The sequence below is a fragment of the Aegilops tauschii genome, chromosome 7, assembly GCF_002575655.3.
Source record: "Aegilops tauschii subsp. strangulata cultivar AL8/78 chromosome 7, Aet v6.0, whole genome shotgun sequence".
Classification (NCBI taxonomy): Eukaryota; Viridiplantae; Streptophyta; class Magnoliopsida; order Poales; family Poaceae; genus Aegilops; species Aegilops tauschii.
Window position 1 is genome coordinate 152,355,335 of NC_053041.3, and position 72,089 is coordinate 152,427,423.

Consider the following 72,089-nt stretch of genomic DNA (forward strand, 5'->3'; position numbering starts at 1 on the left):
GGGCCTTCCCACTTCGGCGTGAACTTGTTGGAATTCTTGGCCGACTGAACGCGCCGAAGAAGAAGGTTGCCTTCCTCAAAGCTTCGGGCATGAACCTTGCGGCTATGGTAGCGGCGCAGGACTTGCTGGTATGTAGCGTGCTGCTCTCACAGCCGCCCGAAGACGATCTTCCTCAAGGAGCATTGCGTCATCTTGCCGCAACTGCTCTTGCTCAAGCTCATCATAAGCGAGCACTCGAGGTGACCCGTATATGAGTTTCGTGGGGAGAACTGCCTCCGCCCCATATACTAGGGCAAAGGGTGTCTGTCCGGTGGCTCGATTTGGCATCGTCCTGATCGACCAAAGAACCGCCGGCAATTCATCAATCCAGCGCCTTCCACTCTTGTGCTGCTTGTCAAAGGTCTTCGTTCTCAGGCCTTGCAACACTTCAGCATTTGCCCTCTCCGCTTGGCCGTTGCTCCGTGGGTGTGCCACGGAAGCAAAACTCACCTTGCTACCGAGGTCTTGAGTGTATTGCATGAAGGTGTGGCTTGTGAACTGCGTGCCGTTGTCGGTGATGACTCTGTTTGGCACACCAAAACGGCAGACCAGTCCCTTGAAGAACTTGACGGTTGATTGACCAGTCACCTTTCTCACTGCTTCCACTTCCGGCCACTTTGTGAACTTGTCGATTGCAACGTACAAGTACTCAAAGCCCCCGACAGCGCAGGGGAAAGGGCCCAGTATATCGAGCCCCCAGACCAAGAATGGCCAGGAGAGAGGGATTGTTTGAAGGGCTTGAGCTGGTTGATGAAGCTTCTTTGAATGGAACTGACACGCTTCACACTTGGTTACTAGTGCCATCACATCCTGGAGGGCGGTGGGCCAGAAGAAACCTTGCCGGAACGCCTTGCCAGCAAGGGCCCTCGACCCTATGTGGGAGCCACATATGCCTCCATGTATCTCCGCCAACAGCTCCAGTCCTTCCTCCTGGGGGATGCACTTCAATTTCACACTGTTCGGCCTTCTCCTCTACAGGACGTCATCGACGAACTGGTACAGGGCAGACCGAAGAGCTACTTTCTCCGCTTCTTCCTACTCCTCAGGAAGCTCCCCTTTTTGGAGGAATTGGACGGTATGCTGCGCCCATACCGGAGCCTGGGGCTCGACGGCAAGGACCAAAGGCATCTCTTCCGCCATGGGAGCGGCTATCTCTACAGCCAGGGCTTGACGCCCTACCGGAGCCAGTTGCTCTTGGGCAGGCTTAGTGTGCACGGCAACATCTTTGCCGGCCGTCCCAGGGGGTTCGGCGGGAAGGTACTTGCCGGGACCTGATTTCCTCCACTTGTTCGGCTCTGTTGATGGTTCAACGGATGGCTGAGTTAAACGGAGCAAAAAGGTACCCGGATCCACAGGTAGCTTGAATGCAGCACGCTTTGACAGGTAATCGGTGATGTCGTTCTCCGCTCGGGGGACGTGCTCCGCTTGGATGCCGTCAAAGCGCTCCTCCAGCTTTCTCACCCGATCTACGTAGGCCTCCATCAATGGGCTCTGGTAATCCTTGTTGACCTGCCTACAACAAGCTGCGAGTCACCCCTGACGATGAGCTTCTTAACCCCGAGGTCTGCCGCGATCCTGAGACCGGCGAGCAATCCCTCGTACTCAGCAGTCTTGTTGGTGGACATCTCCCTGGGGAAGTGCATCTGGATCACGTACTTGAGGTGCTCTCCGGTGGGTGCGACGAGCAGCACACCGGCACCGGCGCCTTGCAGCGAGAAAGCCCCATCAAAGTACATGATCCAGTCGCGGTCTGCTTCCTTGCCGGGGACAGTGGTCTCCTGGATTTCTTCGTCAGGCGTTGAGGTCCATTCTGCAATGAACTCTGCCAAGACTCTGCTCTAGATTGTCGAGGTACTTTCAAACTTCAAACCGAAACTTGATAACTCCAAGGCCCATTCCACAATCCTTCCGGTTGCATCTAGGTTATGCAGTATCCGTTGCAACGGGAGTCGGGTGACGACAGTGATCTCGTGGGCTTGGAAGTAATGACGCAGCTTCCTCGAGGCAATAAGGAGGCCGAAGAGCAATTTCTGCACACTAGAGTTCCTCGATCTAGCTCCCTAGAAGAGGGAGCTGACAAAGTAAACTGGGTGTTGCATCATCTTCTTCTTCTGCACCACCTCACTCGACTGCGCGGGCACTGCCTTGGTGGCATCAGACTCTGCCGGGGGCCTCGCCTTGCCGGCACCAGGCCCTGCCGGGGGAATCTTTGGCTTGCCATCCGCTGGTTGTGCCGCCATCACTTCCTCCTCGTCGACCTCCCTCTGTGCCACCAATGCGGTGCTGACCACTTGATTCGTCGCCGCTAGATATAGCAGCAATGGCTCTTGTGGTTTGGGTGCAACCAGTATTGGCGTGGAGGAAAGGTATTTCTTCAGATCCTGCAATGCTGCCTCGGCTTCTGGGGTCCACTCCATTGGGCCTGCCTTCTTTAAAATTTTGAAGAAAGGAAGGGCGTGCTCTGTGGACTTGGAGATGAATCGGCTCATGGCGGCGACGCAGCCGGTGAGCCGACGCACATCCTTGATCCGCTTGGGCGCCTCAATCTGCTCAATAGCCTTGATTTTGTCTGGGTTTGCCTCGATCCCGCGCTGCGACACATAGAACCCGAGAAGCTTGCCGGACGAAACACCGAAGACACACTTCTCAGGGTTGAGCTTGAGGTTGGTCTTGCGCAGGTTGGCAAATGACTCTTCCAGATCTTGCACAAGAGTTGCCCCGTCTTTGGTCTTGACCACTATGTCAACCATGTATGCTTCCATATTTCTATGGAGCTGGAGTTCAAAACCAATTTGGACTGCTCTTGCAAACATCGAGCCAGCACTCTTCAACCCGAAAGGCATCCGCAGAAAGCAATATATACCACATGGGGTGATGAATGATGTCTTCTCTTCATCTTCTCTTGTCATGAAGATTTGGTGGTAACCCGAGTACGCATCGAGGAATGACAATAGATCACACCCGGCCGTGGAGTCGACAATCTGGTCGATGCGCGGCAATGGGAAGGGGTCCTTAGGACAAGCCTTATTGATATCTGTGTAGTCAATACACAGCCTCCACTTCCCATTTGCCTTGCGCACCACTACCGGATTGTCCAACCACGTCGGGTCGAGCACTCCTCTCACCAAACCTGCTACTTCCAACTTCCTGATCTCCTCTGTGATGAACTCCTGCCTCTCCAGAGCCTGTTTTCTGACCTTTTGCTTGATGCGCCGTGCATGAGGACAGACAGCTAGGTGGTGCGCAATCACCTCCCTGGGAACACCGGGGATGTCGGATGCTTGCCACCCAAACACGTCGACATTCACTCGCAGGAAGGTGACGAGCGCGCCTTCCTATTTGCTGTCGAGGGTGGAGCCTATGGTGAAGGTCCCTCCCGTGCCATCCTCCCTGACGGACACCTTCTTGGTCTGCGGCGGCTCAGCTCTGGATTTCTTGCTCTTGCCCGCAGAGCTCTCTGGCATGTCCTCGACGGTAGCACAACAATCCGAGGAGGTGCGCTTGCCGGAGTGGGTGCGAGAGGTCCTGCCGGGCTTCTTCTTCCCTCCCGGGCCTTCAGTGGCAGGAGCAGGTGCCTTGACGGCAGCTGTTGCAATAGCTTCCCGGTAGAGTTGGTCGGCGCAAATCAGCGCATCCTTCTTGTCGGAGGGGACGGAGATGATGGTCAATGGCCCGGGCATCTTTTTAGCATGTTGTAGGCCTAGTGTGATGCCACCATGAACTTGGCTAGTGCCGGGCGGCCGAGGATGCCATTGTAGGGCAAGGGGATCTCGGCCACGTCGAAGATGATCCTCTCTGTCCTGTAGTTCAACTCTCCTCCAAACGTCACGGGCAGTGTGACCTTCCCCTTCGGCTGGATCCTCCCCGGATTGACCCCTTGAAACGTGCCTGTTTCCTCAAGGTCTTCATCAGGAATTTGCAGCCTTTTGATCAAGACGAGCGAGATCGAGTTCAGGCCGGCCCCGCCATCAACCAACATCTTGTTCACCTTGAGGTTGCGTATCGTTGGTGAGACCAACAATGGAAAACACCTGACCACGGTCGTGCGGTCAGGATGGTCCTCAGCATCAAAGATGAGGGGCGTGCTGGACCACTTCAGCGGCTTCTGAGCGTCGAACAACGGCTCCGCTGCTGTAATCTCACGCGCCCACTGCTTGAGCTGGCGATGAGAAGTATGCAGCGAGGTGTCACCATCGACGCACATGGCCTCCGTAGCCTTCTGGAACACTTGCTCACCGGACTCGTCGTCCTCGTCGTGATCATCATCTTCTTGTTTCTTGTCATGGACCCGGGCGGGCCTCTCTTGCTGGTTGTCCATGCCGGGGCGGCTTCCTTGGCCGCCATGCTTCTTGTCGGATCCCTCAGCACCGTCCTGACCTTTCTCATTGTCCCGCCTTTCATACTCAGCCTTTTGCTTTTCAGCAAGCAGCTCGACTTGTTGGCAGTTCTGGAGGTCGCGGCCCTTGGTGCGGTGAATCTTGCAGTACTGCTTGCTGGAGCCCCCTGGCTTGTCGGTGGCCGGGGCCGTCTGCCTTGACCTTCTTGGTAGCGCCGGTGTCGTCAGACCCCTCAACGGCAAGTACGGCCTTGCCCTTTTGTTTCCTATTCCGACGCTGGCCCTTCTTCGTCGGGGTGGCAGCGTCTTCGTCGGTAGAGTCGGTTTCTGCACCGGCGTCTTTGCCGGGGTACTTCCTTCCCTCTTCAACCGGGCGCATCGGCCAGAACGTAGAGCTCGGCCACATCCTTAACCTTGGTCATTGCCAGCTCTTCGCGCATCTTGCGATTGCGCACATTCTGGTGGAACGCGCTGGTCACAGCGGCGGGATGAACGTCAGGGATGTTGTACTGCACCCGGCTGAACCTCTGGATGTACTTGCGTAGGGTTTCCCCTTGCTTCTGGGGGATGATATGCAGATCGCTGGCCTGGCCATGAGCTTGGTGGCCTCCTGTGAAGGCGCCAACGAACTCATGGCACATATCCGACAAAGAAGAAATGGAATCCGCCGACAAGTGCATCAACCAAGACATAACATTGGGCTTCAGCGCCAGCGGGAAATAATTGGCAAGCACCTTGTCGTCGCGAGCTCCGGCCGCCTGCATCGCGATGGTGTAGATGCTGAGGAACTTGGACGGATGGGTCTTTCCAGTGTACTTCTCGCCGACGTCGGGCTTGAACGTGCGGTGGGACGGCCACTGGAACTGCCGCAGCTCACGGGTAAAGGCCGGGCAGCCCACCTCATAAGGTTGGCTGCCGGAGCCCCCTGGTGCTGGGTGGTCCATAGCGGACCCCGCCCGCTTGTCCGACTGGTGGCGTGTATCACGCCGGCGCTCAATAGTGGTCCGAGCATCTTCGTGAGCTCGTTCTCGAAGAACTTGGTGCTGGTCGCGGTGGGTCCGCGGGTCAGACGATGCTACAGAGATGTTATCACAAGCATCGTCACGATGGGCAGACGCCCGCGGCGCCTGGCGAGGAGGAGGAGAGTGCACTGTGGCCGCAGGTCCCCCGGTCCTCCCAGCGTCAGCATGTGGTGGCTCGGTGGAGCGCCGCCCCGAGGGCCCCGCCGGTCGCAGATCATCTTTGTTGGCGACGGCGACGAGGCTCCGGATGGTGGTCGTCCACTCGTCGAGCTTCTGTGCAGCAGGAGGGAAGTCGAGGAGAAGCTGCGCGCGCGCCAAAGCTTCCGCTGGCGTGGGTGGCGGCGCTAGCTGCATGGACCGTGGCGTGCTTCTACTTCTAATCATGTTAGAAGGAGCTCCACCACGACCCAGCGGCTGCACACCATTTTCGCCAGCACTTCGGTGGGCATGCTGAACTCCTTCATCCTGCGAACGATGCACTGGGCTCTTCCCATGGCGGTGCCCAGGGTCGTCGGCGTGGTGACGTTGTTCGTCGCGCACACCATCGGAAGAGCGCACAGTGGTCGCCAGCGTGGGTGTCTTGGAGGTCGCTGCGTCACCCGGAAGTGGCACAACGACACCCCTGGAGGGCCCCGCGCCGCCTGCGGGGGGCCCAGCTCCGTCTTTGGATCTGGCGACGTGCGGCTGGTCTCGGGCGTGCTAACGACGCCGCTCGCCAGGCTCTGTTTGCCAGGGTGATGCTGGTGCTCGCGAACCACGGCCCGGGTCCTATCCGCGACCGGGCCGCTGCTCGCCCGTAATGGTACGGGCCGTTCGGCCCCCGACGAGCCGATCGCCGTGGCCGTCTTCTTCTTGCGAGCCATGGCGATGAAGAAACGCTAGGCTAGCTACTAGACCAGATTCTCACAATTGCGCCCCCTACCTGGCGCGCCAAAGATGTCGGTGTGGAATGACACCAATGGGATCACAAGAATCCCTACTACGGTTGCCGGGGCGCGGGGTTGCGAGAAGAGCAGGATTAGTAGCCAGCACGAGGATCGTTTACCCAGGTTCGGGCCACGAGGATGCGTAAAACCCTAGTCCTGCTTTGGTGGGTGTATTTCAGAGAGTTCTTGAGCTCTCGAACTAGCTGTGGTGAGTGTGTAGTTCCAAAGAGCCGAATCCTTCTCCAGTATGCCATGGGCCTCCTTTTATAGTCGAAAGGGCTGCCACAGTGGCACACAGGAGGTGGAAAGGCGCACAGTGCTATGAGCTTATCGCTCGTATTACATGACAAGACTCATTTAATGTGTAGCTTAGGTGTCCCCTTGCTTTATCGGGGACGGGGGCGAGGCCCGTCCCGTCCGTCGCCGCTCCTCCTTGCTTCGACACGCGCCCTGGCTAGCGATGCATGCGGCGCCACGTAGGCAGGCAGGCAGCTGAGGTGGCGCGGTGGTGGAGCGTCCACGAAGATCTGCATGCCGCCACGCAGGCGTTTGATGGGTTGGCCTGGGAGCTGCATGTTGCCACGTAGGTGCCCGCCCAGCTGGTTGGGCTGGCAGCCGCATGTGAATGGTGGTGGAGACTTGGTTGGTGCGGGCCTAGTAGTGGCCCTGCTGGCGTCCTCGGTGAGGTCCTTGCCGGGTGGCCCGGCAAGGGTCTTGCCGTGGCGCGCTGTCGTCCCCGGCAAGGACCTTGTCGGGGGTCTAGTGGCCTTCCTTGGCAAGGACCCTGCCGAGGATCGTCGTCTTCTAATCCTCATATGATCTTGAGTGTTCCTTGTCTTCACAAAGATCTGCATGCCACCATGGAGGTGCCTCCCGAGCCCTGGCCCAACATGATGTTTGAGACCGTGGCCTCAAGGGTGGCTCGCTCTGTTGGTGTGGGGCGAGCTGCCCCGGCAAGGGTCTTGCCGGGGCTGCTGAGGCTGCCCCGGCAAGGGTCTTGGACTACTAGGAAAAGGCCTACTAGTGGCGCACCAGTTTTGCCTACTAATGGCGCACTACTGGTGCGCCACTAGTACCACGCCACTAGTATTTTTTACTAATGGCGCACCAGGCAGTGCGCCATTAGTATAGGCCACGGTGCGCCATTAGTATGCCTCCCAGGGGGCCATATTTACCCATGTGCTTTGCCATACTAATGGCGCACTGCGGGGTGATGCGCCATTAGTATCCTTTGGCATACTAATGGCACACGTTGGGGTGATGCGCCATTAGTATGTATATTAGGGATTTTTTTTCTTTTCTGACATTTGCACAGATTACAAAATATATTATTGGACAGAATATAAACAGCACCACACAGCAATGGCAGATTCATCGAATACAATAGAAGATTAGTCTCCGAATACAATTCATCATATTAGTCTCTGAATTCAAACCGAACAAAGATAGAACATTACAAGTCTCGAGACCGCGAGTAGCGAGTTTGTCGAAAGTAATACTAATCCTAACAAGTCCTACTAATCATCATCATACAACTTCTACTCGTTATTAATAACAAGTCATACGATCACCATCCTGATAGTCATCGAACCAACCCTACTTAATTGTTCTTAGCACATGATCATCAGTATTAGGCAGGACCTAAATACCCTATTTAAGGTAAAATAGCATAAAACAATATAGACCCTGACTCTCCATTATGGAGAATGGAGATCATCCTGTCTCCAATTCTTGCGCGGCGCTTCCTTTTGCTTCCAAGAACCTCCTTACGACTGTCCATACATTTTTTCCATTCTCTGATTAGCATGTCTCCACTTCTTCTAGAAATCCGGTATGGACAGTTGAGATTCGTAGGATGACCTGGATATAAGTTGAAAACACGAAGGCTGCCATTCTGATACATCAAATGAGGCACACAATCCTCAGGGATTCTCTGTTGAAAAACATAGTAATAACTTCATAGTTAGCAATGATGTACTAGTTTTAGAAGTATGCAAAAGATGCACGGATGTCGTAATAGTAAAAAATCTTACCAGGGTATCTCCATGGTAGTTACCGTAGTTCAACACGTGCACTAGTGGCACGTATTGACCATTAGTAGTTAAAACTAGTAATGGCGCACTATGCCCTGGTGCGCCATTAATAGTTTTGGAAAAATAAAAAAATAAAATTTGCTAGTAATGGCACACCGTGTGTCTGGTGCGCCATTAGTAATGAGGACACTAATGGCGCACGTGTATCTGGTGTGCCACTGCTATATAGCAGTGGCGCACCACATACATGGTGCGCCATTAATGTCCATATCAGCTATAGCCCTTTTCCTAGTAGTCCTAGCTACTAGCTATGGACCCATATAGGTCTGAGGAAAACTACTCACGCTTCATCGGAAAGGCAATAGGGTTGATGTAGATGCCCTCCGTGATCGAACACCCCTCTGGCAGGATGCCGGAAAATGTCCCAAGATGGGATCTCACGGAAACAGAGGCTTGCGGCGTTGGAAAAGTATTTTCGTGGCCTCCTCGGAGGGTTTTGGAATATATGTGAATATATAAGACGAAGAAGTAGGCCAGGGGACTCCCGAGGGGGCCACAAGGCAGGGGGACGCCCCCCTCCCTAGGGCGCGCCCACACCCTTGCCGCCACCTCGTGGGTCTTCTGGCTTGGATTCCAAGTCCTCTGGGTGTCTTCTTGTCCAAGAAAAATCATTGTAACGTTTTATTACATTTGGACTCCGTTTGATATTCCTTTTCTTCGAAACTCAAAAAAAGGAAAAAAACGGAAACTGGCACTGGGCTCTAGGCTAATAAGTTAGTCCCAAAAATAATATAAAATAGCATAATAATGCATATAAAACATCCAAAATAGATAATATAATAGCATGGAACAATAAAAAAATTATATATTATGTTGGGGACGTATCATCGCATATGGGAGTAAAGAGGACTTGTTACTTAATGCTATGGTTGGTTTTACCTTAGTGATCTTTAGTAGTTGGGGATGCTTGCTAGAGTTCCAATCATAAGTGCATATGATCCAAGTGCAGAAAGTATGTTAGCGTATGCCTCTCCCTCATTGAATATGATAAGTATATATCGTGTTATATTCAATTGCCGATGGACAATCTTTCTCATTGTTCTACTAAAGCTTTCTACGAAACAACTAACTTTTATTATCTCGCAAAGTACTCCTAGTTTTATTCTTGCAGAGTAGTTCTAGCATTACACCAACAAAGTACTTCTAGTTTCATTCTTGTTCTAGGTAAAACAAATGTTAAGTGTGCGTAGAGTTGTATCAGTGGTCGATAGAACTTGAAGAGAATATAAATTCTACCTTTAGCTCCTCGTTGGGTTCGACACTCTTATTTATAGAAAAAGCTACAATTGATCTCCTACACTTGTGGGTTATCAAGACCTTTTTCTGGCACCGTTGTCGAGGAGCAATAGCGTGGCATGAATATTCTCGTGTGCGCTTGTTGGCTTTATCACTAAGTAGATTTTATTTTCTGTTCTTGCTTTCTATGTTTAGTTATGGGTAGGAAACTCAAAATACCAAAAAATTAGTTGTACTTGCTAACCCAGTGGTTGAGGAACCACCCAAAATCTACCATACTGCTGAAGCTTTTTTACTTGGATCATCTTTGATCCACTTGTGCTCGTGCTGAAAACCCAACTAGCTTAGTTGAGGGGAAATCATTAGATGAGCATGCTCATTTTTGTGCGTTACGGCTTGTCTCAAAAAGGGAAACTTTTACGGTGTCAAATTAATTTCTTGCATTGCTATGCTTGGAATTTATGTGAAATACATGATTTTACTTACTGTTTTGAAGATCCTAAAAAACACCTTCCCTTCCAATGTGAGTTTAAGGATAATGAAATCTTATATTATTATGCCATAGGTGTTTATAATTACTATGATATTGAGCAAATTGAAGAATTTGTTTCTTTTAAGGGTGCCTATGAAATTTCTTCTTTGATTGAAAAGTATGATGCTAGACCTCCCTTTATATAGACAAGAGAGGCCTAGGGTTTAGATTGTTGGAAATATGCCCTAGAGGCAATAATAAAATGGTTATTATTATATTTCCTTGTTCGTGATAATTGTCTATTGTTCATGTTATAATTGTATTAACCGGAAACCATAATACATGTGTGAATGCATAGACTACAACATGTCCCTAGTGAGCCCGTAATACGTCTCCAACGTATCTATAATTTTTGATTCCTCCATGCTATTATATATTCTGTTTTGGATTTTTAATGGGCTTTATTATACACTTTTATATTATTTTTGGGACTAACCTATTAACCCAAGGCCCAGTGCAAATTGTTGTTTCTTTTTTCCTATTTCAGTGTTTCGCAGAAAAGGAATATCAAACGGAGTCCAAAGAGGATGAAACCTTCGGGAGCGTGATTTTTGGAACAAACTTGATCCAGAGGACTTGGAGTGGGCATCAAGAAACAACCGAGGAGGCCACGAGGTAGGGAGGCGCGCCTTCCCCCTGGGCGCGCCCCCACCCTCGTGGGCCCCTCATGGCTCCACCGACCTACTTCTTCCTCCTATATATACCTACGTACCCCGAAACCATCCAGGAGCACCACGAAACCATATTTCCACCGCCGCAACCTTCTGTACCCGTGAGATCCCATCTTGGGGCCTTTTCCGGTGCTCAGCCGGAGGCGGCATCGATCACGGAGGGCTTCTACGTCAACACCATAGCCTCTCCGATGATGTGTGAGTAGTTTACCCGAGACCTTCGGGTCCATAGTTATTAGCTAGATGGCTTCTTCTCTCTCTTTGTATCTCAATACAAAGTTATCCTCGATCTTCTTGGAGATCTATTTGATGTAACTCTTTTTGCGGTGTCTTTGTCGAGAACCGATGAATTGTGGGTTTATGATCAAGATTATCTATGAACAATATTTGAGTCTCCTCTGAATTCTTTTACGTATGATTGGTTATCTTTGCAAATCTCTTCGAATTATCAGTTTGGTTTGGCCTACTAGATTGATCTTTCTTGCAATGGGAGAAGTGCTTAGCTTTGGGTTCAATCTTGCGGTGCTCGATGCCAGTGACAGTAGGGGAAACGACACGTATTGTATTGTTGCCAACGAGGATAAAAAGATGGGGTTTATATCATATTGCATGAGTTTATCCCTCTACATCATGTCATCTTGCTTAAAGCGTTACTCTGTTCTAATGAACTTAATACTCTAGATGCATGCTGGATAGCGGTCGATGTGTGGAGTAATAGTAGTAGATGCAGGTAGGAGTCGGTCTACTTGTTGCGGACGTGATGCCTATATACATGATCATGCATAGATATTCTCATAACTATGCTCAATTCTATCAATTGCTCGACAGTAATTTGTTCACCCACCGTAATACTTATGCTATCTTGAGAGAAGCCACTAGTGAAACCTATGGCCCCCGGGTCTATTCTCTATCATATAAGTTTCCGATCTACTTTTATTTTGCAGTCTTTACTTTCACTCTTTATCATAAAAATACCAAAAACATTATCTTATCATCTCTATCAGATCTCACTTTTGCAAGTGGCCGTGAAGGGACTGATAACCCATTTATCGCGTTGGTTGCAAGGTTCTTATTTGTTTCTGTAGGTACGAGGGACTCGCGTGTGGTCTCCTACTGGATTGATACCTTGGTTCTCAAAAACCGAGGGAAATACTTACGCTACTTTGCTGCATGACCTTTCCTCTTCAAGGGAAGACCAACGCAGTGCTCAAGAGGTAGCAAGAAGGATTTCTCGCGCCGTTGCCGGGGAGTCTACGCACAAGTCAAGACATACCAAGTACCCATCACAAACTCTTATCCCTCGCATTATATTATTTGCCATGTGCCTCTCGTTTTCCTCTCCCCCACTTCACCCTTGCCGTTTTATTCGCCCTCTCTTTCCGTCCGCCTCTTTTTCGCTTGCTTCTTGTTTGCTCATCTGTTGGATTGCTTGCTTGTCACGATGGCTCAAGATAATACTAAATTGTGTGACTTTGCCAATACCAACAACAATGATTTTCTTAGCACTCCAATTTCTCCCCTTAACGATGCTGAATCTTGTGAAATTAATGCTGCTTTGCTGAATCTTTTCATGAAAGATCAATTCGCCGGCCTTCCTAGTGAAGATGCTGCTACTCATCTAAATAGCTTTGTTGATTTTTGCGATATGCAAAAGAAGAAAGATGTGGATAATGATATTGTTAAATTGAAGCTATTTCCTTTCTCGCTTAGAGATCATGCTAAAACTTGGTTTTCATCTTTGCCTAAAAATAGTATTGATTCATGGAATAAGTGCAAAGATGCTTTTATCTCTAAGTATTTTCCTCCCGCTAAGATCATCTCTCTTAGAAACGATATTATGAATTTTAAGCAACTTGATCATGAACATGTTGCACAAGCTTGGGAGATAATGAAATTAATGAGCCGTAATTGCCCTACACATGGTTTGAATTTATGGATGATTATACAAAAATTTTATGCCGGATTGAAATTTGCTTCTAGAAATCTTTTAGATTCGGCCGCAGGAGGCACTTTTATGGAAATCACTTTAGGTGAAGCTACTAAACTCCTAGATAATATTATGGTTAATTATTCTCAATGGCACACTGAAAGATCTACTAGTAAAAAGGTTCATGCAATTGAAGAAATTAATGTTTTGAGTGGAAAGATGGTTGAACTTATGAAATTGTTTGCTAATAAGAGTGTTTCTTCTGATCCCAATGATATGCCTTTGTCTACTTTGATTGAGAATAATAATGAATCTATGGATGTGAATTTTGTTGGTAGGAACAATTTTGGTAACAATGCTTATAGAGGAAATTTTAATCCTAGGCCATATCCTAGTAATTCCTCTAATAATTATGGTAATTCCTACAACAACTCTTACTGAAATTTTAATACGATGCCCTCTGATTTTGAAACTAGCGTTAAAGAATTTATGATTTCTCAAAAGAATTTCAATGCTTTGCTTGAAGAAAAATTGCCTAAGATTGATGAATTGGCTAGGAATGTGGATAGAATTTCTTTTGATATTAATTCTTTGAAACTTAGATCTATTCCACCTAAGCATGATATCAATGAGTCTCTCAAAGCCATGAGAATTTCCATTGATGAGTGCAAAGCAAGAACCGCTAGGATGCGTGCTAAGAAAGATTGCTTTATGAAAGTGTGTTCTTCTAGTTTTCATGATAATAAGGATGAAGATCTAAAAGTGATTGATGTGCCTGCAGATTTCATTGTCCTTGATATAGATTGCAATCCTTCATGTCCTATTATTCTTGATAGACCTTTCCTTAGAACGATTGGTGCAATTATTGATATGAAAGAAGGGAATATTAGATTCCAATTTCCATTAAGGAAAGGCATGGAACACTTCCCTTGAAAGAAAATTAAATTACCTTATGAATCTATTATGAGAGCCACTTATGGATTGCATACCAAATATGATGGCGCTTGTTGGGAGGCAACCCAATTTTATTTTTGTTTCTTTCTTTTTGGTTCTGCTTAGTAATAAATCTTTGATCTAGCCTCTGGTTAGATTTGTTTTTATGTTTTAATTAGTGTTTGTGCCAACTAAAACCTATAGGATCTTCTTGGATGATAGTTATTTGATCTTGCTGAAAAAATCAGAAACTTTCTGCTCACGAAAACAATTGTTAAAAATCACCAGAACGTGATAAAATACTGATTCCAATTGCAGTAGATCAATAAAAAAATTATCTAGGTCATCCTATTTTGGTAGATTTTTCTGAGTTACAGAATTTGGCGTTAGGTACAGATTACTACAGACTGTTCTGTTTTTGACAGATTCTGTTTTTCGTGTGTTGTTTGCTTATTTTGATGAATCTATGGCTAGTAAAAGATTTTATAAACCATAGAGAAGTTGGAATACAGTAGGTTTAACACCAATATAAATAAAGAATGAGTTCATTACAGTACCTTGAAGTGGTGTTTTGTTTTCTTTCGCTAATGGAGCTCATGAGATTTTCTGTTAAGTTTTGTGTTGTGAAATTTTCAAGTTTTGGGTAAAGATTTGATGGATTATGGAACAAGGATTGGCAAGAGCCTAAGCTTGGGGATGCCCAAGGCACCTCAAGTTAAAATCCAAGGACAACCAAAAGCCTAAGCTTGGGGATGCCCCGGAAGGCATCCCCTCTTTCGTCTTCGGCTATCGGTAACTTTACTTGGAGCTATATTTTTATTCACCACATGATATGTGTTTTCCTTGGAGCATCTTGTATGATTTGAGTCTTGGCTTTTTAGTTTACCACAATCATCCTTGCTGTACACACATTTTGAGAGACACACACATGATTCGGAATTTATTAGAATACTCTATGTGCTTCACTTATATCTTTTGAGATATATAGTTTTTGCTCTAGTGCTTCACTTATATCTTTGAGAGCACGGTGGTGGTTTTGTTTTATAGAAATTATTGATCTCTCATGCTTCATTTATATTATTTTGAGAGTCTTAAACAGCATGGTAATTTGCTTTAATTGTGAAATTAATCCAGTTGTGATAGGCATCCAAGATGAGCACAATAAAAACTATCATAGGAAGTACATTGAATACTATGAGAACTTTGATACTTGATAATTGTTTTGAGATATGAAGATGGTAATATTAGAGTCATGCTAGTTGAGTGGTTATGAATTTGAGAAATACCTGTGTTAAAGTTTGCGATTCCCGTAGCATGCACGTATGGTGAACCGTTAGTGATGAAGTCGGAGCAGGATTTATTTATTGATTGTCTTCCTTATGAGTGGCGGTCGGGAACGAGCGATGGTCTTTTCCTACCAATCTATCCCCCAAGGAGCATGCGTGTAATACTTTGTTTTGATAACTAATAGGTTTTTGCAACAAGTATATGAGTTCTTTATGACTAATGTTCAGTCCATGGATTAAACGCACTCACACCCTTCCACCATTGCTAGCCTCTCTAATACCGCGCACCTTTCACTGGTATCATACACCCACCATATACCTTCCTCAAAACAGCCACCATACCTACCTATCATGGCATTTCCATAGCCATTCCGAGATATATTGCCATGCAACTTTCCACCGTTCCGTTTATTATGACATGCTCCATCATTGTCATATTGCTTTGCATGATCATGTAGTTGACATAGTATTTGTGGCAAAGCCACTGTTCATTTTTCATACATGTCGCTCTTGATTCATTGCATATATATCCCGGTACACCGCCGGAGGCATTCACATAGAGTCATATTTTGTTCTAAGTATTAAGTTGTAATTCTTGAGTTGTAAGTAATAAAAGTGTGATGATCATCATTATTAGAGCATTGTCCCATGTGAGGAAAGGATGATGGAGACTATGATTCCCCCACAAGCCGGGATGAGATTCCGGACTAAAGAAAAAAAAGAGGCCAAAGAAAAAAAAAGAGAAGGCCCAACGAAAAAAAAGAAAAGGAAAAAAAATGAGAGAAAAAGAGAGAAGGGACAATGTTACTATCCTTTTACCACACTTGTGCTTCAAAGTAGCACCATGATCTTCATGATAGAGAGTCTCTTATGTTGTCACTTTCGTATACTAGTGGGAATTTTTCATTATAGAACTTGGCTTGTATACCAATGATGGGCTTCCTCAAAATGCCCTAGGTCTTCATGAGCAGACAAGTTGGATGCACGCCCACTTAGTTTCTTTTGTTGAGCTTTCATATATTTATAGCTCTAGTGCATCCGTTGCACGGCAATCCCTACTCACTCACATTGATATCTATGGGCATCTCGATATCCCGTTGATACGCCTAGTTGATGTGAAACTATCTTCTCCTTTTTGTCTTCTCCACAACCACCACTCTATTCCACCTATAGTGCTATATCCATGGCTCACGCTCATGTATTGCGTGAAGATTGAAAAAGTTTGAGAACATCAAAAGTATGAAACAATTGCTTGGCTTTTCATCGGGGTTGTGCATGATTTAATTATTTTGTGTGGTGAAGATAGAGCATAGCCAGACTATATGATTTTGTAGGGATAACTTTCTTTGGCCATGTTATTTTGAGAAGACATGATTGCTTTGTTAGTATGCTTGAAGTATTATTATTTTTATGTCAATATTATACTTTTATCTTGAATCTTTCGGATCTGAACATTCATGCCACAATAAAGAAAATTACATTGAAGAATATGCTATGTAGCATTCCACATCAAAAATTCTGTTTTTATCATTTACCTACTCGAGGACGAGGAGGAATTAAGCTTGGGGATGCTTGATACGTCTCCAACGTATCTATAATTTTTGATTGCTCCATGCTATTATATATTCCGTTTTGGATGTTTAAAGGGCTTTATTATACACTTTTATATTATTTTTGGGACTAACCTATTAACCCAAGGCCCAGTGCAAATTGCTGTTTTTTGCCTATTTCAGTGTTTCGCGGAAAAGGAATATCAAATGGAGTCCAAACGGAATGAAACCTTCGGGAGCATGATTTTTGGAACAAACGTGATCCAGAGGACTTGGAGTGGACGTCAAGAAACAACCGAGGAGGCCACGAGGCAGGGAGGCGCGCCTGCCCCCCTGGGCGCGCCCCCCACCCTTGTGGGCCCCTCGTGGCTCCACCGACCTACTTCTTCCTCCTATACATACTTACGTACCCCGAAACCATCCAGGAGCACCATGACACCCTATTTCCACCACCGCAACCTTCTGTACCCATGAGATCCCATCTTGGGGCCTTTTCCGGTGCTCCGCCGAAGGGGGCATCGATCAAGGAGGGCTTCTACATCAACACCATAGCCTCTCCGATGATGTGTGAGTAGTTTACCTCAGACCTTCGGGTCCATAGTTATAGCTAGATGGATTCTTCTCTCTCTTTGGATCTCAATACAAAGTTCTCCTCGATCTTCTTGGAGATCTATTCGATGTAACTCTTTTTGTGGTGTGTTTGTCGAGATCCGATGAATTGTGGGTTTATGATCAAGATTATCAATGAACAATATTTGAATCTCCTCTGAATTCTTTTATGTATGATTGGTTATCTCTGCAAGTCTCTTTGAATTATCAGTTTGGTTTGGCCTACTAGATTGATCTTTCTTGCAATGGGAGAAGTGCTTAGCTTTGGGTGCAATCTTGCGGTGCTCGATCCCAGTGACAGTAGGGGAAACGACACGTATTGTATTGTTGCCATCGAGGATAAAAAGATGGGTTTTAAATCATATTGCACGAGTTTATCCCTCTACATCATGTCATCTTGCTTAAAGCGTTACTCTGTTCTTATGAACTTAATACTCTAGATGCATGCTGGATAGCGGTCGATGTGTGGAGTAATAGTAGTAGATGCAGGCAAGAGTCGGTCTACTTGTTGCGGACGTGATGCCTATATACATGATCATGCCTAGATATTCTCATAACTATGCTCAATTCTATCAATTGCTCGACAGTAATTTGTTCACCCACCGTAATACTTATGCTATCTTGAGAGAAGCCACTAGTGAAACCTATGGCCCCCGGGTCTATTCTCTGTCATATAAGTTTCTGATCTACTTTTATTTTGCAATCTTTACTTTCACTCTTTATCGTAAAAATACCAAAAATATTATCTTATCATCTCTATCAAATCTCACTTTTGCAAGTGGCCGTGAAGGGATTGACAACCCCTTTATCGCGTTGGTTGCAAGGTCCTTATTTGTTTGTGTAGGTACAAGGGACTCGCGCATGGTCTCCTACTGGATTGATACCTTAGTTCTCAAAAACTGAGGGAAATACTTATGCTACTTTGCTGCATCACCCTTTCCTCTTCAAGGGAAAACCAATGCAATGCTCAAGAGGTAGCAGCCCCTAGTTGACTAGCTCGTTGATCAATAGATGGTTGTGGTTTCCTAGCCATGGACATTGGATGTCGTTGATAACGGGATCACATCATTAGGAGAATGATGTGATGGACAAGACCCAATCCTAAGCATAGCACAAGATCGTGTAGTTCGTTTGCTAGAGCTTTTCTAATGTCAAGTATCATTTCCTTAGACCATGAGATTGTGCAACTCCCGGATACCGTAGGAATGCTTTGGGTGTATCAAACGTCACAACGTAACTGGGCGACTATAAAGGTGCGCTACAGGTATCTCCGAAAGTGTCTGTTCGGTTGGCACGAATGGAGACTGGGATTTGTCACTTCGTATGACGGAGAGGTATCTCTAGGCCCACTCGGTAATGCATCATCATAATGAGCTCAATGTGAATAAGGAGTTAGCCACGAGATCATGTGTTATGGAACGAGTAAAGAGACTTGCTGAACGAGGTGTGGGGATACCGACGATCGAATCTCGGGCAAGTAACATACCGATGGACAAAGGGAATTGTATACGGGATTGATTGAATCCCCGACATCGTGGTTCATCCGATGAGACCAACGTGGAGCATGTGGGAGCCAATATGGGTATCCAGATCCCGCTATTGGTTATTGGCCGGACAGATGTCTCGGTCATGTCTGCATGGTTCCCGAACCCGTAGGGTGTACACACTAAAGGTTCGGTGACGCTAGAGTTGTAATGGGAATTGTATGTGGTTACCGAAAGTTGTTTGGTGTCTCGGATGAGATCCCAGACGTCACGAGGAGTTTCGGAATGGTCCGGGGGTAAATATTCATATATGGGAAGTCCTATTTTGGCCACCGGAAAATGTTTGGGATTTTTTGGTATTGTACCAAGAAGGTTCTAGAAGGTTCCGGAGTGGGGCCAATCTACATGGGGGGACCCACATCAACGTGGGTAGTGGGGGCAAGGCCTCACACCCCTGTTCAAGGTGCACCAAGATCTCCCCTTAGAAGGAATAAGAAAATATCTCGAAGGGATAAGATCAAGATCCCTAAAAAGGGGGAATAACATTCGGTGGGGAAGGGAATGGATGGGATTTCTTTCCTCCCACCTTTGCCAACGCCCCAATGGACTTGGAGGGAAAGAAACCAGCCCCCTCCACCCCTATATATAGTGGGGAGGTGCATGGGAGCTTCACCCCTTTCCCTGGCGCAGCCCTGCTCCCTCCTACACCACCTCCTCCTCCATAGTGCTTAGCGAAGCTCTGCCGGAGAACCACGAGCTCCATCGCCACCACGCCATCGTGCTGCCGGAGTTCTCTCTCAACTTCTCCTCTCCCCTTGCTGGATCAAGAAGGAGGAGACGTCCCCAGGCTGTACGTGTGTTGAACGTGGAGGCACCGTCCGTTCGGCGCTTGGATCGGATAATCCGTGATTTGAATCGTCGCGAGTAGGACTCCATCAACCGCGTTCTTGTAGCGCTTCCGCTTAGCGGTCTTCAAGGGTATGAAGATGCAATCCCTCTCTCTCATTGCTAGCATCTCCTAGATTGATCTTGGTGACATGTAGGAAAATTTTGAATTCTTACTACGATCCCCAACAGTGGCATGAGAGCTAGCTCTATGCGTAGATTCTATGCACGAGTAGAACACAAGTAGTTGTGGGCGATGATTTGTTTAGTTTGCTTACCGTTACTAGTCCTATCTTGATTCGGCGGCATTGTGGGATGAAGCGGCCCGGACCGACCTTACACGTACGCTTACGTGAGACAGGTTCCACCGACTGACATGCACTTGTTGCATAAGGTGGCTAGCGGGTGTCTGTCTATCTCACTTTAGTCGGATCGCATTCGATGAAGAGGGTCCTTATGAAGGGTAAATAGCAATTGGCATATCACCGTTGCGGCTTTTGCGTAGGTAAGAAACGTTCTTTCTATAAACCCATAGCAGCCACGTAAAACATGCAACAACAATTAGAGGACGTCTAACTTGTTTTTGCAGGGTATGATATGTGATGTGATATGGCCAAAAGGATGTGATGAATTATATATGTGATGTATGAGATTGATCATGTTCTTGTAATAGGAATCATGACATGCATTTCGATGAGTATGACAACCGGCAGGAGCCATAGGAGTTGTCTTAATTTATTGTATGACCTGCGTGTCAATGAAAACGCCATGTAATTGCTTTATTTTATTGCTAACCGTTAGCGATAGTAGTAGAAGTAATAGTTGGAGAGACAACTTCATGAAGACACGATGATGGAGATCATGGTGTCATGCCGGTGACGAAGGTGATCATGTCGCGCCTCGAAGATGGAGATCAAAAGCGCAAGATGATATTGGCCATATCATGTCACTTTATGATTTGCATGTGATGTTTGTCATGTTTACAACTTATTTGCTTAGAACGACGGTAGCATAAATAAGATGATCCCTCACAAAAATTTCAAGAAATATGTTCCCCCTAACTATGCACCGTTGCGAAGGTTCGTTGTTTCGAAGCACCACGTGATGATCGGGTGTGATAGATTCTAACGTTCGCATACAACGGGTGTAAGCCAGATTTACACATGCGAAACACTTAGGTTGACTTGACGAGCCTAGCATGTACAGACATGGCCTCGGAACACGAGACACCGAAAGGTCGAACATGAATCGTATAGTAGATGCGATCAACATGTAGATGTTCACTGTTGATGACTAGTCTGTCTCACGTGATGATCGGACACGGTCTAGTCGATTCGGATCATGTATCACTTAGATGACTAGAGGAATGTCTATCTGAGTGGGAGGTCATTAAATAATTTGATTAGATGAACTTAATTATCATGAACTTAGTCTAAAAAATTGTCTTTACAATCTATCTTGTAGATCGAATGGCCCATGCTAATGTTTCCCTCAACTTCAATGCGTTCCTTGAGAAAACCAAGCTGAAAGACGATGGTAGAAACTATACGGACTGGGTCGGTAACTTGAGGATCATCCTCATAGCTACCAAGAAAGCATATATCCTTGAAGCACCGCTAGGTGACACACCCATTTTCCCAGCAACTCAAGACGTTATGAACGCCTGGCAGTCGCGTAGTGATTGCTCCCTGGTTCAGTGCAGCATGCTTTACAGCTTAGAATCGGGGCTCCAAAAGTGTTTTGAGCAACACAGAACATACGAGATGTTCCAAGAGCTGAAAATGGTTTTCGAAGCTCATGCCCGGGTCGAGAGATATGAAGTCTCCGACAAGTTCTACAGTTGTAAGATGGAGGAAAACAGTTCTGTCAGCAAGCATATACTCAAAATGTCGGGGTTGCACAACCGCTTGTCTCAGCTGGGAGTTAATCTTCTAGATGAATTGGTCATTGACAGGATCCTCCAGTCGCTTCCACCTAGCTACAAGAGCTTTGTGATGAACTACAATATGCAAGGGATGGAGAAGTCCATTCCTGAGTTATATTCAATGCTGAAATCGGCGGAGGTGGAGATCAAAAAGGAACATCAAGTGTTGATGGTGAATAAAACCACTAGTTTGAAGAAAGGCAAGGGTAAGAAGAACTTCAAGAAGGACGGCAAGGGAGTTGCCGCGCCTGGTAAGTCAGTTGCCGGGAAGAAGCCAAAGAATGGACCCAAGCATGAGACTGAGTGCTTTTATTGCAAGGGAAATGGTCACTGGAAGCGGAACTGCCCCAAGTCCTTTGCAGATAAGAAGGCCGGCAACACTAAAGGTATATATGACCCTTTCCACTTCAAGGGAAAAACCAACGCAAGCCCAAGAAGTAGTAGGAAGAATTTCTAGCGCCGTTGGCGGGGAGGTTCTATGTCAAGCCTACCAAGTACCCATCATAAAATCTCATCTCTTGCATTACATTATTTACCATTTGCCTCCCATTTTCGTCTCCCCCACTTCTAAAATGTTTTCAAAAAATCACAAAAATATTTGTCTTTTTATTTGCCCTCTTTTCGTTTGCCCTTATGTCTTACTTGGTTTGTTTACTATTTTGCTTGCCATAATTGTGTATTCATTCCAGATCAGAAAGCCTATTTTCTCGGAGTGGCCGAAGGGTCGCTCCGTGCGCTCCACAAAGCTGGATGTCTGCCGAACAGGGAAAATCCTATTTGACGCCCGCAGGCGTCAAAAGGAGGTGGCTTCCCTAAAGCCTGGCACCCTCGCTCCAGTTATGGGCCGGCCCACGATTGCTTTGACTTTTCTTTTTTTCCTATTTCTTTCATTTCTTTTTTTGTTTCTATTTCTTTTCTCTTCATTTTTATTATTTATTATTTTTGTGTGTTTTATACACAGTTCATTACGTGTGCAAAAAGATGTTCTTCGTAAATTTAAGAAAATGTTCGCACTATATTAAGAAAAGGATCAGCTTATTTTTCTTTTGTATTTTAAAATTGTTCAACTTGCATTTACAAAAAAAATTCAATCTGTACTTAAATATTTTTCAGCATATATTACTAAAATGTTTAATGCGTATTTAAATATTTGCTCAGCGTATATCACAAAATGTTCAGTGTGTATTTAAAATTTGTTCAGTGTATATCACAAAATGTTCAATGTGTATTTAAAATTTGTTCAGTGTATATCACAAAATGTTCAATGTGTATTTAATTTTTTTTTCATCATTTGAAATTTCAAAAAAATTCTTCATGTTATCAATAATATTCACGTCTTTAAAGTTAGATCGAACTTTTTTCTATTGCACAATTATGCAAACATGTTTTTAGCACAGGAGAACTCTTTGTTTGCGTGATTGAAGCTTATATTTTACTACCTCCATTTCAAAATAAGTATCGTGGTTTCAAATTTGAACTAAAACCACGACAGTATTAAACAATTGATGGAAACTTATTACTACCTCTGTCATGGACTGCCATGTGTATTAGTATCATGTAGAAGATGCTTAACAAATGCTTCTGCTGCTACCTGCTCTTTATGAACTAATTTTGTACTCCTTTTCGTTATGTAGGAATGGCCTGAAGAGAGTTATCCCTCATGGGTAGATGGACCATGGTACGTTGTATCTCGGGATATAGCAAAAGAAGTTTACACGAAACACAAAAGAGGGGAGCTAAAGGTATGTGGCCTTCTAAGATTTGTAAAAGGGTACCCCTTTTCTCGTCAGTGATATTGAATTCTCCTCAGTTGCTTAAATCTCAAATGATATTGAAGTCAGCCTAGAAAAACATCCCCAACAGTGATATTGAATTCTCCTTAGTTCTCCAGTTATTTTTCCTGCTGACTGTTGTGGTGCGGAATATTAACTGAGGATTTTGACTTGCAGATGTTCAAGCTGGAGGATGTGGCAATGGGAATATGGATCAATGAGAAGAAGAAGGAAAGCTTTGATGTCACGTACGAGAACGATGGAAGGATTTTGGTGGAAGGCTATGAGGATGGGTATGTGGTTGCCTACTACCAAGAACCAAGGCAGCATGATGTGCCTCTAGGACAAACTCCAGAAAACAAAGCGAGGAAACTGTTGCAACGAGTAAGAGTGAATGACTACTTGCTGGAATCTAACGGCAAGGTTGAGAACATCCATGAAGGAGGAGCCAGAGAGCTTCTCACTGATGCTTTCTAATCACAATTGACAGGTCACAATTGTTTCTGCCATCGGCCATTCTTTTGTGTCCACACTCTGGAGTACATCCCAGGAGCACAACAAGATATTTTGTAGTAGATGTAGTAGGTCCCTTCGGTTTTGGCCATAGGTAGGCAAGTGTGGCTGCTTGTAACTTATCATACGAGAACGTAGGGCTACATTTTTCAGGATAGTTGGAGGACCAGCTTTTGTTGGGGAACGTAGTAATTTCAAAAAAATTCCTACGCACACACATGATCATGGTGATGCATAGCAACGAGAGGGGAGAGTGTTTCCACGTACCCTCGTAGACCGATAGCGGAAGCATTAACACAACGCGGTTGATGTAGTCATACGTCTTCACGATCCGACCGATCCAAGTACCGAACGCACGGCACCTCCGATTTTAGCACACGTTCAGCTCGATGACGTCCCACGAACTCCGATCCAGCAGAGCTTCGCGGGAGAGTTCCGTCAGCACGACAGCGTGATGACGGTGATGATGTTGCTACCGACGCAGGGCTTCGCCTAAGCACCGCTACGATATGACCGAGGTGAAATATGGTGGAGGGGGCACCGCACACGGCTGGAATAGATCAATAGACCAACTTGTGTGTCTTGGGGTGCCCCCCCGCCCCCGTATATAAAGGAGCAAGGGAGGAGGAGGCCGGCCCTAGGAGGGGCGCGCCAAGGGAGTAGGATTCCTACTCCTAGTAGGAGTAGGTTTCCTCCTTTCCTAGTCCAACTAGGAGAAGGGGGGAAAGGAGGGGCGAGGAGAAGGAAGCGAGAGGGGGGCCGCGCCCCAAACCCCTTGTCCAATTCGGACTGGGCCTGGGAGGGGCGCCCCCCCCTCCTGGCTGCTGCCTATCCTTCCCACTAAGGCCCATTAAGGCCCAATACTTCTTCCCCGTATTCCCGTAACTCCCTGGTACTCCAAAAAATACCCGAATCACTCGGAACCTTTCCGATGTCCCAATATAGTCATCCAATATATCGATCTTTATGTATCGACCATTTCGAGACTCCTCACCATGTCCCCGATCTCATCCGGTACTCCGAACTACCTTCGGTACATCAAATCACATAAACTCATAATACAAATCGTCACCGAACTTTAAGCGTGCGGACCCTACGGGTTTGAGAACTATGTAGACATGACCGAGACATGTCTCCCGTCAATAACCAATAGCGGAACCTGGATGCTCATATTGGCTCCTACATATTCTACGAAGATCTTTATCGGTCAAACCGCATAACAACATACGTTGTTCCCTTTGTCATCGGTATGTTACTTTCCGAGATTCGATCGTCGGTATCTCAATACCTAGTTCAATCTCGTTGCCGGCAAGTCTCCTTACTCGTTCCGTAATACATCATCCCGCAACTAACTCATTAGTTACAATGCTTGCAAGGCTTATAGTGATGTGCATTACCGAGTGGGCCCAGAGATACCTCTCCGACAATCGGAGTGACAAATCCTAATCTCGAAATACGCCAACTCAACAAGTACCTTTGGAGACACCTGTAGAGCACCTTTATAATCACCCAGTTACGTTGTGACGTTAGGTAGCACACAAAGTGTTCCTCCGGTAAACGGGAGTTGCATAATCTCATAGTCATAGGAACATGTATAAGTCATGAAGAAAGAAATAGCAACATACTAAACGAACAAGTGCTAAGCTAACGGAATGGGTCAAGTCAATCACATCATTCTCCTAATGATGTGATCCCGTTAATCAAATGACAACTCATGTCTATGGCTAGGAAACATAACCATCTTTGATCAACGAGCTAGTCAAGTAGAGGCATACTAGTGACACTCTGTTTGTCTATGTATTCACACATGTATCATGTTTCCGGTTAATACAATTCTAGCATGAATAATAAACATTTATCATGATATAATTAAATAAATAACAACTTTATTATTGCCTCTAGGGCATATTTTCTTCAGTCTCCCACTTGCACTAGAGTCAATAATCTAGTTCACATCGCCATGTGATTTAACATCAATAGTTCACATCTTTTATGTGGTTAACACCCATAGTTCACATCGATATGTGACCAACACCCAAAGGGTTTACTAGAGTCAGTAATCTAGTTCACATCGCTATGTGATTAACACCCGAAGAGTACTAAGGTGTGATCATGTTTTGCTTGTGAGATAATTTTAGTCAACGGGTCTGTCACATTCAGATTTGTAAGTATTTAGCAAATTCTATGTCTACAATGCTCTGCACGGAGCTACTCTAGCTAATAGCTCCCACTTTCAATATGTATCCAGATTGAGATTTAGAGTCATCTGGATCAGTGTCAAAAACTTGCATCGACGTAACCCTTTACGACGAACCTTTTGTCACCTCCATAATCGAGAAACATATCCTTATTCCACTAAGGATAATTTTGGCCGCTGTCAAGTGATCCACTAGTAGAAAAAGGGCCTTTAGTCCCGGTTCTGGAACCGGGACTAAAGGGTCGTTACTAAAGCCTCCCCCTTTAGTCCCGGTTCTTACACGAACCGGGACTAAAGGCCCTCCACGTGGCCGCTGCCTGGAGGTCCACCTTTAGTCCCGGTGGGTAACACGAACCGGTACTAAAGGAAATTTTATGATTTTTTTGAAAAAAATTTGTGAAATTTTTTTTGTGAATTTTTTTTATTTTCAAATTTCTGAATTTTTTTAACCTCTAATCTTTAATCACCCCTCATCACTGCTCAATTTAACCTCTAATCTTTAATCTCCCCTCATCATTCCAAATCATCTAACTTCCCGGACGGTCACCCATCCTCTCACTACTCTAGACTGAGCACGCTTAACTTTCGGGTTCTATTCTCCCTCGTTTCCAAGTCTGCACTTGTTGTTTTCCTGACAATAGTAAGATGTCAATCCTATTTTTTTACCAAAGAACAGTAGGGTAAATCCCCTACTGTGAGTCCTTTTTTCATTAATAAATAAGGGTATCAAAATACATAAAAAAATGGTTGTTGGGGGGACAACCAAGGAGGTACTATCTATAGGGAAAGTAGCAAGGAAATTATTGGAAAATTAAATATTGTCTATCCAAGAGGACATGCCCTCTTTTAGAGTGGGTTTAGGCCTTAGCATGGTCATTTTGAAATATCTGACAAATTCGTTCTTGCATTCATTTATTGAGCAGGGGATCCCTTCAAAAATCATCCCATTCCTTTGGTTCCATATGCTCCAGCAGCCAAGAATCATGGCTTCCATGAAGTGGTCAATTTTATATCTGTGTTTAGCATCAATAATCATATTGTTGATTTCCAGATCCGAATTCCATTCAAAACCAATGTTCCACCAAAATCCTTGACTAAATGGACAATAGTAAGATGTCAATCCTATTAACCCTCAGGAATTTAGCTTGAGCATGAAGTCACACATTTCACTGTTTGAGTTTGAAACTATTGTTCTAAAAAACAATAATTATTTAGTAACACTAATATTTCTTGAATAAGTAGTTTGACCATAGTTTGACCACAGTTTGACCAGATTTGACCAAAATTCAAAAAACTGAAATAATTATTTCGTAACACTAATATTCCTTGAATAATTAGTTTGACCATTGTTTGACCACAGTTTGACCACAATTTGACCAGATTTGACCAAAATTCAAAAAACCTGAAATAATTATTTAGTAACACTAATATTCTTGAATAATTATTTAGTAACACTAATACTTCTTGAATAAGTTTTAACAAAAATTCAAAAAACACTGAAATTTGAGCATAACTTTTTTTCCTTTTAGAATTGGAGGATTCTAAAAATTTGCAAACAGGCTGTCAAAATCGGATGTGGATTTTTGTGCTGAACATTTTGATATATTATACGTTTTTTCTGACATCGTATGCAAAAGTTATAGCCGTTTTACATTTTCCCTACACTTTTTGCAAAACATGTCCAAATTTAAGTTTTAAATTTTCCTAACTAGTACATGTAGTAACATAACTACATCTGGAAGGAATTTAATTTTTAAAGTTTTTATCATTTTCTTTTGCTTTTTAAAATACTGAAAAGGCGATCCACGAGGGGGGGTGGGGGTGGGGGGTAGAGTTTGAAAATGGGACCTTTAGTACCGGTTCGTGCCATGAACCGATACTAATGCCTCAAACCCCATTAGTACCGGTTGGTGGCTCGAACCGGGACTAAAGGTCTAACCTTTAGTACCGGTTGGTGCCACGAACCGGTACTAATGGGCATCGCACCCTTTAGTCCCGGTTCGTGGCACCAACCGGGACTAAAGGTCCCATTTGAACCGGGACTAATGCCTGTACGGTGCCCTAGCCGCTCGAACCAGGACTAATGTGAGCATTAGTCCCGGTTCGTAATGCAACCAGATTAATGCTCTTTTCTGGCCGAACCAAAGCCCTGTTTTCTACTAGTGATCTACTCCTAGATCACTATTGTACTCCCTTGCCAAACTCAGTGGTAGGGTATACAATAGATCTGGTACACAGCATGGCATACTTGTAGAACCTATGGCTGAGGCATAGGGAATGGCTTTCATTCTCTTTCTATCTTCTGCCGTGGTCGGGCTTTGAGTCTTACTCAATTTCACACCTTGTAACACAGGCAAGAACTATTTCTTTGACTGTTCCATTTTGAACTACTTCAAAATCTTGTCAAGGTATGTACTCATTGAAAAAACTTATCAAGCGTCTTGATCTATCTCTATAGATCTTGACGCTCAATATGTAAGCAGCTTCACCGAGGTCTTTCTTTGAAAAAACTCCTTTCAAATACTCCTTTATGCTTTCCAGAAAATTCTACATTATTTTCGATCAACAATATGTCATTCACATATTCTTATGAGAAATGCTGTTGTGCTCCCACTCACTTTCTCGTAAATATAGGCTTCGCCGCAAGTCTGTATAAAACTATATGCTTTGATCAACTCATCAAAGCGTATATTCCCACTCCGAGATGCTTGCACCAGTCCATAGATGGATCGCTGGAGCTTGCACATTTTGTTAGCACTTTTAGGATCGACAAAACTTTCTGGTTGCATCATATACAAATCTTCTTTAAGAAATCCATTAAGGAATGTAGTTTTGATATCCATTTGCCAGATTTCATAAAATGTGGCAATTTGCTAACATGATTCGGACAGACTTAAGCATCGCTACGAGTGAGAAAATCTCATCGTAGTCAACACCTTGAACTTTGTCAAAAACCTTTTCCGACAAGTCTAGCTTTGTAGATAGTAACACTACTATCAGCGTCCGTCTTCCTCTTGAAGATCCATTTATTTTCTATGGCTTGCCGATCATCGGGCAAGTCAACTAAAGTCCACACTTTGTTCTTATACATGGATCCCATCTCAGATTTCATGGCCTCAAGCCATTTCGCGGAATCCGGGCTCATCATCGCTTCCTCATAGTTCGTAGGTTCGTCATGGTCAAGTAACATGACCTCCAGAACAGGATTACCGTACCACTCGGGTTCGGACCTCACTCTGGTTGACCTACAAGGTTCGGTAGTAACTTGATTTGAAGTTACATGTTCATCATCATTGGCTTCCTCACTAATTGGTGTAGGAGTCACAGGAACAGATTTCTGTGATGAACTACTTTCCAATAAGGGAGCAGGTACAGCTACCTCATCAAGTTCTACTTTCCTCCCACTCACTTCTTTCGAGAGAAACTCCTTCTCTAGAAAGGATCCATTCTTAGCAACGAATGTCTTGCCTTCGGATCTGTGATAGAAGGTGTGCCCAACAGTCTCCTTTGGGTATCCTACGAAGACACATTTTTCCGATTTGGGTTTGAGCTTATCAGGATGAAACTTTTTCACATAAGTATCGCAACCCCAAACTTTAAGAAACGACAACTTTGGTTTTTCCCAAACCACAGTTCATATAGTGTCATCTCAACGGATTTAGATGGTGCCCTATTTAACGTGAATGCAGCTGTCTCTAATGCATCACCCCAAAATGATAGTGGTAAGAAACATCATAGATTGCACTATATCCAAGAAAGTACGATTATGATGTTCGGACACATCATTATGCTGTGGTGTTCCAGGTGGCGTGAGTTGCGAAAACTATTCTGCATTGTTTCAAATGAAGACCAAACTCGTAACTCAAATATTCTCCTCCACGATTAGATCGTAGAAACTTTATTTTCTTGTTATGATGATTTTCCACTTCACTCTGAAATTATATGAACTTTTCAAATGTTCCAGACTTATATTTCATCAAGTAGATATACCCATATCTGCTCAAATTATCTGTGAAGGTCACAAAATAACGATACCCGCCGCGAGCCTCAACGCTTATCGGATCGCATACATCAGTATGTATTATTTCCAATAAGTCAGTTGCTTGCTCCGTTGTTCCGGAGAACGGAGTCTTAGTCATCTTGCCCATAAGGCATGGTTTGCAAGCATCAAGTGATTCATAATCAAGTGATTCCAAAAGCCCATCAGCATGGAGTTTCTTCACGCGCTTTACACCAATATGACCTAAACGGTAGTGCCACAAATAAGTTGCACTATCATTATTAACTTTGCATCTTTTGGCTTCAATATTATGAATATGTGTATCACTACGATCGAGATCCAACAAACCATTTTCATTGGGTGTATGACCATAGAAGGTTTTATTCATGTAAACAGAACAACAATTATTCTCTTAAATGAATAACCGTATTGCAATAAACATGATCAAATCATATTCATGCTCAACGCAAACACCAAATAACACTTATTTAGGTTCAACACTAATCCCGAAAGTATAGGGAGTGTGTGATGATGATCATATCAATCTTGGAACCACTTCCAACACACATCGTCACTACACCCTTAACTAGTCTCTGTTCATTCTGCAACTCCCATTTCGAGTTACTAATCTTAGCAACTGAACTAGTATCAAATACTAAGGGGTTGCTATAAACACTAGTAAAGTACACATCAATAACATGTATATCAAATATACCTTTGTTCACTATGCCATCCTTCTTATCCGCCAAGTATCTAGGGCAGTTCCACTTCCAGTGACCAGTCCCTTTGTAGTAGAAGCACTTAGTCTCAGGCTTAGGTCCAGACTTGGGCTTCTTCACTTGAGCAGCAACTCGCTTGCCGTTCTTCTTGAAGTTCCCCTTCTTCCCTTTGCGCTTTTCTTGAAACTAGTGGTCTTGTCAACCATCAACACTTGATGTTTTTCTTGATTTCTACCTTCGTCGATTTCAGCATCACGAAGAGCTTGGGAATCGTTTACGTTATCCCTTGCATATTATAGTTCATCACGAAGTTCTAGTAACTTGGTGATAGTGACAAGAGAACTCTGTCAATCACTATCTTATCTGGAAGATTAACTCCCACTTGATTCAAGTGATTGTAGTACTTAGACATTCTGAACACATGCTCACTAGCTGAGCAATTCTCCTCCATCTTGTAGGCAAAGTACTATCAGAGGTCTCATACCTCGACACGGGCATGAGTATGAAATACCAATTTCAACTCTTGGAACATCTTATATGCTCCGTGGCGTTCAAAACATTTTTGAAGTCCCGGTTCTAAGCCGTAAAGCATGGTGCACTAAACTATCAAGTAGTTACCATACCGAGCTTTGTCAAACGTTCATAACGTCTGCATCTGCTCCTGCAATAGGTCTGTCACCTAGCGGTGCATCAAGGACATAATTCTTCTGTGCAGCAATGAGGATAATCCTCAGATCACGGATCCAATCATTGCCACTAATCATCTTTCAACTTAGTTTTCTCTAGGAACATATCAAAAATAAAACAGGGGAGCTACACGTGAGCTATTGATCTACAACATAGATATTCTAATACTACCAGGACTAAGTTCATGATAAATTAAAGTTCAATTAATCATATTACTTAAGAACTCCCACTTAGATAGACATCTCTCTAATCATCTAAGTGACCACGTGATCCAAATCAATTAAACCATAACCGATCATCACGTGAAATGGAGTAGTTTTCAATGGTGAACATCACTATGTTTATCATATCTACTATATGATTCACGCTCGACCTTTCGGTCTCAGTGTTCTGAGGCCATATCTGCATATGCTAGGCTCGTCAAGTTTAACCCGAGTATTCTGCGTGTGCAAAACTGGCTTGCACCCATTGTAGATGGACGTAGAGCTTATCACACCCGATCATCACATGGTGTCTGGGCACGACGAACTTTGGCAACGGTGCATACTCAGGGAGAACACTTTTATCTTGAAATTTAGTGAGAGATCATCTTATAATGCTACCATCAATCAAAGCAAAATAAGATGCATAAAAGATAAACATCACATGCAATCAATATAAGTGATATGATATGGCCATCATCATCTTGTGCTTGTGATCTCCATCTCCGAAGCACCGTCATGATCACCATCGTCACCGGCGCGACACCTTGATCTCCATCGTAGCAGCGTTGTCGTCTCGCCAACTATTGTTTCTATGACTATCGCTACCGCTTAGTGATAAAGTAAAGCAATTACAGGGCGATTGCATTGCATACAATAAAGCGACAACCAGATGGCTCCTGCCAGTTGCCGATAACTCGGTTACAAAACATGATCATCTCATACAACAAAATATAGCATCATGCCTTGACCATATCACATCAAAACATGCCCTACAAAAACAAGTTAGACGTCCTCTACTTTGTTGTTGCAAGTTTTACGTGGCTGCTACGGGCTGAGCAAGAACCGTTCTTACCTACGCATCAAAACCACAACGATAGTTCGTCAAGTTAGTGCTGTTTTAACCTTCTCAAGGACCGGGCGTAGCCACACTCGGTTCAACTAAAGTTGGAGATACTGACACCCGCCAGCCACCTGTGTGCAAAGAAAGTCAGTAGAACCAGTCTCGCGTAAGCGTACGCGTAATGTCGGTCCGGGCCGCTTCATCCAACAATACCGCCGAACCAAAGTGTGACATGCTGGTAAGCAGTATGACTTGTATCGCCCACAATCAGTTGTGTTCGACTCGTGCATATAACAACAACGCATAAAACCAGGCTCAGATGCCACTGTTGGGGAACGTAGTAATTTCAAAAAAATTCCTACGCACACACAGGATCATGGTGATGCATAGCAACGAGAGGGGAGAGTGTGTCCACGTACCCTCGTAGATCGAAAGCAGAAGCGTTAACACAACGCGGTTGATATAGTCATACGTCTACACGAACCGACCGATCCAAGTACCGAACGCATGGCACCTCCGAGTTCAGCACACGTTCAGCTCAATGACGTCCCACGAACTCCGATCCAGCAGAGCTTCACGGGAGAGTTCCGTCAGCACGACGGCGTGATGACGGTGATGATGTTGCTACCGACGCAGGGTTCGCCTATGCACCGCTACGATATGACCGAGGTGGAATATGGTGGAGGGGGGCACTGCACACGGCTGGAATATTTCAATAGATCAACTTGTGTGTCTTGGGGTGCCCCCTGCCCCCGTATATAAAGGAGCAAGGGAGGAGGAGGCTGGCCCTAGGAGGGGCGCGCCAAGGGAGTAGGATTCCTACTCCTAGTAGGAGTAGGTTTCCTCCTTTCCTAGTCCAACTAGGAGAAGGGGGAAAGGAGGGCAGAGGAGAAGGAAGGGAGAGGGGGGCCGCGCCCCAAACCCCTTGTCCAATTCGGACTGGGCTTGGGAGGGGCGCGCGCCACCTCCTGGCTGCTTCTCCTTCCCACTAAGGCCCATTAAGGCCCAATACTTCTTCCCCGTATTCCCGTAACTCCCCGATACTCCGAAAAATACCCGAATCACTCAGAACCTTTTTGATGTCCGAATATAGTCGTCCAATATATCGATCTTTACTTCTCGGCCATTTCGAGACTCCTCGTCATGTCCCCGATTTCATTCGGGACTCCGAACTACCTTCGGTACATCAAATCACGTAAACTCATAATACAAATCGTCACTGAACTTTAAGCGTGCGGACCCTACGGGTTCGAGAACTATGTAGACATGACCGAGACACGTCTCCGGTCAATAACCAATAGCGGAACGTGGATGCTCATATTGGCTCCTACATATTCTACGAAGATCTTTATCGGTCAAACCGCATAACAACATACGTTGTTCCCTTTGTCATCGGTATGTTACTTGCCCGAGATTCGATCGTCGGTATCTCAATACCTAGTTCAATCTCGTTACCGGCAAGTCTCTTTACTCGTTCCGTAATACATTATCCCACAACTAACTCATTAGTTACAATGCTTGCAAGGCTTATAGTGATGTGCATTACCGAGTGGGCCCAGAGATACCTCTCCGACAATCGGAGTGACCAATCCTAATCTCGAAATACGCCAACCCAACAAGTACCTTTGGAGACACCTGTAGAGCACCTTTATAATCACCCAGTTACGTTGTGACATTTGGTAGCACACAAAGTGTTCCTCCGGTAAACATGAGTTGCATAATCTCATAGTCATAGGAACATGTATAAGTCATGAAGAAAGTAATAGCAACATACTAAACGATCAAGTGCTAAGCTAACGGAATGGGTCAAGTCAATCACATCATTCTCCTAATGATGTGATCCCGTTAATCAAATGACAAATCATGTCTATGGCTAGGAAACATAACCATCTTTGATCAACGAGCTAGTCAAATAGAGCCATACTAGTGACACTCTGTTTGTCTATGTATTCACACATGTATCATGTTTCCGGTTAATACAATTCTAGCATGAATAATAAACATTTATCATGATATAAGGAAATAAATAATAACTTTATTATTGCCTCTAGGGCATATTTCCTTCAGCTTTAGCGAAGAAAAACAAGTGAATGCATTTTGCATTCGTTGTAAAGCTATTCGAGAACCACTTGTATAATAGTTTTGTATTATTGTTTCTAGTTATAACGGAGGCGAGCAACTCTCAAAATCAGGCATTACATAGCCTGTTGCTAAACTGACGGCTATATCGGGACATGTATAATGTACGATAGGCCTTGTCGATGACTTCAGTGATGTAAAGGGAAAGAAAGATGAAAGACACAATTTGCCTAGGTCCTAGTCATCAAGATGGGAGTCCCGATTTATGTCTCGTGTATTGAGGTTCTAGGAAATGTTTGGGCAACATCATGACCTTGTTGCATTCCTTGATAGGGAAAATTTTGGTACTTTCCCTAGAGAAATTGAAAAGCCACAATTGAAGCTTGAAGAGCTTTTGAACATGGAAGCAAATGATGTAGCAGCGCAAGGATGAAGATGATACAATGAGTTGTATAGGGAAGAAGTGGTGTGGATCCAGCGCATGAGGATCGCATGGCTGAAAGTGTTGGGGATCGTAGCAGAAATTTAAAATTTTCTACGCATCACCAAGATCAATCTATGGAGTCATCTAGCAACGAGAGAGAGGAGTGCATCTACATACCCTTGTAGATCGCGAGCGGAAGCGTTCAAGAGAACGGGGTTGATGGAGTCGTACTCGTCGTGATCGAAATCACCGATGATCCTAGCGCCGAACGGACGGCACCTCCGCGTTCAACACACGTACGGTTGGGAGAGACGTCTCCTCCTTCTTGATCCAGCAAGGGGGGAGGAGAGGTTGATGGAGATCCAGCAGCACGACGGTGTGGTGTTGGAAGCAGCGGGGATCTCGGCAGGGCTTCGCCAAGCTCAGCGAGAGGGAGAGGTGTTACGGGGGGAGAGGGAGGTGCCAGGGGCTTGGGTGCGCAGCCCTCCCTCCCCCCTTTATATAGGGGCCCTGGGGGGGCGCCGGCCCCAGGAGATCCCATCTCAAGGGGGGGCGGCGGCCAAGGGGGGACTTGCCCCCCAAGTCAGGTGGGGCGCCCCCCCCACCCCCAGGGTTTCCAACCCTAGGCGCAGGGGGAGGCCCATGGGGGGCGCACCAGCCCACCAGGGGCTGGTTCCCATCCCACTTCAGCCCATGGGGCTGTCCGAGATAGGTGGCCCCACCCGGTGGACCCCCGGGACCCTTCCGGTGGTCCCGGTACAATACCGGTGACCCCCGAAACTTTCCCGGTGGCCGAAACTGGACTTCCTCCGCTTCTTCCTACTCCTCAGGAAGCTCCCCTTTTTGGAGGAATTGGACGGTATGCTGCGCCCATACCGGAGCCTGGGGCTCGACGGCAAGGACCAAAGGCATCTCTTCCGCCATGGGAGCGGCTGTCTCTACAGCCAGGGCTTGACGCCCTACCGGAGCCAGTTGCTCTTGGGCAGGCTCAGTGTGCACGGCAACATCCTTGCCGGCCATCCCAGGGGGTTCAAAAGGAAGGTACTTGCCGGGACCTGATTTCCTCCACTTGCTCGGCTCTGTTGATGGTTCGACGGATGGCTGAGTTAAACGGAGCAAAAAGGTACCCGGCTCCACAGGTAGCTTGAAGGCAACACGCTTTGACAGGTAATCGGCGATGTCGTTCTCCGCTCAGGGGACGTGCTCCGCTTGGATGCCGTCAAAGCGCTCCTCCAGCTTTCTCACCTCATCTACGTAGGCCTCCATCAATGGGCTCTGGTAATCCTTGTTGACCTGCCTAACAACAAGCTGTGAGTCACCCCTGACGATGAGCTTCTTAACCCCGAGGTCTGCCGCGATCCTGAGACCGGCGAGCAATCCCTCGTACTCAGCAGTGTTGTTGGTGGACATCTCCCTGGGGAAGTGCATCTGGATCACATACTTGAGGTGCTCTCCGGTGGGTGCGACGAGCAGCACACCAGCACCGGCGCCTTGCAGCGAGAAAGCCCCATCAAAGTACATGATCCAGTCGCGGTCTGCTTCCTTGCCGGGGACAGTGGTCTCCTGGATTTCTTCGTCAGGCGTTGAGGTCCAGTCTGCAATGAACTCTGCCAAGACTCTGCGCTAGATTGTCGAGGTACTTTCAAACTTCAAACCGAAACTTGATAACTCCAAGGCCCATTCCACAATCCTTCCAGTTGCATCTAGGTTATGCAGTATCCGTTGCAACGGGAGTCGGGTGACGACAGTGATCTCGTGGGCTTGGAAGTAATGACGCAGCTTCCTCGAGGCCATAAGGAGGCCGAAGAGCAATTTCTGCACACTGGAGTACCTCGATCTAGCTCCCTGCAAGAGGGAGCTGACAAAGTAAACTGGGTGTTGCATCATCTTCTTCTTCTGCACCACCTCACTCGACTGCGCGGGCACTGCCTTGGTGGCATCAGACTCTGCCGGGGGCCTCGCCTTGCCGGCACCAGGCCCTGCCGGGGGAATCTTTGGCTTGCCATCCACTGGTTGTGCCGCCATCACTGCCTCCTCGTCGACTTCCCTCTGTGCCACCAGTGCGGTGCTGACCACTTGATTCGTCGCCGCCAGATATAGCAGCAATGGCTCTTGTGGTTTGGGTGCAACCAGTATTGGCGTGGAGGAAAGGTATTTCTTCAGATCCTGCAATGCTGCCTCGGCTTCTGGGGTCCACTCCATTGGGCCTGCCTTCTTCAAGATTTTTAAGAAAGGAAGGGCGCGCTCGGCGGACTTGGAGATGAATCGGCTCATGGCGGCGACGCAGCTGGTGAGCCAACGCACATCCTTGATCCGCTTGGGCGCCTCAATCTGCTCAATAGCCTTGATTTTGTCTGGGTTTGCCTCGATCCCGCGCTGCGACACATAGAACCCGAGAAGCTTGCCGGACGAAACACCGAAGACACACTTCTCAGGGTTGAGCTTGAGGTTGATCTTGCGCAGGTTGGCAAATGTCTCTTCCAGATCTTGCACAAGAGTTGCCCCGTCTTTTGTCTTGACCACTATGTCATCCATGTATGCTTCCATATTTCTATGGAGCTGGAGTTCAAAACCAATTTGGACTGCTCTTGCAAACATCGAGCCAGCACTCTTCAACCCGAAAGGCATCTGAAGAAAGCAATACGTACCACATGGGGTGATGAATGCTGTCTTCTCTTCATCTTCTCTTGTCATGAAGATTTGGTGGTAACCCGAGTAGGCGTCGAGGAATGACAATAGATCACACCCGGCTGTGGAGTCGACAATCTGGTCGATGCACGACAATGGAAGGGGTCCTTAGGACAAGCCTTATTGATATCTGTGTAGTCAATACACAGCCCCCACTTCCCATTTGCCTTGCGCACCACTACCGGATTGGCCAACCACGTCGGGTCGAGCACTCCTCTCACCAAACCTGCTGCTTCCAACTTCCTGATCTCCTCTGTGATGAACTCCTGCCTCTCCAGAGCCTATTTTCTGACCTTCTGCTTGATGGGCCGTGCATGAGGACAGACAGCTAGGTGGTGCGCAATCACCTCCCTGGGAACACCGGGGATGTCGGATGCTTGCCACGCAAACACGTTGACATTCACCCGCAGGAAGGTGACGAGCGCGCCTTCCTATTTGCTGTCAAGGGTGGATCCTATGGTGAAGGGCCCTCCCGTGCCATCCTCCCTGATGGACACCTTCTTGGTCTGCGGCGGCGCAGCTCTGGATTTCTTACTCTTGCCGGTAGAGCTCTCTGGCATGTCCTCGACGGTAGCACAACAATCCGAGGAGGTGCGCTTGCCGGAGTGGGTGCGAGAGGTCCTGCCGGGCTTCTTCTTCCCTCCCGGGCCTTCAGTGGCAGGAGCAGGTGCCTTGACGGCAGCTGTTGCAATAGCTTCCCGGTAGAGTTGGTCGGTGCAAATCAGCGCATCCTTCTTGTCAGAGGGGACGGAGATGATGGTCAACGGCCCGGGCATCTTTAGCATGTTGTAGGCCTAGTGTGATGCCACCATGAACTTGGCTAGTGTCGGGCGGCCGAGGATCCCGTTGTAGGGCAAGGGGATCTCCGCCACGTCGAAGATGATCCTCTCTGTCCTGTAGTTCAACTCTCCTCCAAACATCACGGGCAGTGTGACCTTCCCCTTCGGCTGGCTCCTCCCCGGATTAACCCCTTGAAACGTGCCTGTTTCCTCAAGGTCTTCATCAGGAATTTGCAGCCTTTTGATCACGACGAGCGAGATCGAGTTCAGGCCAGCCCCGCCATCAACCAACATCTTGTTCACCTTGAGGTTGCGTATCGTTGGTGAGACCAACAATGGCAAACACCCGACCACGATTGTGCGGTCAGGGTGGTCCTCGGCATCAAAGATGAGGGGCGTGCTGGACCACTTCAGCGGCTTCTGAGCATCGAACAACGGTTCCGCTGCTGTAATCTCACGCGCCCACTGCTTGAGCTGGCGGTGAGAAGTATGCAGCGAGGTGTCATCATTGACGCACATGGCCTCCGTAGCCTTCTGGAACTCTTGCTCACCGGACTCGTCGTCCTCGTCGTGATCATCGTCTTCTTGTTTCTTGTCACGGCCCCGGGCGGGCCTCTCTTGCTGGTTGTCCTTGCGGGGCGGCTTCCTTGGCCGCCATGCTTCTTGTCGGATCCCTCAGCACCGTCCTGACCTTTCACCTTGTCCCGCCTTTCATACTCAGCCTTTTGCTTTTCAGCAAGCAGCTCGACTTGTTGGCAGTTCTGGAGGTCGCGGCCCTTGGTGCGGTGGATCTTGCAGTACTGCTTGCCGGAGCCCCCTGGCTTGTCGGTGGCTGCTAAGGCCCGGCAGGTGGCGCACCCGGCAATCTCCTTGCCGGGGCCGTCTGCCTTGACCTTCTTGGTAGCGCCGGTGTCGTGAGACCCCTCGACGGCAAGTACAGCCTTGCCCTTGCGTTTCCTGTTGTGACGTCGGCCCTTCTTCGTCGGGGTGGTGGCGTCTTCGTCGGTAGAGTCGGTTTCTGCACCGGCGTCTTTGCCGGGGTACTTCCTTCTCTCTTCAGCCCGGGCGCATTTATCGGCCAGAACGTAGAGCTCGGCCACATCCTTAACCTTGGTCATCGCCAGCTCTTCGCGCATCTTGCGATTGCGCACATTCTGGTGGAACGCGCTGATCACAGCGGCGGGATGAACGTCAGGGATGTTGTACTGCACCCGGCGGAACCTCTGGATGTACTTGCGTAGGGTTTCCCCTTCCTTCTGGGGGATGATATGCAGATCGCTGGCCTGGCCATGAGCTTGGTGGCCTCCTGTGAAGGCGCCAACGAACTCATGGCACAGATCCGACAAAGAAGAAATGGAATCCGCCGACAAGTGCATCAACCAAGACATAACATTGGGCTTCAGCGCCAGCGGGAAATAATTGGCAAGCACCTTGTCGTCGCGAGCTTCGGCCGCCTACATCGCGATGGTGTAGATGCTAAGGAACTTGGACGGATGGGTCTTTCCAGTGTACTTCTCGCCGACGTCGGGCTTGAACGTGCGGTGGGACGGCCACTGGAACTGCCGCAACTCACGGGTAAATGCCGGGCAGCCCACCTCATAAGGTTGGCCGCCAGAGCCCCCTGGTGCTGGGTGGTCCATAGCGGACCCCGCCCGCTTGTCCGACTGGTGGCGTGTATCACGCTGGCGCTCAATAGTGGTCCGAGCATCTTCGTGAGCTCGTTCTCGAAGAACTTGGCGCTGGTCGCGGTGGGTCCGCGGGTCGGACGACGCTACAGAGATGTTATCACAAGCGTCGTCACGATGGGCAGACGCCCGCGGCGCCTGGCGAGGAGGAGGAAAGTGCACCATGGCCGCAGCTCCCCTGGTCCTCCCAGCGCCAGCATGTGGTGGCTCGGTGGAGCGCCGCCCCGAGGGCCCCGCCGGTCGTAGATCATCTTTATTGGCGACGGCGACGAGGCTCCGGATGGTGGCCGTCCACTCGTTGAGCTTCTCTGCAGTAGGAGGGAAGTCGAGGAGCAGCTGCGCGCGCTCCAAAGCTTCCGCTGGCATGGGTGGCGGCGCTAGCTGCATGGACCGTGGCGTGCTTCTACTTCTAATCATGTTTGAAGGAGCTCCACCACGACCCAGCGGCTGCGCACCATTTTCGCCAGCACTTCGGCGGGCATGCTGAACTCCTTCATCCTGCGAACGACGCACTGGGCTCTTCCCACGGCGGTGCCCAGGGTCGCCGGCGTGGTGACGTTGTTCGTCGCGCACACCATCGGAAGAGCGCGCAGTGGTCGCCGGCGTGGGTGTCTTGGAGGTCGCTGCGTCACCCGGAAGTGGCACAACGACACCCCTGGAGGGCCCCGCGCCGCCTGCGGGGGGCCCAGCTCCGTATTTGGATCTGGCGACGTGCGGCCGGTCTTGGGTGTGCTAACGACGCCGCTCGCCAGGCTCTGTTTGCCAGGGTGATGCTGGTGCTCGCGGACCGCGGCCCGGGTCCTGTCCGCGACCGGGCCGCTGCTCGCCCGTAGTGGTACGGGCCGTTCGGCCCCCGACGAGCCGATCGCCGTGGCCGTCTTCTTCTTGCAAGCCATGGCGATGAAGAAACGCTAGGCTAGCTACTAGACCAGATTCTCACAATTGCGCCCCCTACTTGGCACGCCAAAGATGTCGGTGTGGAACGACACCTATGGGATCACAAGAATCCCTACTACGGTTGCCGGGGCGCGGGGTTGCGAGAAGAGCAGGATTAGTAGCCAGCACGAGGATCGTTTACCCAGGTTCGGGCCACGAGGATGCGTAAAACCCTAGTCCTGCTTTGGTGGGTGTATTTCAGAGAGTTCTTGAGCTCTCGAACTAGCTATGGTGAGTGTGTAGTTCCAAAGAGCCGAATCCTTCTCCAGTATGCCATGGGCCTCCTTTTATAGTCGAAAGGGCTGCCATAGTGGCACACAGGAGGTGGAAAGGCGCATAGTGCTATGAGCTTCTCGCTCGTATTACATGACAAGACTCATTTAATGCGTAGCTTAGGTGTCCCCTTGCTTTATCGGGGACGGGGGTGAGGCCCGTCCCATCCGTCGCCGCTCCTCCTTGCTTCGACACGTGCCCTGGCTAGCGATGCATGCGGTGCCACGTAGGCAGGCAGGCAGCTGAGGTGGCGCGGTGGTGGAGCCTCCACGAAGATCTGCATGCCGCCACGCAGGCGTTTGATGGGTTGGCCTGGGAGCTGCATGTTGCCACGTAGGTGCCCGCCCACCTGGTTGGGCTGGCAGCCGCATGTCAATGGTGGTGGAGACTTGGTTGGTGCGGGCCTAGTAGTGGCACTGCTGGCGTCCTCGGTGAGGTCCTTGCCGGGCGTGGCCCGGCAAGGGTCTTGCCGTGGCGCGCTGTCGTCCCCGGCAAGGACCTTGTCGGGGGTCTGGTGGCCTTCCTTGGCAAGGACCCTGCCGAGGATCATCGTCTTCTAATCCTCATATGATCTTGAGTGTTCCTTGTCTTCACAAAGATCTCCATGCCACCATGGAGGTGCCTCCCGAGCCCTGGCCCAACATGATGTTTGAGACCGTGGGCTCAAGGGTGGCTCGCTCTGTTGGTGTGGGGCGAGCTGCCCCGGCAATACCCTTGCCGGGGCTGCTGAGGCTGCCCCGGCAAGGGTCTTGGACTACTAGGAAAAGGCCTACTAGTGGCGCACCAGTTTTGCCTACTAATGGCGCACTACTGGTGCGCCACTAGTACCACGCCACTAGTATTTTTTACTAATGGCGCACCAGGCAGTGCGCCATTAGTATAGGCCACGGTGCGCCATTAGTATGCCTCCCAGGGGGCCATATTTACCCATGTGCTTTGCCATACTAATGGCGCACAGCGGGGTGATGCGCCATTAGTATCCTTTGGCATACTAATGGCGCACATTGGGGTGATGCGCCTTTAGTATGTATATTAGGGATTTTTTTCTTTTCTGATATTTGCACAGATTACAAAATATATCATTGGAAAGAATATAAACAGCACCACACAGCAACAGCAGATTCATCGAATACAATAGAAGATTAGTCTCCGAATACAATTCATCATATTAGTCACCGAATTCAAAAGACCGAACAAAGATACAATATTACAAGTCTCGAGACCGCGAGTAGCGATTTTGTTGAAAGTAATACTAATCCTAACAAGTCCTACTAATCATCATCATACAACTTCTACTCGTTATTAATAACAAGTCATATGATCATCATCCTGATAGTCATCGAACCAACCCTACTTAATTGTTCTTAGCACATGATCATCAGTATTAGGCAGGACCTAAATACCCTATTTAAGGTAAAATAGCATAAAACAATATAGACCCTGACTCTCCATTATGGTGAATGGAGATCATCCTGTCTCCAATTCTTGCGCGGCGCTTCCTTTTGCTTCCAAGAACCTCCTTAGGACTGTCCATACATTTTTTCCATTCTCTGATTAGCATGTCTCCACTTCTTCTAGAAATCCGGTATGGACAGTTGAGATTCGTAGGATGACCTGGATATAAGTTGAAAACACGAAGGCTGCCATTCTGATACATCAAATGAGGCACACAATCCTCAGGGATTCTCTGTTGGAAAACATAGTAATAACTTCATAGTTAGCAATGATGTACTAGTTTTAGAAGTATGCAAAAGATGCACGGATGTCGTAATAGTAAAAAATCTTACTCCATGGTAGTTACCGTAGTTCAACACGTGCACTAGTGGCACGTATTGACCATTAGTAGTTAAAACTAGTAATGGCGCACTGTGCCCTGGTGCGCCATTAATAGTTTTGGAAAAAAATTTGCTAGTAATGGCGCACCGTGTGTCTGGTGCGCCATTAGTAATGAGGACACTAATGGCGCACGTGTATCTGGTGCGCCACTGCTATATAGCAGTGGCGCACCACATACATGGGCGCCATTAATGTCCATATCAGCTATAGCCCTTTTCCTAGTAGTCCTAGCTACTAGCTATGGACCCGTATAGGTCTGAGGAAAACTACTCACGCTTCATCGGAAAGGCAATAGGGTTGATGTAGATGCCCTCCGTGATCGAACACCCCTCTGGCAGGATGCCAGAAAATGTCCCAAGATGGGATCTCACGGAAACAGAGGCTTGCGACGGTGGAAAAGTATTTTCGTTGCCTCCTCGGAGGGTTTTGGAATATATGTGAATATATAAGACGAAGAAGTAGGCCAGGGGACTCCCGAGGGGGGCACAAGGCAGGGGGATGCCCCCCTCCCTAGGGCGCGCCCTCACCCTTGCCGCCACCTCGTGGGTCTTCTGGCTTGGATTCCAAGTCCTCTGGGTGTCTTCTTGTCCAAGAAAAATCATCGTAACGTTTTATTACATTTGGACTCCGTTTGATATTCCTTTTCTTCGAAACTCAAAAAAAGGAAAAAACAGAAACTGGCACTGGGCTCTAGGCTAATAAGTTAGTCCCAAAAATAATATAAAATAGCATAATAATGCATATAAAACATCCAAAATAGATAATATAATAGCATGGAACAATAAAAAAATTATATATATGTTGGGGACGTATCATCGCATATGGGAGTAAAGAGGACTTGTTACTTAATGCTATGGTTGGTTTTACCTGAGTGATCTTTAGTAGTTGGGGATGCTTGCTAGAGTTCCAATCATAAGTGCATATGATCCAAATACAGAAAGTATGTTAGCGTATGCCTCTCCCTCATTGAATATGATAAGTATATATCGTGTTATATTCAATTGCCTATGGACAATCTTTCTCATTGTTCTACAAAAGCTTTCTACGAAACAACTAACTTTTATTATCTCGCAAAGTACTCCTAGTTTTATTCTTGCAAAGTAGTTCTAGCATTACACCAACAAAGTACTTCTAGTTTCATTCTTGTTCTAGGTAAATCAAATGTTAAGTGTGCGTAGAGTTGTATCAGTGGTCGATAGAACTTGAAGAGAATATAAATTCTACCTTTAGCTCCTCGTTGGGTTCGACACTCTTATTTATAGAAAAATCTACAATTGATCTCCTACACTTGTGGGTTATCAAGACCTTTTTCTGGCACCGTTGTCGAGGAGCAATAGCGTCGCATGAATATTCTCGTGTGCGCTTGTTGGCTTTATCACTAAGTAGATTTTATTTTCTGTTCTTGCTTTCTATGTTTAGTTATGGGTAGGAAACTCAAAATACCAAAAAATTAGTTGTACTTGCTAACCCAGTGGTTGAGGAACCACCCAAAATCTACCATACTGCTGAAGCTTTTTTACTTGGATCATCTTCGATCCACTTGTGCTCGTGCTGAAAACCCAACTACCTTAGTTGAGGGGAAATCATTAGATGAGCATGCTCATTTTTGTGAGTTACCACTTGTCTCAAAAAGGGAAACTTTTACGGTGTCAAATTAATTTCTTGCATTGCTATGCTTGGAATTTATGTGAAATACATGATTTTACTTACTGTTTTGAAGATCCTAAAAAACACCTTCCCTTCCAATGTGAGTTTAAGGATAATGAAATCTTATATTATTATGCCATAGGTGTTTATAGTTACTATGATATTGAGCAAATTGAAGAATTTGTTTCTTTTAAGGGTGCCTATGAAATTGCTTCTTTGATTGAAAAGTATGATGCTAGACCTCCCTTTATATAGACAAGAGAGGCCTAGGGTTTAGATTGTTGGAAATATGCCCTAGAGGCAATAATAAAATGGTTATTCCTTGTTCATGATAATTGTCTATTATTCATGCTATAATTGTATTAACCGGAAACCATAATACATGTGTGAATGCATAGACTACAACATGTCCCTAGTGAGCCCGTAATACGTCTCCAACGTATCTATAATTTTTTATTGCTCCATGCTATTATATATTCTGTTTTCGATTTTTAATGGGCTTTATTATACACTTTTATATTATTTTTGGGACTAACCTATTAACCCAAGGCCCAGTGCAAATTGTTGTTTCTTTTTTCCTATTTCAGTGTTTCGCAGAAAAGGAATATCAAACGGAGTCCAAACAGGATGAAACCTTCGGGAGCGTGATTTTTGGAACAAACTTGATCCAGAGGACTTGGAGTGGGCATCAAGAAACAACCGAGGAGGCCATGAGGTAGGGAGGCGCGCCTTCCCCCTGGGCGCGCCCCAACCTCGTGGGCCCCTCATGGCTCCACCGACCTACTTCTTCCTCCTATATATACCTACGTACCCCGAAACCATCCAGGAGCACCACGAAACCATATTTCCACCGCCGCAACCTTCTGTACCCGTGAGATCCCATCTTGGGGCCTTTTCTGGCGCTCAGCCGAAGGCGGCATCAATCACGGAGGGCTTCTACATCAACACCATAGCCTCTCCGATGATGTGTGAGTAGTTTACCTCAGACCTTCGGGTCCATAGTTATTAGCTAGATGGCTTCTTCTCTCTCTTTGTATCTCAATACAAAGTTATCCTCGATCTTCTTGGAGATCTATTTGATGTAACTCTTTTTGCGGTGTGTTTGTCGAGAACCGATGAATTGTGGGTTTATGATCAAGATTATCTATGAACAATATTTGAGTCTCCTCTGAATTCTTTTACGTATGATTGGTTATCTTTGCAAATCTCTTCGAATTATCAGTTTGGTTTGGCCTACTAGATTGATCTTTCTTGCAATGGGAGAAGTGCTTAGCTTTGGGTTCAATCTTGCGGTGCTCGATGCCAGTAACAGTAGGGGAAACAACACATATTGTATTGTTGCCAACGAGGATAAAAAGATGGGGTTTATATCATATTGCATGAGTTTATCCCTCTACATCATGTCATCTTGCTTAAAGCGTTACTCTGTTCTTATGAACTTAATACTCTAGATGCATGCTGGATAGCGGTCGATGTGTGGAGTAATAGTAGTAGATGCAGGTAGGAGTCGGTCTACGTGTTGCGGACGTGATGCCTATATACATGATCATGCATAGATATTCTCATAACTATGCTCAATTCTATCAATTACTCGACAGTAATTTGTTCACTCACCGTAATACTTATGCTATCTTGAGAGAAGCCACTAGTGAAACCTATGGCCCCCGGGTCTATTCTCTATCATATAAGTTTCCGATCTACTTTTATTTTGCAGTCTTTACTTTCACTCTTTATCATAAAAATACCAAAAACATTATCTTATCATCTCTATCAGATCTCACTTTTGCAAGTGGCCATGAAGGGATTGACAACCCCTTTATCGCGTTGGTTGCAAGGTTCTTATTTGTTTGTGTAGGTACGAGGGACTCGCGCGTGGTCTCCTACTGGATTGATACCTTGGTACTCAAAAACTGAGGGAAATACTTACGCTACTTTGCTGCATGACCTTTCCTCTTCAAGGGAAGACCAACGCAGTGCTCAAGAGGTAGCAAGAAGGATTTCTCGCGCCGTTGCTGGGGAGTCTACGCACAAGTCAAGACATACCAAGTACCCATCACAAACTCTTATCCCTCGCATTATATTATTTGCCATGTGCCTCTCATTTTCCTCTCCCCCACTTCACCCTTGCCGTTTTATTCGCCCTCTCTTTCCGTCCGCCTCTTTTTCGCTTGCTTCTTGTTTGCTCGTCTGTTGGATTGCTTGCTTGTCATGATGGCTCAAGATAATACTAAATTGTGTGACTTTACCAATACCAACAACAATGATTTTCTTAGCACTCCAATTGCTCCCCTTACGGATGCTGAATCTTGTGAAATTAATGCTGCTTTGCTGAATCTTGTCATGAAAGATCAATTCGCCGGCCTTCCTAGTGAAGATGTCGCTACTCATCTAAATAGCTTTGTTGATTTGTGCGATATGCAAAAGAAGAAAGATGTGGATAATGATATTGTTAAATTGAAGCTATTTCCTTTCTCGCATAGAGATCATGCTAAAACTTGGTTTTCATCTTTGCCTAAAAATAGTATTGATTCATGGAATAAGTGCAAAGATGCTTTTATCTCTAAGTATTTTCCTCCCGCTAAGATCATCTCTCTTAGAAACGATATTATGAATTTTAAGCAACTTGATCATGAACATGTTGCACAAGCTTGGGAGATAATGAAATTAATGAGCCGTAATTGCCCTACACATGGTTTGAATTTATGGATGATTATACAAAAATTTTATGCCGGATAGAAATTTGCTTCTAGAAATCTTTTAGATTCGGCCGCAGGAGGCACTTTTATGGAAATCACTTTAGGTGAAGCTACTAAACTCCTAGATAATATTATGGCTAATTATTCTCAATGGCACACTGAAAGATCTACTAGTAAAAAGGTTCATGCAATTGAAGAAATTAATGTTTTGAGTGGAAAGATGGATGAACTTATGAAATTGTTTGCTAATAAGAGTGTTTCTTCTAATCCCAATGATATGCCTTTGTCTACTTTGATTGAGAATAATAATGAATCTATGGATGTGAATTTTGTTGGTAGGAACAATTTTGGTAACAACGCTTATAGAGGAAATTTTAATCCTAGGCCATATCCTAGTAATTCCTCTAATAATTATGGTAATTCCTACAACAACTCTTATGGAAATTTTAATAAGATGCCCTCTGATTTTGAAACTAGCGTTAAAGAATTTATGATTTCTCAAAAGAATTTCAATGCTTTGCTTGAAGAAAAATTGCCTAAGATTGATGAATTGGCTAGGAATGTGGATAGAATTTCTTTTGATATTGATTCTTTGAAACTTATATCTATTCCACCTAAGCATGATATCAATGAGTCTCTCAAAGCCATGAGAATTTCCATTGATGAGTGCAAAGCAAGAACCGCTAGGATGCGTGCTAAGAAAGATTGCTTTATGAAAGTGTGTGTTCTTATAGTTTTCATGATAATAAGGATGAAGATCTAACAGTGATTGATGTGCCTGTAGATTTCATTGTCCTTGATATAGATTGCAATCCTTCATGTCCTATTATTCTTGGTAGACCTTTCCTTAGAACGATTGGTGCAATTATTGATATGAAAGAAGGGAATATTAGATTCCAATTTCCATTAAGGAAAGGCATGGAACACTTCCCTTCAAAGAAAATTAAATTACCTTATGAATTTATTATCAGAGCCACTTATGGATTGCATACCAAATATGATAATACCTAGATCTATCCTTGCCTTTATGCCTAGCTAGGGGCGTTAAACGATGGCGCTTGTTGGGAGGCAACCCAATTTTATTTTTGTTTCTTGCTTTTTGGTTCTGTTTAGTAATAAATCTTTGATCTAGCCTCTGGTTAGATTTGTTTTTATGTTTTAATTAGTGTTTGTGCCAACTAAAACCTATAGGATCTTCTTGGATGATAGTTATTTGATCTTGCTCGAAAAAATCAGAAACTTTCTGCTCACGAAAACAATTGTTAAAAATCACCAGAACTTGATAAAATACTGATTCCAATTGCAGTAGATCAATAAAAAAATTATCTAGGTCATCCTATTTTGGTAGATTTTTCTGAGTTACAGAAGTTGGCGTTAGGTACAGATTACTACAGACTGTTCTGTTTTTGACAGATTCTGTTTTTCGTGTGTTGTTTGCTTATTTTGATGAATCTATGGCTAGTAAAAGAGTTTATAAACCATAGAGAAGTTGGAATACATTAGGTTTAACACCAATATAAATAAAGAATGAGTTCATTACAGTACCTTGAAGTGGTGTTTTGTTTTCTTTCGCTAATGGAGCTCAAGAGTTTTTCTGTTAAGTTTTGTGTTGTGAAATTTTCAATTTTTGGGTAAAGATTTGATGGATTATGGAACAAGGATTGGCAAGAGCCTAAGCTTGGGGATGCCCAAGGCACCCCAAGTTAAAATCCAAGGACAACCAAAAGCCTAAGCTTGGGGATGCCCCGGAAGGCATCCCCTCTTTCGTCTTCGTCTATCGGTAACTTTACTTGGAGCTATATTTTTATTCACCACATGATATGTGTTTTCCTTGGAGCGTCTTGTATGATTTGAGTCTTGGCTTTTTAGTTTACCACAATCATCCTTGCTGTACACACATTTTGAGAGACACACACATGATTCGGAATTTATTAGAATACTCTATGTGCTTCACTTATATCTTTTGAGATATATAGTTTTTGCTCTAGTGCTTCACTTATATCACTGAGAGCACGGTGGTGGTTTTGTTTTATAGAAATTATTGATCTCTCATGCTTCATTTATATTATTTTGAGAGTCTTAAACAGCGTGGTAATTTGCTTTAATTGTGAAATTAATCCAATTGTGATAGGCATCCAAGATGAGCACAATAAAAACTATCATAGGAAGTACATTGAATACTATGAGAAGTTTGATACTTGATAATTGTTTTGAGATATGAATATGGTGATATTAGAGTCATGCTAGTTGAGTGGTTATGAATTTGAGAAATACCTGTGTTAAAGTTTGCGATTCCCGTAGCATGCACGTATGGTGAACCGTTAGTGATGAAGTCGGAGCAGGATTTATTTATTGATTGTCTTCCTTATGAGTGGCGGTCGGGGACGAGCGATGGTCTTTTCCTACCAATCTATCCCCCAAGGAGCATCCGTGTAAAACTTTGTTTCGATAACTAATAGGTTTTTGCAACAAGTATATGAGTTCTTTATGACTAATGTTGAGTCCATGGATTAAACGCACTCGCACCCTTCCACCATTGCTAGCCTCTCTAATACCGCGCACCATTCACCGGTATCATACACCCACCATATACCTTCCTCAAAACAGCCACCATACCTACCTATCATGGCATTTCCATAGTCATTCCGAGATATATTGCCATGCAACTTTCCACCGTTCCGTTTATTATGACATGCTCCATCATTGTCATATTGCTTTGCATGATCATCTAGTTGACATAGTATTTTTGGCAAAGCCACTGTTCATTTTTCATACATGTCGCTCTTGATTCATTGCTTATATATCCCGGTACACCGCCGGAGGCATTCACATAGAGTCATATTCTGTTGTAAGTATTAAGTTGTAATTCTTGAGTTGTAAGTAATAAAAGTGTGATGATCATCATTATTAGAGCATTGTCCCATGTGAGGAAAGGATGATGGAGACTATGATTCCCCCACAAGTCGGGATGAGATTCCGGACTAAAGAAAAAAAAGAGGCCAAAAAAAAGAGACGGCCCAACGAAAAAAAAGAAAAGAAAAAAAATGAGAGAAAAAGAGAGAAGGGACAACTGTTACTATCCTTTTACCACACTTGTGCTTCAAAGTAGCACCATGATCTTCATGATAGAGAGTCTCTTATGTTGTCACTTTCGTATACTAGTGGGAATTTTTCATTATAGAACTTGGCTTGTATACCAATGATGGGCTCCCTCAAAATGCCCTAGGTCTTCATGAGCAGGCAAGTTGGATGCACGCCCACTTAGTTTCTTTTGTTGAGCTTTCATATATTTATAGCTCTAGTGCATCCGTTGCATGGCAATCCCTACTCACTCACATTGATATCTATGGGCATCTCCATAGCCCGTTGATACGCCTAGTTGATGTGAAACTATCTTCTCCTTTTTGTCTTCTCCACAACCACCACTCTATTCCACCTATAGTGCTATATCCATGGCTCACGCTCATGTATTGCGTGAAGATTGAAAAAGTTTGAGAACATCAAAAGTATGAAACAATTGCTTGGCTTTTCATCGGGGTTGTGCATGATTTAAATATTTTGTGTGGTGAAGATAGAGCATAGCCAGACTATATGATTTTGTAGGGATAACTTTCTTTGGCCATGTTATTTTGAGAAGACATGATTGCTTTGTTAGTATGCTTGAAGTATTATTATTTTTATGTCAATATTAAACTTTTATCTTGAATCTTTCGGATCTGAACATTCATGCCACAATAAAGGAAATTACATTGAAGAATATGCTATGTAGCATTCCACATCAAAAATTCTGTTTTTATCATTTACCTACTCGAGGACAAGGAGGGATTAAGCTTGGGGATGCTTGATACGTCTCCAACGTATCTATAATTTTTGATTGCTCCATGCTATTATATATTCCGTTTTGGATGTTTAAAGGGCTTTATTATACACTTTTATATTATTTTTGGGACTAACCTATTAACCCAAGGCCCAGTGCAAATTGCTGTTTTTTTGCCTATTTCAGTGTTTCGCAGAAAAGGAATATCAAATGGAGTCCAAACGGAATGAAACCTTCGGGAGCATGATTTTTGGAACAAACGTGATCCAGAGGACTTGGAGTGGACGTCAAGAAAATACCGAGGAGGCCACAAGGCAGGGAGGCGCGCCCCCCACCCTCGTGGGCCCCTCGTGGCTCCACCGACCTACTTCTTCCTCCTATACATACTTACGTACCCCGAAACCATCCAGGAGCACCACGACACCCTATTTACACCACCGCAACCTTCTGTACCCATGAGATCCCATCTTGGGGCCTTTTCAGGCGCTCCGCTGAAGGGGGCATCGATCACGGAGGGCTTCTACATCAACACCATAGCCTCTCCGATAATGTGTGAGTAGTTTACCTCAGACCTTCGGGTCCATAGTTATAGCTAGATGGCTTCTTCTCTCTCTTTGGATCTCAATACAAAGTTCTCCTCGATCTTCTTGGAGATTTATTCGATGTAACTCTTTTTGCGGTGTGTTTGTCGAGATCCGATGAATTGTGGGTTTATGATCAAGATTATCTATGAACAATATTTGGATCTCCTCTGAATTATTTTATGTATGATTGGTTATCTTTGCAAGTCTCATTGAATTATCAGTTTTGTTTGGCCTACTAGATTGATCTTTCTTGCAATGGGAGAAGTGCTTAGCTTTGGGTGCAATCTTGCGGTGCTCGATCCCAGTGACAGTAGGGGAAACGACACGTATTGTATTGTTGCCATCGAGGATAAAAAGATGGGTTTTATATCATATTGCATGAGTTTATCCCTCTACATCATGTCATCTTGCTTAAAGCGTTACTCTGTTCTTATGAACTTAATACTCTAGTTGCATGCTGGATAGCGGTCGATGTGTGGAGTAATAGTAGTAGATGCAGGCAAGAGTCGGTCTACTTGTTGCGGACGTGATGCCTATATACATGATCATGCCTAGATATTCTCATAACTATGCTCAATTCTATCAATTGCTCGACAGTAATTTGTTCACCCACCGTAATACTTACGCTATCTCGAGAGAAGCCACTAGTGAAACCTATGGCCCCCGGGTCTATTCTCTATCATATAAGTTTCTGATCTACTTTTATTTTGCAATCTTTACTTTCACTCTTTATCATAAAAATACCAAAAATATTATCTTATAATCTCTATCAAATCTCACTTTTGCAAGTGGCCGTGAAGGGACTGACAACCCCTTTATCGCGTTGGTTGCAAGGTTCTTATTTGTTTGTGTAGGTACAAGGGACTCGCGCATGGTCTCCTACTGGATTGATACCTTAGTTCTCAAAAACTGAGGGAAATACTTACGCTACTTTGCTGCATCACCCTTTCCTCTTCAAGGGAAAACCAATGCAATGCTCAAGAGGTAGCAGCCCCTAGTTGACTAGCTCGTTGATCAATAGATGGTTGTGGTTTCCTAGCCATGGACATTGGATGCCGTTGATAACGGGATCACATCATTAGGAGAATGATGTGATGGACAAGACCCAATCCTAAGCATAGCACAGGATCGTATAGTTCGTTTGCTAGAGCTTTTCTAATGTCAAATATCATTTCCTTAGACCATGAGATTGTGCAACTCCCGGATACCGTAGGAATGCTTTGGGTGTATCAAACGTCACAACGTAACTGGGTGACTATAAAGGTGCACTACAGGTATCTCCGAAAGTGTCTGTTGGGTTGGCACGAATTGAGACTGGGATTTGTCACTTCGTATGACGGAGAGGTATCTCTAGGCCCACTCGGTAATGCATCATCATAATGAGCTCAATGTGAATAAGGAGTTAGCCACGGGATCGTGTGTTACGGAACGAGTAAAGAGACTTGCTGAACGAGGTGTGGGGATACCGACGATCAAATCTCGGGCAAGTAACATACCGATGGATAAAGGGAATTGTATACGGGATTGATTGAATCCCCGACATCGTGGTTCATCCGATGAGATCAACGTGGAGCATGTGGGAGCCAATATGGGTATCCAGATCCCGCTAGTGGTTATTGGCCGGAGAGATGTCTCGGTCATGTCTGCATGGTTCGCGAACCCGTAGGGTCTACACACTAAAGGTTCGGTGACGCTAGAGTTGTAATGGGAATTGTATGTGGTTACCGAAAGTTGTTCGGAGTCTCGGATGAGATCCAGACGTCACGAGGAGTTTTTGAATGGTCCGGGGGTAAATATTTATATATGGGAAGTCCTATTTTGGCCACCGGAAAATGTTTGGGATTTTTCGGTATTGTACCAAGAAGGTTCTAGAAGGTTCCGGAGTGGGGCCCATCTGCATGGGGGGACCCACATCAACATGGGTAGTGGGGGCAAGGCCCCACACCCCTGTTCAAGGTGAACCAAGATCTCCCCTTAGAAGGAATAAGATCATATCCCGAAGGGATAAGATCAAGATCCCTAAAAAGGGGGAATAACATTCGGTGGGGAAGGGAAAGGATGGGATTTCTTTCCTCCCACCTTTGCCAACGCCCCAATGGACTTGGAGGGAAAGAAACCAGCCCCCTCCACCCCTATATATAGTGGGGAGGTGCATGGGAGCTTCACCCCTGGCCCTGGCGCAGCCCTGCTCCCTCCTGGCGCAGCCCTGCTCCCTCCTACACCACCTCCTCCTCCATAGTGCTTAGCGCAAGATGATATTGGCCATATCATGTCACTTTATGATTTGCATGTGATGTTTGTCATGTTTACATCTTATTTGCTTAGAACGACGGTAGCATAAATAAGATGATCCCTCACTAAAATTTCAAGAAATATGTTCCCCCTAACTATGCACCGTTGCGAAGGTTCGTTGTTTTGAAGCACCACGTGATGATCGGGTGTGATAGATTCTAACGTTCACATACAACGGGAGTAAGCCAGATTTACACATGCGAAACACTTAGGTTGACTTGACGAGCCTAGCATGTACAGACATGGCCTCGGAACACGAGAGACCGAAAGGTCGAACATGAATCGTATAGTAGATGCGATCAACATGTAGATGTTCACCGTTGATGATTAGTCTGTCTCACGTGATGATCGGACACGGTCTAGTTGATTCGGATCATGTATCACTTAGATGACTAGAGGAATGTCTATATGAGTGGGAGTTCATTAACTAATTTGATTAGATGAACTTAATTATCATGAACTTAGTCTAAAAAATTGTCTTTACAATCTATCTTGTAGATCCAATGGCCCGTGCTATTGTTGCCCTCAACTTCAATGCATTCCTTGAGAAAACCAAGCTGAAAGACGATGGTAGAAACTATACGGACTGTGTCCATAACTTGAGGATCATCCTCATAGCTGCCAAGAAAGCATATATCCTTGAAGCACCGCTAGGTGACGCACCCATTTTCCCAGCAACTCAAGACGTTATGAACGCCTGGCAGTCGTGTAGTGATTGCTCCCTGGTTCAGTGCAGCATGCTTTACAGCTTAGAATCGGGGCTCCAAAAGCGTTTTGAGCAACACGGAGCATACGAGATGTTCCAAGAGCTGAAAATGGTTTTCGAAGCTCATGCCCGGGTCGAGAGATATGAAGTCTCCGGCAAGTTCTATAGTTGTAAGATGGAGGAAAACAGTTCTGTCAGCAACCATATACTCAAAATGTCGGGGTTGCACAACCGCTTGTCTCAGCTGGGAGTTAATCTTCCAGATGACTCTGTCATTGACAGGATCCTCCAGTCGCTTCCACCTAGCTACAAGAGCTTTGTGATGAACTACAATATGCAAGGGATGGAGAAGTCCATTCCTGAGTTATATTCAATGCTGAAATCGGCGGAGGTGGAGATCAAAAAGGAACATCAAGTGTTGATGGTGAATAAAACCACTAGTTTCAAGAAAGGCAAGGGTAAGAAGAACTTCAAGAAGGACGGCAAGGGAGTTGCCGCGCCTGGTAAGTCAGTTGCCGGGAAGAAGCCAAAGAATGGACCCAAGCCTGAGACTGAGTGCTTTTATTGCAAGGGAAATGGTCACTGGAAGCGGAACTGCCCCAAGTCCTTAGCAGATAAGAAGGCCGGCAACACTAAAGGTATATATGACCCTTTCCACTTCAAGGGAAAAACCAACGCAAGCCCAAGAAGTAGTAGGAAGAATTTCTAGCGCCGTTGGCGGGGAGGTTCTACGTCAAGCCTACCAAGTACCCATCATAAAATCTCATCTCTTGCATTACATTATTTGCCATTTGCCTCCCATTTTCGTCTCCGCCACTTCTAAAATGTTTTCAGAAAATCACAATAATATTTGCCTTTTTATTTGCCCTCTTTTCGTTTGCCCTTATGTCTTACTTGGTTTGTTTGCTATTTTGCTTGCCATAATTGTGTATTCATTCCAGATCAGAAAGCAAAGAGTTTATGGATCCTCATCCACTTATTAATATTTTCAAAAGATCCAACTATGATGAACCAATTGCTAGTGAGTTGAGTGCACTAGATTTTCTTTATGATGTTTTGCTTGAAATTCGTGAATCTGAAAATTGTGATGAAGTGTTAAAAGAAGAAATTTATGAAATAATTCATGATAGCTCGTTGAATGAAAAGCATGATTGTAATGATGTTATTATAAATTCTATTAATGTCAATTGTGCTAATAATATGCAAAACCCTAAGCTTGTGGATGCTAATTTTGCTATGTCCACCACTTATTGCAATGATCATGATTGGGGTGATAATGTTTCTTATGATCTTGAAAATTTGTTTAAGCCTCATGATGAACATTATATTGATAATAATGTTTGCAATAATATTGAAAGTGGGTTTGGAAGAGTATCAACTTTAGGAAATAATGACCCCACTACTTTGGAGATTGATCAATCTTATGAAATTTTTGATAAAAGTGGGCTTGGAGAAGTAATGACTTTATTTTATGTTAATCCCACTATTTTGGAGGAGTGTCAACTTTGCATGCATGTGGATCATGAAGAGAAAAATTTATGTGATAGCTATATTGTTGAATTTGAGTGTGATCCTACATGTAATTATTATGAGAGAGGAAAATATGGTTGTAGAAATTTTCATGTTACTAAATTACATCTTGTTATGTTGAGATTGGTGTTGTTTCTTTCTTCTTCCTTGCATATGCTAGTTTTTTGCTTGTCTTGATAATTTGTTTGCTTATAAAATTCCTATGCATAGGAAGTATGTTAGACTTAAATTTGTTTTTCATATGCTACATGATGCTCTCATCGTGTTTCAATGCTCTCTTCGTGTTTCAATTGCTATCTTCCATGCGAGCATCATTAAGATTATCAATGCCTAGCTAAAAGGCTTTAAAAAAAGCGCTTGTTCGGAGACAACCCAATATTTTTTCTTTTATATTTTTATGAGTTTACACATTATTACCTCTGTAGTAATTGTGTTTTGCTGCTTTTGATTAGTGTTTGAGCCAAGTAAAGCCTTTGGGATACTTTGGTATATCGTTGATTGATCTTGCTGAAAAACAGAAACTTTTGCGACCAGTAACAGAATTGTTTAAAATCACAGAAGCACGATAAAATCCTGATTTTTCTGCACAAGATTGATATATGAATTGCCTCAGTTGTCCTAATTTTTCTGAATTTTTTTAGTTACGGAAGTATATGAAGTTTCCAGATTACTACAGATTGTTCTGTTTTTGACAGATTTTGTTTTCGATGTGTTGTTTGCTTACTTTGATGAATCTATGGGTAGTATCGGGGGGCATGAACCATGGAGAAGTTGGAATACAGTAGATATTACACCAATATAAATAAAGAATGACTTCGCAACAGTACTAAAAAGTGGTGATTTATTTTCATATACTAACGGATCTTATGAGTTTATTGTTGAGTTCTGTGTTGTGAAGTTTACAAGTTTTGGGTAAAGATTTGATGGAATATGGAATAAGGAGTGGCAAAAGCCTAAGTTTGGGGATGCCCAAGGCACCCCAAGGTAATATTCAAGGACATCCACGCATCTAAGCTTGGGGATGCCCCGGATGACATCCCCTCTTTCGTCTTCAATCCATCGGTGAATTTACTTGAGGCTATATTTTTATTCACCACATGATATGTGTTTTGGTTGGAGCATCTTGTATGATATGAGTCTTTGCTTTTTAGGTTGCCACAATCATCCTTGGTATACACACCTTTCGAGAGAAACATGCATGAATCGTGAATTTATTAGAATACTCTTTGTGCTTCACTTATATCTTTTGAGCTAGGCAATTTGCTCTAATGCTTCACTTATATCCTTTTAGAGCACGGCGGTGGTTTTATTTTATAGAAATTGTTGAACTCTCATGCTTCACTTATATTATTTTGAGAGCCTCCAAACATCATGGTAATTTGCTTAGGATAGGAATTTCGTCCTAATATGGTGGGCATCCAAGTTGCATATAATAAAATCTTTCATATAAAGAGCATTGAGAGCTATGAGAAGTTTGAATCCTTGCATTTGTTTCCAGATATAAAGATGGTGATATTAGAGACATGCTAGTGAGTAATTATGGATTGGTATAAATACTTGTGTTCAAGTTTGTGATTCCCGTAGCATGCACGTATGGTGAACTGGGGTTTTCCCGGTTCGCTTTCATTTTCGGGGCGGTTTTTATTTGGTTTTTATTTTTTAAATAAGTGTTATTTAAAATTCTTATTTTTCCAAATTGATGATTTTCCATTTTTGCATTTTTAGAAAAAAATTGATGAAAGTTTTTCAAATATATGAAGGAACTTTTTCCTAAATTGATGAACTTTTTTTAAATTTCATGAACTATTTTTATATTTCATTGAACTCTTTTACAAATTTGATGAACTTTTTTCAAATTCGATGAACTTTTTTCAAGTTTGATGAATATTTTTTCAAAATCGATGAACTTTTTTCAAATGTGATGAACTTTTTTTTAAATCCAATGAACTTTTCTAAAATCCGATTAAATTTTTTCAAATTTATGAACTTTTTTCAAATCCGATAAACTTCTTCTCAGATTTATGAACTTTTTCAAATTTCATTGAATTTGATAAAAATTCAGCGAAAAATGAAAAAACTCCATCGGTTTGATAATAGTTCACGAATTTGAAAAGAATTCATCATATAAGGAAGAAAAAAAGAAAAAAAAGGAAAAAGGAAAAAGGAAACAAGAAAAGAAGGGAAATCATGTAAGCTATCAGATGTGCCTAAGTGGCCAACTGGTTAGCGCGTTGTACCCTGGAACAGGAGGTCGTTGGTTTGATCCTTCTCCCGCGCGCCATTTTCCCTTTTGGTTGTGCCTCCGTTTTGGGCCGGGCCATAAGCACGGCAGCGTGGGTGCCGAAACTCCGAGTTGGCGCTGAAGGACGCTGACTAGCGCCCTGTTCGGCAGCTCTCCGCGCCGGAGCGGAGCCGGCTGCAGCCAATTTTCTCGGAGTGGCCGAAGGGTCGCTCCGTGCGCTCCACAAAGCTGGATGTCTGCCGAACAGGGAAAATCCTATTTGACGCCCGCAGGCGTCAAAAGGAGGTGGCTTCCCTAAAGCCTGGCACCCTCGCTCCAGTTATGGGCCGGCCCACGATTGCTTTGACTTTTCTTTTTTTCCTATTTCTTTCATTTCTTTTTTTTGTTTCTATTTCTTTTCTTTTCATTTTTGTTATTTATTATTTTTGCGTGTTTTATACACAGTTCATTACCTGTGCAAAAAGATGTTCTTCGTAAATTTAAGAAAATGTTTAAACTATATTAAGAAAAGGATCAGCTTATTTTTCTTGTGTATTTTAAAATTGTTCAACTTGCATTTACAAAAAAAATTCAATCTGTACTTAAATATTTTTCAGCATATATTACTAAAATGCTTAATGCGTATTTAAATATTTGCTCAGCGTATATCACAAAATGTTCAGTGTGTATTTAAAATTTGTTCAGTGTATATCACAAAATGTTCAATGTGTATTTAAAATTTGTTCAGTGTATATCACAAAATGATCAATGTGTATTTAATTTTTTTTCATCATTTGAAATTTCAAAAAGATTCTTCATGTTATCAATAATATTCACGTCTTTAAAGTTAGATCGAACTTTTTTCTATTGCACAATTATGCAAACATGTTTTTAGCACATGAGAACTCTTTGTTTGCGTGATTGAAGCTTATATTTTACTACCTCCATTTCAAAATAAGTGTCGTGGTTTCAAATTTGAACTAAAACCACGACAGTATTAAACAATTGATGGAAACGTATTACTACCTCTGTTATGGACTACCATGTGTATTAGTATCATGTAGCAGATGCTTAACAAATGCTTCTGCTGCTACCTGCTCTTTATGAACTAATTTGGTACTCCTTTCCGTTATGTAGGAATGGCCTGAAGAGAGTTTTCCCTCATGGGTAGATGGACCATGGTACATTGTATCTCGGGATATAGCAAAAGAAGTTTACACGAAACACAAAAGAGGGGAGCTAAAGGTATGTGGCCTTCTAAGATTTGTAAAAGGGTACCCCTTTTCTCGTCAGTGATATTGAATTCTCCTCAGTTGCTTAAATCTCAAATGATATTGAAGTCAGCCTAGAAAAACATCCCCAACAGTGATATTGAATTCTCCTTAGTTCTCCAGTTGTTTTTCCTGCTGACTGTTGTGGTGCGGAATATTAACTGAGGATTTTCACTTGCAGATGTTCAAGCTGGAGGATGTGACAATGGGAATATGGATCAATGAGAAGAAGAAGGAAAGCTTTGATGTCACGTACGAGAACGATGGAAGGATTTTGGTGGAAGGCTATGAGGATGGGTATGTGGTTGCCTACTACCAAGAACCAAGGCAGCATGATGTGCCTATAGGACAAACTCCAGAAAACAAAGCGAGGAAACTGTTGCAACGAGTAAGAGTGAACGACTACTTGCTGGCATCTAACGGCAAGGTTGAGAACATCCATGAAGGAGGAGCCAGAGAGCTTATCACTGATGCTTTCTGATCACAATTGACAGGTCACAATTGTTTCTGACATCGGCCATTCTTTTGTGTCCACACTCTGGAGTACATCCCAGGAGCACAACAATATATTTTGTAGTAGATGTAGTAGGTCCCTTCGGTTTTGGCCATAGGTAGGCAAGTGTGGCTGCTTGTAACTTATCATACGAGAACGTAGGGCTACATTTTTCAGGATAGTTGGAGGACCAGCTTTTGTTGGGGAACGTAGTAATTTCAAAAAAATTCCTACGCACACACAGGATCATGGTGATGCATAGCAACGAGAGGGGAGAGTGTTTCCACGTACCCTCGTAGACCAAAAGCGGAAGCATTAACACAACGCGGTTGATGTAGTCGTACGTCTTCACGATCCGACCGATCCAAGTACCGAACGCACGGCACCTCCGAGTTCAGCACACGTTCAGCTCGATGACGTCCCACGAACTCCGATCCAGCAGAGCTTCGCAGGAGAGTTCCGTCAGCACGACAGCGTGATGACGGTGATGATGTTGCTACCGACGCAGGGCTTCGCCTAAGCACCGCTACGATATGACTGAGGTGGAATATGGTGGAGGGGGGCACCGCACACGGCTAGAATAGATCAATAGATCAACTTGTGTGTCTTGGGGTGCCCCCTGCCCCCGTATATAAAGGAGCAAGGGAGGAGGAGGCCGGCCCTAGGAGGGGCGCGCCAAGGGAGTAGGATTCCTACTCCTAGTAGGAGTAGGTTTCCTCCTTTTCTAGTCCAACTAGGAGAAGGGGGGAAAGGAGGGGCGAGGAGAAGGAAGGGAGAGGGGCGCCGCGCCCCAAACCCCTTGTCCAATTCGGACTGGGCCTGGGAGGGGCGCCCCCCTCCTGGCTGCTGCCTATCCTTCCCACTAAGGCCCATTAAGGCCCAATACTTCTTCCCCGTATTCCCGTAACTCCCCGGTACTCCAAAAAATACCCGAATCACTTGGAACCTTTCCGATGTCTGAATATAGTCGTCCAATATATCGATCTTTATGTATCAACCATTTCGAGACTCCTCGTCATGTCCCCGATCTCATCCGGGACTCCGAACTACCTTCGGTACATCAAATCACATAAACTCATAATACAAATCGTCACCAAACTTTAAGCGTGCGGACCCTATGGGTTAGAGAACTATGTAGACATGACCGAGACATGTCTCCCGTCAATAACCAATAGCGGAACCTGGATGCTCATATTGGCTCCTACATATTCTACGAAGATCTTTATCGGTCAAACCGCATAACAACATACGTTGTTCCCTTTGTCATCGGTATGTTACTTTCCCGAGATTCGATCGTCGGTATCTGAATACCTAGTTCAATCTCGTTCCCGGCAAGTCTCCTTACTCGTTCCGTAATACATCAACCCGCAACTAACTCATTAGTTACAATGCTTGCAAGGCTTATAGTGATGTGCATTACCGAGTGGGCCCAGAGATACCTCTCCGACAATCGGAGTGACAAATCCTAATCTCGAAATACGCCAACTCAACAAGTACCTTTGGAGACACCTGTAGAGCACCTTTATAATCACCCAGTTACGTTGTGACGTTTGGTAGCACACAAAGTGTTCCTCCGGTAAACGGGAGTTGCATAATCTCATAGTCATAGGAACATGTATAAGTCATGAAGAAAGCAATAGCAACATACTAAATGAACAAGTGCTAAGCTAACGGAATGGGTCAAGTCAATCACATCATTCTCCTAATGATGTGATCCCGTTAATCAAATGACAACTCATGTCTATGGCTAGGAAACATAACCATCTTTGATCAACGAGCTAGTCAAGTAGAGGCATACTAGTGACACTCTCTTTGTCTATGTATTCACACATGTATCATGTTTCCGGTTAATACAATTCTAGCATGAATAATAACATTTATCATGATATAATTAAATAAATAACAACTTTATTATTGCCTCTATGGCATATTTCCTTCAGTCTCCCACTTGCACTAGAGTCAATAATCTCGTTCACATCGCCCTGTGATTTAACATCAATAGTTCACATCTTTTATGTGGTTAACACCCATAGTTCACATCGATATGTGACCGACACCCAAAGGGTTTACTAGAGTCAGTAATCTAGTTCACATCGCTATGTGATTAACACCCAAAGAGTACTAAGGTGTGATCATGTTTTACTTGTGAGATAATTTTAGTCAACGGGTCTGTCACATTCAGATTTGTAAGTATTTTGCAAATTCTATGTCTACAATGCTCTGCACGGAGCTACTCTAGCTAATAGCTCCCACTTTCAATATGTAGCCAGATTGAGATTTAGAGTCATCTGGATCAGTGTCAAAAACTTGCATCGACGTAACCCTTTACGACGAACCTTTTGTCACCTCCATAATCGAGAAACATATCCTTATTCCACTAAGGATAATTTTGACCGCTGTCCAGTGATCCACTAGTAGAAAAAGAGCCTTTAGTCCCGGTTCATAAGGGCCTTTAGTCCCGGTTCTGGAACTGGGACTAAAGGGTCGTTACTAAAGCCTCCCCCTTTAGTCCCGGTTCTTACACGAACCGGGACTAAAGGCCCTCCACGTGGCCGCTGCCTGGAGGTCCACCTTTAGTCCCGGTTGGTAACACGAACCGGTACTAAAGGAAATTTTATGATTTTTTTATAAAAAAATTTGTGAAATTTTTTTTGTGAATTTTTGTGAATTTTTTTATTTTCAAATTTCTAAATTATTTTAACCTCTAATCTTTAATCACCCCTCATCACTGCTCAATTTAACCTCTAATCTCTAATCTCCCCTCATCATTCCAAATCATCTAACTTCCCGGACGGTCACCCATCCTCTCACTACTCTAGCTTGAGCACGCTTAACTTTCGGGTTCTATTCTCCCTCGTTTCCAAGTCTGCACTTGTTGTTTTCCTGACAATAGTAAGATGTCAATCCTATTTTTTTACCAAAGAACAGTAGGGTAAATCCCCTACTGTGAGTCATTTTTTCACTAATAAATAAGGGTATCAAAATACATAAAAAAATGGTTGTTGGGGGCACAACCAAGGAGGTACTATCTATAGGGAAAGTAGCAAGGAAATTATTGGAAAATTAAATATTGTCTATCCAAGAGGACATGACCTCTTTTAGAGTGGGTTTAGCCCTTAGCATGGTCATTTTGAAATATCTGACAAATTCGTTCTTGCATTCATTTATTGAGCAGGGGATCCCTTCAAAAATCATCCCATTCCTTTGGTTCCATATGCTCCAGCAGCCAAGAATCATGGCTTCCATGAAGTGGTCAATTTTATATCTGTGTTTAGCATCAATAATCATATTGTTGATTTCCATATCCGAATTCCATTCAAAACCAATGTTCCACCAAAATCCTTGACTAAATGGACAATAGTAAGATGTCAATCCTATTAACCCTCAGGAATTTAGCTTGAGCATGAAGTCACACATTTCACTGTTTGAGTTTGAAACTATTGTTCTAAAAAACAATAATTATTTAGTAACACTAATATTTCTTGAATAAGTACTTTGACCATAGTTTGACCATAGGGGGGTGGGGGGTAGAGTTTGAAAATGGGACCTTTAGTACCGGTTCGTGCCACGAACCGATACTAATGCCTCAAACCCCATTAGTACCGGTTGGTGGCTCGAACTAGGACTAAAGGTCTAACCTTTAGTACCGGTTGATGCCACGAACCGGTACTAATGGGCATCGCACCCTTTAGTCCTGGTTCATGGCACCAACCGGGACTAAAGGTCCCATTTGAACCGGGAATAATGCATGTACGGTGCCCTAGCCGCTCGAACCGGGACTAATGTGAGCATTAGTCCCGGTTCGTAATGCAACCGGATTAATGCTCTTTTCTGGCCGAACCAAAGCCCTGTTTTCTACTAGTGATCTACTCCTAGATCACTATTGTACTCCCTTGCCAAACTCAGTGGTAGGGTATACAATAGATCTGGTACACAGCATGGCATACTTTGTAGAACCTATGGCTGAGGCATAGGGAATGGCTTTCATTCTCTTTCTATCTTCTGCCGTGGTCGGGCTTTGAGTCTTACCCAATTTCACACCTTGTAACACAGGCAAGAACTATTTCTTTGACTGTTCCATTTTGAACTACTTCAAAATCTTGTCAAGGTATGTACTCACTGAAAAAACTTATCAAGCGTCTTGATCTATCTCTATAGATCTTCATGCTCAATTTGTAAGCAGCTTCACCGAGGTCTTTCTTTGAAAAAACTCCTTTCAAATACTCCTTTCTGCTTTCCAGAAAATTCTACATTATTTCCGATCAACAATATGTCATTCACATATTCTTATGAGAAATGCTGTTGTGCTCCCACTCACTTTCTTGTAAATACAGGCTTCACCGCAAGTCTGTATAAAACTATATGCTTTGATCAACTCATCAAAGCGTATATTCCCACTCCGAGATGCTTGCACCAGTCCATAGATGGATCGCTGGAGCTTGCACATTTTGTTAGCATTTTTAGGATCGACAAAACTTTCTGGTTGCATCATATACAAATCTTCTTTAAGAAATCCATTAAGGAATGTAGTTTTGATATCCATTTGCCAGATTTCATAAAATGTGGCAATTTGCTAACATGATTCGGATAGACTTAAGCATCGCTACAGGTGAGAAAATCTCATCGTAGTCAACACCTTGAACTTTGTCAAAAACCTTTTCCGACAAGTCTAGCTTTGTAGATATTAACACTACTATCAGCGACCGTCTTCCTCTTGAAGATCCATTTATTTTCTATGGCTTGCCGATCATCGGGCAAGTCAACTAAAGTCCACACTTTGTTCTCATACATGGATCCCATCACAGATTTCATGGCCTCAAGCCATTTCGCGGAATCCGGGCTCATCATCGCTTCCTCATAGTTCGTAGGTTCGTCATGGTCAAGTAACATGACCTCCAGAACAGGATTACCGTACCACTCGGGTTCGGACCTCACTCTGGTTGACCTACAAGGTTCGGTAGTAACTTGATCGGAAGTTACATGATCATCATCATTAGCTTCCTCACTAATTGGTGTAGGAGTCACAGGAACAGATTTCTGTGATGAACTACTTTCCAATAAGGGAGCAGGTACAGCTACCTCATCAAGTTCTACTTTCCTCCCACTCACTTCTTTCGAGAGAAACACCTTCTCTAGAAAGGATCCATTCTTAGCAACGAATGTCTTGCCTTCGGATCTGTGATAGAAGGTGTACCCAACAGTCTCCTTTGGGTATCCTACGAAGACACATTTTTCCGATTTGGGTTTGAGCTTATCAGGATGAAACTTTTTCACATAAGTATCGCAACCCCAAACTTTAAGAAATGACAACTTTGGTTTCTTCCCAAACCACAGTTCATATAGTGTCGTCTCAACGGATTTAGATGGTGCCCTATTTAACGTGAATGCAGCTGTCTCTAATGCATTACCCCAAAATGATAGTGGTAAGAAACATCATAGATTGCACTATATCCAATAAAGTACGATTATGATGTTCGGACACATCATTATGCTGTGGTGTTCCAGGTGGCGTGAGTTGCGAAAACTATTACGCATTGTTTCAAATGAACACAAACTCGTAACTCAAATATTCTCCTCCACGATCAGATCGTAGAAACTTTATTTTCTTGTTATGATGATTTTCCACTTCACTCTGAAATTATATGAACTTTTCAAATGTTTCAGACTTATATTTCATCAAGTAGATATACCCATATCTGCTCAAATCATCTGTGAAGGTCACAAAATAACGATACCCGCCGCGAGCCTCAACGCTTATCGGATCGCATACATCAGTATGTATTATTTCCAATAAGTCAGTTGCTCGCTCCATTGTTCAGAGAACGGAGTCTTAGTCATCTTGCCCATAAGGCATGGTTTGCAAGCATCAAGTGATGCATAATCAAGTGATTCCAAAAGCCCATCAGCATGGAGTTTCTTCACGCGCTTTACACCAATATGACCTAAACGGTAGTGCCACAAATAAGTTGCACTATCATTATTAACTTTGCATCTTTTGGCTTCAATATTATGAATATGTGTATCACTACGATCGAGATCCAACAAACCATTTTCATTGGGTGTATGACCATAGAAGGTTTTATTCATGTAAACAGAACAATTATTCTCTTAAATGAATAACCGTATTGCAATAAACATGATCAAATCATATTCATGCTCAACGCAAACACCAAATAACACTTATTTAGGTTCAACACTAATCCCAAAAGTATAGGGAGTGTGCAATGATGATCATATCAATCTTGGAACCACTTCCAACACACATCGTCACTACACCCTTAACTAGTCTCTGTTCATTCTGCAACTCCCGTTTCGAGTTACTAATCTTAGCAACTGAACTAGTATCAAATACTAAGGGGTTGCTATAAACACTAGTAAAGTACACATCAATAACATGTATATCAAATATACCTTTGTTCACTATGCCATCCTTCTTATCCGCCAAGTATCTAGGGCAGTTCCACTTCTAGTGACCAGTCCCTTTGTAGTAGAAGCACTTAGTCTCAGGCTTAGGTCCAGACTTGGGCTTCTTCACTTGAGCAGCAACTCGCTTGCCGTTCTTCTTGAAGTTCCCCTTCTTCCCTTTGCGCTTTTCTTGAAACTAGTGGTCTTGTCAACCATCAACACTTGATGTTTTTCTTGATTTCTACCTTCGTCGATTTCAGCATCACGAAGAGCTTGGGAATCGTTTACGTTATCCCTTGCATATTATAGTTCATCACGAAGTTCTAGTAACTTGGTGATAGTGACAAGAGAACTCTGTCAATCACTATCTTATCTGGAAGATTAACTCCCACTTGATTCAAGTGATTGTAGTACTTAGACATTCTGAAGACATGCTCACTAGCTGAGCAATTCTCCTCCATCTTGTAGGCAAAGTACTATCAGAGGTCTCATACCTCGACACGGGCATGAGTATGAAATACCAATTTCAACTCTTGGAACATCTTATATGCTCCATGGCGTTCAAAACATTTTTGAAGTCCCGGTTCTAAGCCGTAAAGCATGGTGCACTAAACTATCAAGTAGTTATCATACCGAGCTTTGTCAAACGTTCATAACGTCTGCATCTGCTCCTGCAATAGGTCTGTCACCTAGCGGTGCTTCAAGGATATAATTCTTCTGTGCAACAATGAGGATAATCCTCAGATCACGGATCCAATCATTGCCACTAATCATCTTTCAACTTAGTTTTCTCTAGGAACATATCAAAAATAAAACAGGGGAGCTACACGCGAGCTATTGATCTACAACATAGATATTCTAATACTACCAGGACTAAGTTCAATTAATCATATTACTTAAGAACTCCCACTTAGATAGACATCTCTCTAATCATCTAAGTGACCACGTGATCCAAATCAACTAAACCATAACCGATCATCATGTGAAATGGAGTAGTTTTCAATGGTGAACATCACTATGTTGGTCATATCTACTATATGATTCACGCTCGACCTTTCGGTCTCAGTGTTCTGAGGCCATATCTGCATATGCTAGGCTCGTCAAGTTTAACCCGAGTATTCTGCGTGTGCAAAACTGGCTTGCACCCATTGTAGATGGACGTAGAGCTTATCACACCCGATCATCACGTGGTGTCTGGGCACGACGAACTTTGGCAACGGTGCATACCCAGGGAGAACACTTTTATCTTGAAATTTAGTGAGAGATCATCTTATAATGCTACCGTCAATCAAAGCAAAATAAGATGCATAAAAGATAAACATCACATGCAATCAATATAAGTGATATGATATGGCCATCATCATCTTGTGCTTGTGATCTCCATCTCCGAAGCACCGTCATGATCACCATCGTCACCGGCGCGACACCTTGATCTCCATCATAGCATCGTTGTCGTCTCGCCAACTATTGTTTCTACGACTATCGCTACCGCTTAGTGATAAAGTAAAGCAATTACAGGGCGATTGCATTGCATACAATAAAGCGACAACCAGATGGCTCCTACCAGTTACTGATAACTCGGTTACAAAACATGATCATCTCATACAATAAAATATAGCATCATGCCTTGACCATATCACATCAAAACATGCCCTACAAAAACAAGTTAGACGTCCTCTACTTTCTTGTTGCAAGTTTTACGGGGCTGCTACGGGCTGAGCAAGAACCGTTCTTACCTACGCATCAAAACCATAATGATAGTTCGTCAAGTTAGTGTTGTTTTAACCTTCTCAAGGACCGGGCGTAGCCACACTAGGTACAATAAAGCAAAGAAAGTCGGTAGAACCAGTCTCGCGTAAGCGTACGCGTAATGTCGGTCCGGGCCGTTTCATCCAACAATACCGCCGACAACTCAGTTGTGTTCGACTCGTGCATATAACATCAACGCATAAAACCAGGCTCAGATGCCACTGTTGGGGAACATAGTAATTTCAAAAAAAATTCCTACGCACACACAGGATCATGGTGATGCATAGCAACGAGAGGGGAGAGTGTGTCCACGTACCCTCGTAGACCGAAAGCGGAAGCGTTAACACAATGCGGTTGATGTAGTCATACGTCTACACGATCCGACCGATCCAAGTACCGAATGCACGGCACCTCCGAGTTCAGCACACGTTCAGCTCAATGACGTCCCACGAACTCCGATCCAGCAGAGCTTCACGGGAGAGTTCCGTCAGCACGACGGCGTGATGACGGTGATGATGTTGCTACCGACGCAGGGTTCGCCTAAGCACCGCTACGATATGACCGAGGTGGAATATGGTGGAGGGGGGCACCGCACACGGCTGGAATAGATCAATAGATCAACTTGTGTGTCTTGGGGTGCCTCCTGCCCCGTATATAAAGGAGCAAGGGAGGAGGAGGCTGGCCCTAGGAGGGGCGCGCCAAGGGAGTAGGATTCCTACTCCTAGTAGGAGTAGGTTTCCTCCTTTCCTAGTCCAACTAGGAGAAGGGGGAAAGGAGGGGAGAGGAGAAGGAAGGGAGAGGGGGGCCGCGCCCCAAACCCCTTGTCCAATTCGGACTGGGCTTGGGAGGGGCGCGCGCCACCTCTTGGCTGCTGCCTCTCCTTCCCACTAAGGCCCAGTAAGGCCCAATACTTCTTCCCCGTATTCCCGTCACTCCCCGGTACTCCGAAAAATACCCGAATCACACGAAACCTTTTCGATGTCCGAATATAGTCGTCCAATATATCGATCTTTACTTCTCGACCATTTCGAGACTCCTCGTCATGTCCCCGATTTCGTCCGGGACTCCAAACTACCTTCGGTACATCAAATCACGTAAACTCATAATACAAATCGTCACCGAACTTTAAGCGTGCGGACCCTACGGGTTCGAGAACTATGTAGACATGACCGAGACACGTCTCCGGTCAATAACCAATAGCGGAACATGGATGCTCATATTGGCTCCTACATATTCTACGAAGATCTTTATCGGTCAAACCGCATAACAACATACGTTGTTCCCTTTGTCATCGGTATGTTACTTGCCCGAGATTCGATCGTCGGTATCTCAATACCTAGTTCAATCTCGTTACCGGCAAGTCTCTTTACTCGTTTCGTAATACATCATCCCACAACTAACTCATTAGTTACAATGCTTGCAAGGCTTATAGTGATGTGCATTACCGAGTGGGCCCAGAGATACCTCTCCGACAATCGGAGTGACAAATCCTAATCTCGAAATACGCCAACCCAACAAGTACCTTTGGAGACACCTGTAAAGCACCTTTATAATCACCCAGTTACGTTGTGACATTTGGTAGCACACAAAGTGTTCCTCCGGTAAACATGAGTTGCATAATCTCATAGTCATAGGAACATGTATAAGTCATGAAGAAAGTAATAGCAACATACTAAACGATCAAGTGCTAAGCTAACGGAATGGGTCAAGTCAATCACATCATTCTCCTAATGATGTGATCCCGTTAATCAAATGACAAATCATGTCTATGGCTAGGAATCATAACCATCTTTGATCAACGAGCTAGTCAAATAGAGGCATACTAGTGACAATCTGTTTGTCTATGTATTCACACATGTATCATGTTTCCAGTTAATACAATTCTAGCATGAATAATAAACATTTATCATGATATAAGGAAATAAATAATAACTTTATTATTGCCGCTAGGGCATATTTCCTTCAGCTTTAGCCAAGAAAAACCAGTGAATGCATTTTGCATTCATTGTAAAGCTATTCGAGAACCACTTGTATAATAGTTTTGTATTATTGTTTATAGTTATAACGGAGGCGAGCAACTCTCAAAATCAGGCATTACATAGACTGTTGCTAAACCGACGGCTATATCGGGACATGTATAATGTACGATAGGCCTTGTCGATGACTTCAGTGATGTAAAGGGAAAGAAAGATGAAAGACACAATTTGCCTAGGTCCAAGTCCTCAAGATGGGAGTCCCGATTTATGTCTCGTGTATTGAGGTTCTAGGAAATGTTTGGGCAACATCATGACCTTGTTGCATTCCTTGATATGGAAAATTTTGGTACTTTCCCTAGAGAAATTGAAAAGCCACAAATGAGGCTTAAGAGCTTTTGAACATGGAAGCAAATGATGTAGCAGCGCAAGGATGAAGATGATACAATGAGTTGTATAGGGAAGAAGTGGTGTGGATCCAGCGCATGAGGATCGCATGGCTGAAAGTGTTGGGGATCGTAGCAGAAATTTAAAATTTTCTACGCATCACCAAGATCAATCTATGGAGTCATCTAGCAACGAGAGAGAGGAGTGCATCTACATACCCTTGTAGATCGCGAGCGGAAGCGTTCAAGAGAACGGGGTTGATGGCGTCGTACTCGTCGTGATCCAAATCACCGATGATCCTAGCACCGAACGGACGGCACCTCCGCGTTCAACACACGTACGGTTGGGAGAGACGTCTCCTCCTTCTTGATCCAGCAAGGGGGAAGGAGAGGTTGATGGAGATCCAGCAGCACGACGGCGTGGTGTTGGAAGCAGCGGGGATCTCGGCAGGGCTTCGCCAAGCTCAGCGAGAGGGAGAGGTGTTACGGGGGGAGAGGGAGGCGCCAGGGACTTGGGTGCGCAGCCCTCCCTCCCCCCTTTATATAGGGGCCCTGGGGGGGCGCCGGCCCCTGGAGATCCCATCTCAAGGGGGGGGGGGGTGTGGCGGCCAAGGGGGGGACTTGCCCCCCAAGTCAGGTGGGGCGCCCCCCACCCCTAGGGTTTCCAACCCTAGGCGCAGGGGGAGGCCCATGGGGGGCGCACCAGCCCAGAAGGGGCTGGTTCCCATCCCACTTCAGCCCATGGGGCTCTCCGGGATAGGTGGCCCCACCCGGTGGACCCCCGGGACCCTTTCGGTTGTCCCGGTACAATACCGGTGACCCCCGAAACTTTCCCGGTGGCCGAAACTGGACTTCCTATATACAAATCTTTACCTCCGGACCATTCCAAAATTCCTCGTGATGTCCGGGATCTCATCCGGGACTCCGAACAACTTTTGGGTTACCCCATGCTAATATCTCTACAACCCTAGCGTCACCGAACCTTAAGTGTGTAGACCCTACCGGTTCGGGAGACACGCAGACATGACCGAGACGACTCTCCGGTCAATAACCAATGGCGGGATCTGGATACCCATGTTGGCTCCCACATGCTCCTCGATGATCTCATCGGATGAACCACGATGTCGAGGATTCAAGTAATCTCGTATACAATTCCCTTTGTCAATCGGTACGTTACTTGCCCGAGATTCGATCGTCGGTATCCCAATACCTCGTTCAATCTCGTTACCGGCAA